The sequence below is a fragment of the Lycium ferocissimum genome, chromosome 3 (assembly GCF_029784015.1).
Source record: "Lycium ferocissimum isolate CSIRO_LF1 chromosome 3, AGI_CSIRO_Lferr_CH_V1, whole genome shotgun sequence".
Classification (NCBI taxonomy): domain Eukaryota; kingdom Viridiplantae; phylum Streptophyta; class Magnoliopsida; order Solanales; family Solanaceae; genus Lycium; species Lycium ferocissimum.
Genome location: NC_081344.1, coordinates 416,048 through 478,619, shown reverse-complemented (window position 1 = coordinate 478,619; position 62,572 = coordinate 416,048). Strand labels below are relative to the sequence as shown.

The 62,572-nt window shown below is 34.9% G+C and overlaps 6 protein-coding genes across 6 annotated transcripts; 3 read left to right on the top strand and 3 right to left on the bottom strand.

Annotated features, from left to right (window-relative positions):
* The first annotated feature begins 9,063 nt into the window (after positions 1 to 9,063).
* Positions 9,064 to 11,759, top strand: LOC132049102 (BTB/POZ domain and ankyrin repeat-containing protein COCH-like). Its single transcript, XM_059439767.1, has 2 exons — positions 9,064 to 9,755; positions 10,588 to 11,759. The coding sequence occupies exons 1-2, from the start codon at positions 9,294 to 9,296 to the stop codon at positions 11,584 to 11,586; spliced, it is 1,461 nt and encodes a 486-aa protein (XP_059295750.1). The 5' UTR covers positions 9,064 to 9,293; the 3' UTR covers positions 11,587 to 11,759.
* Positions 11,760 to 16,548: 4,789 nt separating this feature from the next.
* On the bottom strand, positions 16,549 to 27,727 carry LOC132049101 (L-galactono-1,4-lactone dehydrogenase, mitochondrial). The gene is made up of 7 exons (XM_059439766.1): positions 27,132 to 27,727; positions 25,922 to 26,068; positions 23,002 to 23,252; positions 19,263 to 19,448; positions 18,221 to 18,614; positions 17,451 to 17,591; positions 16,549 to 16,982 (listed from the first exon to the last, which is right to left on the bottom strand). Exons 1-7 carry the CDS (start codon positions 27,618 to 27,620, stop codon positions 16,824 to 16,826), a joined length of 1,767 nt encoding a protein of 588 aa, XP_059295749.1. The 5' UTR covers positions 27,621 to 27,727; the 3' UTR covers positions 16,549 to 16,823.
* Positions 27,728 to 28,764: 1,037 nt separating this feature from the next.
* Positions 28,765 to 31,073, top strand: LOC132049099 (lycopene beta cyclase, chloroplastic). The gene is made up of 2 exons (XM_059439765.1): positions 28,765 to 29,666; positions 30,045 to 31,073. Exons 1-2 carry the CDS (start codon positions 29,085 to 29,087, stop codon positions 30,966 to 30,968), a joined length of 1,506 nt encoding a protein of 501 aa, XP_059295748.1. The 5' UTR covers positions 28,765 to 29,084; the 3' UTR covers positions 30,969 to 31,073.
* Positions 31,074 to 31,877: 804 nt separating this feature from the next.
* On the bottom strand, positions 31,878 to 35,919 carry LOC132049098 (beta-glucuronosyltransferase GlcAT14A). The gene is made up of 4 exons (XM_059439764.1): positions 35,308 to 35,919; positions 34,759 to 34,834; positions 34,545 to 34,660; positions 31,878 to 32,664 (listed from the first exon to the last, which is right to left on the bottom strand). The coding sequence occupies exons 1-4, from the start codon at positions 35,792 to 35,794 to the stop codon at positions 32,150 to 32,152; spliced, it is 1,194 nt and encodes a 397-aa protein (XP_059295747.1). The 5' UTR covers positions 35,795 to 35,919; the 3' UTR covers positions 31,878 to 32,149.
* Positions 35,920 to 40,092: 4,173 nt separating this feature from the next.
* LOC132049097 (inosine-5'-monophosphate dehydrogenase 2-like) lies at positions 40,093 to 43,104 on the top strand. Its single transcript, XM_059439763.1, has 4 exons — positions 40,093 to 41,161; positions 41,620 to 41,799; positions 42,354 to 42,611; positions 42,761 to 43,104. The coding sequence occupies exons 1-4, from the start codon at positions 40,178 to 40,180 to the stop codon at positions 42,830 to 42,832; spliced, it is 1,494 nt and encodes a 497-aa protein (XP_059295746.1). The 5' UTR covers positions 40,093 to 40,177; the 3' UTR covers positions 42,833 to 43,104.
* Positions 43,105 to 44,164: 1,060 nt separating this feature from the next.
* LOC132049096 (uncharacterized) lies at positions 44,165 to 61,744 on the bottom strand. The gene is made up of 28 exons (XM_059439762.1): positions 61,207 to 61,744; positions 60,091 to 60,169; positions 59,406 to 59,480; positions 57,446 to 57,511; positions 57,322 to 57,366; positions 57,138 to 57,238; positions 56,915 to 57,056; positions 56,186 to 56,247; positions 55,991 to 56,064; positions 55,841 to 55,911; positions 54,893 to 54,980; positions 54,321 to 54,393; positions 54,139 to 54,234; positions 53,399 to 53,507; positions 52,943 to 53,036; positions 52,771 to 52,854; positions 52,535 to 52,691; positions 52,077 to 52,270; positions 50,387 to 50,431; positions 50,154 to 50,182; positions 49,953 to 50,074; positions 47,857 to 47,904; positions 46,927 to 47,051; positions 46,474 to 46,802; positions 45,389 to 46,334; positions 45,213 to 45,266; positions 44,614 to 44,727; positions 44,165 to 44,536 (listed from the first exon to the last, which is right to left on the bottom strand). The coding sequence occupies exons 1-28, from the start codon at positions 61,589 to 61,591 to the stop codon at positions 44,492 to 44,494; spliced, it is 3,852 nt and encodes a 1,283-aa protein (XP_059295745.1). The 5' UTR covers positions 61,592 to 61,744; the 3' UTR covers positions 44,165 to 44,491.
* Positions 61,745 to 62,572: the final 828 nt, after the last annotated feature.

The following is a 62,572-nucleotide window of genomic DNA, read 5'->3' as shown; positions in this document are numbered from 1 at the left end:
CACCACCACTACGTTAGCTAGCCAATTCGGGTATTTTACCTCACGGATAGAGCCTATTTTCAAAAGCTTTGTTACCTCATCCTTTACGAAGGCGTGTTTTGGCTCTGCCATAGGCCTCCTCTTCTACTTCACTGGGGGAAATCTCCCATCGAGGCTTAGCTTGTGAGTTGTTACTTCTGGATGCACACCTGTCATATCTATATGGGACCATGCGAAACAATCAACATTAGCTTGAAGAAACTTAATTAACTTGTTCCTGAGCTTCGAGGTTAACCCCGTGCCCAGATATACCTTTCTATCCGGTAGGTACTCGAAAAAGATGACTTGCTCCAGCTCCTCTACTGTAGACTTAGTTACATCCTAGTCATCCGGCAAGACGAATGATCTGGGTACACCGAAATTATCCTCTATACCCCGGGTCTGACCCTTCTGCTCCGCTGTCAAACCCGTACACTTTAGTTGCTATTTAGAGTCCTTGCCACTGACTGACTCATCTTCTTTTGGATCCGATTTTTTGGGCAAGAGTGGCGCTTCATCGACCGCTAACATTTCCCTTGCAGCGGGTTGTTCACCTCGGATGGTTTTGGTCCCCTCCGGTGTTGGGCATTTCAACAGCTGATGTAACGTCGAAGGCACAGCCCTCATACTGTGTATCCACGGTCTGCCAAGCAAAGCATTATACTTCACATCCCCTTCGATGACATAGAACACCGTCTGCTGAATGGTGCCGTCAATGTTGACCGGCAAAGAAATCTCCCCCTTCGTGGTTTCACTCGCCATATTGAACCCACTAAGTACTCGGGCCACCGGCACAATCTGATCGAGTAGCCTTAGTTGTTCAACCACTCTCCACCGGATGATATTGACCGAGCTACCTGGGTCAATCAAATACGTTTAACTTGTGATTTGAAAATAAGAATTGAAATTACCAACGCATCATTATGTGATTGAATGATGCCTTTTGCATCCTCGTTGCTGAAGGAGATGGAACCCTCGGGCACAAAATCTCAGCTGCGCTTCTCACGCACAATGATAACCTTTGTTCGCTTCATCATCGGCCCTCGAGGAGCATCTGTACCCCCGATTATCATGTTGATTATATGCTGAGGTTCTACCGGTTCGGCCCGTTTGTGGAACTCCCTTTCCTTGTAGTGGCTTTTAGCTCGTTCACCCAGGAATTCTCGAAGGTGGCCACTTTTCGATGAGCCACCTCCTCCCTCAATTAGCGACAGTCTTCGATGTGCCTATGAGTCCCATGGTACTCACACATCACGCTCGGGTCCCGTTGACCCGGATCTGATCTCAATGGTCTTGGCCATCTTGCTTCTGTGATACGACCAATGGCCGAGAGAAGATCCGAAGTATTGATGCTGAAGTTGTACTCCGATATCCTTGGTAGGTCTTTGTTGCTAGCCGAACTCCCAGCATCACTTCTAAATGACAGATCTCGACTGTTTGACGGTCGCTCGATTCGTTTATCACCCCGACCGGAGAATTGATTGGGACCAACCCTTGATTTTTCCGACCTGAAGCTTGGTTTTTCTGAATAAGAATATGGCCGATACCTTTCCCTCGATGGTCTTGACTCCGGCTCATAATTTTTTTTCGATCTCTCAGAGGTTTTGTTTATGTTTACGGGCCCCGGGGGAAGTTCGAGGTGGTCATCCTCTACCCGAATCTTTGATTCGTATCTGTTATGGACATCTGCTCAGGTCACAGCCTCGTATTCCAACAAGTTTTCTTTTAGTTTGAACGAAGCCGTCGAGCTCCGAGGATTAAGCCCTTTGGTAAAAGCTTGCGTAGCCCATTGCTCCGGAATCGGAGGAAGCTCCATCCGTTCCCTTTGGAACCGGTTGACAAATTCACGTAACAACTCATCATCCCTTTGGGCTATACGGAAAATATCCGCCTTCCGGGCCTGCACCTTTTTAGCTCCAGCATGGGCTTTTATGAACGCATCCGCGAGCATTTCGAAAGAAGTGATTGAATGCTCGGGCAGATGGTCGTACCAAGTCAATGCTTTCTTCGATAAGGTTTCTCCGAACTTTTTCAACAAAACAGACTCAATTTCATCCTCTTCGACGTCATTGCCTTTTATGGCACAGGTGTATGAAGTCACGTGCTCCTGTGGGTCCGTTGTGTCGTCATATTTCTGGATATTCGGTATTTTGAACCTCTTCGGGATCAATTTCGGAGCCGCACTCGGAGGAAAAGGCCTTTAAATGTACCTCTTCGAATCCGGTCCTTTTAGAATAGGTGGAGCCCTCGGGATCTGATCCACCCGAGAGTTATATGTTTCCACCCTCTTCTCGGTTGAGTCTACACATTTTGCCAATGCTTCGAGCATTCTCAGAACTTCGGTGGATGAACCAGCTCTAGACCCATTACTCTCAACCATCCGTGTTTCGTCCCTTCTTGGTTCGGCGACGCCTTTCGACCTCTCCAGGGGCGCTTTATCATTTTTACTTTGCAGCGGAGCTATTGCGATTCCTTGTTCGGCGATGGCGGTTCTCTGTTCCTGCAACATTTCAAAAATTAGACGTAAGTTAACCTCATCCGGGGTGTCCGGTAGTTTCCGGCCTTGTGCCCGGGATAAAGTAATTGAATTATGAGTATTTATGGGATCAGTGGCCGGCTGGGTGGCATTCTCCTGGTTCACGGTGTTCTGCCGGTTGAGGCCTTCCCTCTAATCAACAGAATTTGGGTCGATGGGGTCTGCCGGTAGGTCCCGTAGCCCACTGTTCTCGTTTTTGGCCACAATCTCATTGTTGTTGACATGACCAGACTGCCCACTGCTTGCCATTTGATCCGTTTTCACAGAGATCAGCAAAAGATTTCTTTGAACCAACAGGTAGAAAAGAAACCAAGATTAAAAAACCACTATTATCCTAGCCCCACGGTGGGCGCCAAACTATTTACCCCGAATTTGGGTAAAAATTGAATTTATAAGTGAGGTATAGGATATGTGGGTAACTTTAATCTATTTTGTGTTTATGAGAAATATTTATGGATTTGCGTGTTTTGATAGGTATATATATATATATATATATATATATATATATATATATATATATTGCTTTGAATGAATATGTTGCTATAGATGATTAAGCTAATGGTGTTAGAAGAATAAACTAAGGCCACAAAAATCCACTGATTTGGACTAAAGAGAGAGAGAGAAATGATGCTTTTATATCTACTTGCTATTACAATGTTCTTGATCTTGAAAAACCAACCCCTAAAAGTAAGGAGATGTCCTCTATTTATAGTTTTGCCTTATGGGCTTTGCATACAACGTAAAGCCTTTCTTGAATAAAGAAACCCTAAAAGGATAAGGTTGGACCGTACGGTCTGACACCCGTACGGCCGTCAGTACAATCGTGACAGAACGGTCTTGACGCGTGGCAACTCTGCAACTGGTTAACCGGACCAACGGCCACGACCAATTTGGACATGAAGAAACCGGACTAACGGTCACGATCAATTCGGTCATGGAGAAACCGGACTAACGTTGATGCAGAGTTTGGTCCGGAAATACCGGACCAAACAGATTTGCTCCACTTTTCTCGGATCAACTGCACCTGGTGCAATCCCACCGTTCCGGAGGAAAGACTTCGTATTCATGCTTGTTTCTTCCTATCTCCGGTCCCCGGTCTTACCGGTCTTGCATACATTCGGTTTTTACCGTATACAGACATTAGCCATTAAAAATTGCCAATTATACTCTCTCCTGATAAGCTTTCTAATCTTTTGTGTCTTGTTTCAATTTCGCAATAGTTAAGAGTTATATTGAATCATACTTGACAAATCCATATTTTAATCTCATATTGTGTAATTCACTGTAAAAATATGAATTATTCAATTAAACAGAGAAAATAGTTCTCTTTTTCATTCAACTCCAATTTAATTGTATCTAGCCCGTCAATTTTAGAAACACAATGAAGTCTTAGGCCATTCGTATAACAATTTTTCAAGACCCTAACGACTATCTTATGTGAAAGGAGTAGCTAGTTTTTAATTTTCAGGTTTTGGTCCATGGTTCCAAGTAAATTCAAATTTTATCCATCGAGGGTTCGTAAAATTAGTATCATTAGCGGAGTAAGTTCCACTAAACTCTTTTAAACTTTTTAGTGCGGAAACAGTTGTTGGAGATAGATGAAATAAGTAGATATGTGTTATTTTTAACAATTTAAACATTTAGATAAGACGGTAACTCACTTCAATATGAGAGATTAGAGCAGTCAGAGATCCTAGATTTGACTTTCCCTATCAATTTTTATAAAAAAGAATCTTCATGTATTTGATCCATAAAAGAAAGGACGATCCATAGAGGTGTTTTTCAATTTATTATGGGTTCCAATCCCTAGATTTGCTGGTAGCCACCTGAAAGCCGAAACTAGCTTAATTAAGTGAAGGGATCCTCAACTAAAAATCATAAATCTCATTTTCGACATTACAAACTCTTTTTGTTACTTTTTTCACGGTTCTGATTTTGCCTTCATTGGAAAATTCCTTTCATTGGTGGAATGTGCATTACTATGGACAAACAAAGGTTTAAGAACTTTCATTGTAACTAATATTTTGTTACTATAATTATGTTTTATTTCATATATATTTTATGCTTCCTCTAAGTATGGTTTCTTCTTAACTAAATTACATACAATGAGACTTATATTATGTCTTCTCCTCTCACTTTATGCTTCATACGATAAGGAAGAGGAAAGAAAACGTAACAAGGAAAATTATCTCTCTACATTTGCTCATTCTTGGATTTTGCACTTGTGATTTCAACTGAAGTGTTTGTTATCTTTTTCATTATTTTACCCATTTCACCTCTCACTCAGTATCTTTATGGAAAGAGGGAAACAGGAGATAAAGGAAAAGTAAACGAAAGCCTAAATTTCGGGGAAAAAGCATATAATATGTGACCACAAATTAAATGGTACAGAAAGGAAGTTCATGCATATATTTTGTTTGTACATATATACGTGAGGATAATACAAGTAATGTTGTTGGGTGTAGAGGGAGTGGTGTGTATAAATATGGTGATGAAAAGACAAGTCAGGCGTCAAATCGAAGGATTTCAAATCATAAGACCGTCAGTGATGTGTTGTCAATCACTACAGGTTTCTCTCTTTTGGTTTTGTCATACGTATTTATTTTCTTCTTTTTCTTTTTGTTGCAGAACTAACCCCTCCTCCACATGATTCTAATTTCCAATATACAAATTAATGCATATCAAAATAATATTTCTACACTCATGGACAGAGACGGATGCAACGTTATGGCATCAAATTCGTTTGAATCGAATTTTTTTTACACAAATTATAAATTTATATGTAAAATCTATTAAATTTAAAATAATAATCAATGGATTTGAACACATAAATTTTAAAATAAAACATTTTTCATATTAAAAACTTTAAAGATTGAATAAATTCATAGAGCTTAAATCTTGATCTGCATTTACTCACAGGAGAATTCATGATTTGATCTTGGGGGTCCGAGTCGTTAATTCGACCTTTCAAATTTCACCATTAAATATATTATATTTTTAGAATTATGAATTCAAAACTTGATATTCATTGAAATTTAATCATCTCTATATGTGTGTGTGTTTGTCAAAAATGGTGAGTTTGGACGAACTCATATACTAATAAATATGATATATTCACCTCTATACATCATGTTAAGGATCAGTGCGGATCAAGAACACTATTACGGGTTCACGAGAATTCATTAATTTTCATGCGAACCTTATATATATATATATATATATCAAAAAATTCAATCACTATCTCCGAATATTTTATTGTTAATCCAAACACTAATTTGAGGCCATTATAAGAATTCATCCTGAATTCGCTTCTGCCTAATACCTAATGAATAGGGTGGGCTTATAGTCTTGAAAAAGAGTATAAATAACTCTTTTATAATTGCTTAAATTACATGATTGATTTTTTTTTAATCTATATTCTCGATAACATTTCTATTATATATAAGTGTCCAAGAGGGACTAACACAACAATGAATGCTTGTCCCAAAAGCTATATAAATTGTACACTTTAATCAACTATTTTTTTATCTCACGTGGACATAATCAACTATTTTTTTTATCCCACATGAATATATATCATAATACTGACTATTTATTCTCTTTTCGTGTATACGCATATGCACTTTAATTTTAATTCTCACAGACATATATTGCTAGTATACTCCCAAATTGCTTGGTGATACAAACAGTAAACAAGTTAACTACTACTAACAGCTTTTTGCAGTTTTAGTGAAGAGTAGTAGTCACGTGTCAGGTAAGGCGACAGGTCAAAAACCCTAAATAAACGTTAAGTTAGCCGCATGTTGGCAGTGCACGAGTATAACCCCATTTACCCGGCCGACACGCTTCCCCCAAATGCTGCCTACCACATTTTCCCCCTCACCCAATCTCCCTACTCCTCATCACTATTCTTTTTCCATCGTCAGTTTTGGAGCCTGATTAATACGAATTGACTAAGATGTACGTAAGAGGATTCAGAATATTTAAAATTCTTAATATTAAGTTCATTGTAGTTTTAAAAATATGGGTTCAGGCCTACCAATTGTTGCAATCTTATTTCTGCATTAAAAAAAAAATGGGTTTAGATGAATTCAGCCCCACAACTCTACATCCGCTCCCGGAGACATGTATTAATTTTCGACTCTAATCTAAAAGCATAAAAACTATTTGAGAGAAAAATCTCCCCCAAAATAAAACTCTTTAAACGACAACATTGTGGATGGTATAGTGTTCTGTTGTATGAGAGAGATTCTTCAATTTATAGAGGTCCAAACATTTTCATCTAAGAAAAGGACTAGCTAAATATGGAAGGGAATTATATTTTTCTTTCAGGAAAAGTAAAGCAACTCTGGTTATACTTGACTTTCCTTTAAGAGAAAAGTAACACTCAAATATGGTAAGGAAATCAGGACAAAACCTTAACAAATCTCCCCTTTTGGCCTGAATTTTCTTGACAAAAGTTGATTCGTCTTCTTCACATAATCTTCATCACTGCTGCTTGTTATGGTTAAAAGTAGGCATGAGTTAAAAATTTGAGCCTTGTGTATTAAAAGTGAGCACATGTTGAAAGTGAAACCCATGCGTTAAAAGTGAACATCGGTTGAAATTAGCTCAAGCGTTTAAAGTAAGCAAGGTTGAAAATTTGAGCTCACACGTTAAAAGTAAGGATGAGTTGAAAATTGGAGCTCATACGTTAAAGTAAGCATGAGTTAAAAATTGCTTTTGTTTTAAAAATATGCAGCAGCAGGATTGTTGAAAATATGATCGAACGATTGTTGAAAATTGTCTCCACATTTAGTACTAGAGATATCTTCTTCTTCTTTTTGGATAAAAATCTTCATTATTGTCGATTTGGTTGCAACTTGAATTGACCCACTTGAACTTGTGTTCAACCTCGTTGAACCATTGGCGCTGATACCACTTGTTGGGATCGAAATAATCAGGGCGTCATGCGAAAGCTTATCATTGCAAACCTTGAATAGCGATAAATCAGACAACAAAGAAAAACATAATAAAAGAGACATAATATTCTAGTTATATGGTTTGATCAATTGATCTACATATGAAAACTAATCTAAAAGCATAAAAACTATTTGAGAGAAAAATCTCCCCCAAAACAAAACTCTTTAAACGACTACATTGTGGATGCTATGGTGTTCTGTTGTATGAGAGAGATTCTTCAATTTATAGAGGTCCAAACCTTTTCCTCTAAGAAAAAGACTAGCCAAATATCAAAGAGAATTATATTTTCCTTTCAGGAAAAGTAAAGCAACTATGGTTATACTTGACTTTCCTTTAAGAGAAAAGTAACACTCAAATATGGTAAGAAAATCAGGACAAAACCCTAACAAGAAGTGATATTTTCCAATTCAATTTGGCGGAAATAGTTTATTCGAAAAATATTTTATGGTAATATTACTAGCCAATACACCTCTAACTGTGAATTGATTAAATGACCCTCCGCAAAATATAATAGATCACCACTGTGTTCGGTCAAAATCGCCCATGTATACACTATACAGAGGGTCATATTAAGGTCATATACCTCTATTATTTTTGTAAAGACCCTTTTAACTAATTTCCCTCTATTTTATAATTACACTTCACTTTCCTAGGGCCATTAACTCACGGGAGAAAACTGAAACATCTATGTACCTAACTTCTAGTAAGAGTACTTTTCTGTTTCGCTTATCCTTTTCTTGCACACTATCTCCAAGAAATTTCAACATGCTTGATTAGGCAGCTGATGAATCATGAATGACCCTGGCCATACTTGAAAATCACGTTACTACCGTTCTTATGAACGGATTTAATCTACCTACACTAGTAATAAGTGAAGAATTATTCTATACTAGTCCAAAATTTCAAATGAAAGACGGACAGATTTAAGTTATATATATTGATACAGTGTTGGCTCTTTTACATTTACACTATCAATAAATTTCAATTTGTAATAGGTGGATAGCAAGTTACTTACCATTTGCATCAAATTACTACAACTAATTAATGCTTTTCAAAGACGTACTAGTAATTATTTAATAAATGACCTAATTGTCAAAATATACTTTATACCATCATTTCATAGAACGAAATAACTTATTAAGGGGTCGTTTGGTTGATGGGCTAGTTAGATAAGAGTTGTAATGCACGGGTTGTTTGTACGAGAAATATTATACAGAGAATAAATTACACAATAATAACGCGAAAATCAATTGGTAATGCAAGGTTTTGTACTTCATACCAAATGTTGTATATAGATAAAATACGATTTTTTTAAAAATTAAAACTGTTTTTACTTATATATATGTAACAAGACGATCCCTCGATGTATATAACTTAAATCCTGTCATTATTCTCTCTTCATTTCCTTTCTTTTTTAAATACCTCAGTGGCCCAAGGATAGCCAATAAATTCCCCCCCCCCCACCCCCTTCCTCCCAGTCCGACGTACCCCCACCCCCGCACTCTCTTACAAAAATATCTAATCACACAACACAACAGAAGAAACACCCATAGGTAGAGAATCTCACAACAAATGACATGTACAGTTGAGTACTTCTTCATCTAATGGTAGAAAGAAAGAAAGAACGATACAAATAATCCATTAAATGAAGTAAAAGCCACTTAGCTTTACTCTCTCTCTCCCTCTCTCTCACTATACATGTGTCCATTCTCCTATTAGGCCTTCATTTGCACTATCTTTTTAGTTCTTTTCCCTTTTTTTTTTTTTTTTCCAGAATATGAGTCCTGAAGACTCCTTAAGAACTCTCTCCTTAGATTATCTCAATCTCCTCATCAACGGCCAAGCTTTTAGTGATGTTACTTTCAGTGTTGAAGGCCGTTTAGTACATGCTCACAGATGCATCTTAGCTGCAAGAAGCCTTTTCTTTAGGAAATTCTTCTGCGGGCCGGAATCGCCTTCCGGCCCGCGTGTTGGCCCGTTCGGCGGTTCACCGAGGGGCACAACAACGAGTTCACAGGTGATACCTGTGAACACGGTGGGGTACGAGGTTTTCTTGTTGATGCTTCAGTTTTTGTATAGTGGACAAGTTTCAGTTGTGCCACAAAAACATGAACCTAGGCCTAATTGTGGGGAAAGAAGCTGTTGGCATACACATTGCAGTGCAGCCGTTGATCTTGCCCTTGATACACTCTCAGCCGCTCGATCTTTTGGTGTTGAACAGCTTGCTTTGCTCACTCAGGTTTAATTTTTTTTTTTTTTTTTCTAGAAACTTATGTTTTAGTTTTGGTTTTAAATTAAGATTTTTCTTCTTTTTTCCTCTTAGAACATGAGATTTTTTTTATTATGTGGATCAACGGGATTTTGGCCAAATTTTTTATAATTTCTTGGTATTTTTCAGGAAGGTTGTAAAATTGATCTAAGAGAAATCCAGTACTAGTAATAGTACTTGTTTCTCTCTTTTTCCTAGGTTTCTTTTGCAGAATCACCGGATCCAATTTTTTCTATTATGTATTTATCAAATGCAGCCTTTTTTGTTTCCTCTTTCATCTTAGTTTACCATATTTGTAGATTTTTATAGTAGAATCTTGAACTTTGATCTCTCATCTAAGGAGGGGTTTTCCTTGATTTCATGTAAGATTTTACACTAGTTTGGATTGTCCTATTTTCTTCTTGTGCTCCAAACTCAAAGGTTTCCATATTTGGTTCTTGATTTCATTGGTCTTGTCTTTAATTTCCAAAGTGATGATATCAAATCTTTTCCTAAATAGTGGTGTCTACTTTCCTCTTTTGGTTCAAAAGAGCAACAGCAAAAGTTGGAATTAATTACTATATTATATGCTAGTTCTGAAATAATAATACCTACCCTACCTAATCACAATTTGTTTTTACAATCACATTGATACTTAGAACTTTTTTCCTAGCTAGAATTACAAACTTCCTTTCCTTTTTTTCTATTTTGATATGAAATACATTTTTGAAATGAAGAAGCGGAGATTCATATAGCTGACCTAACTTGCTTGGAACTGAAGTGTAGTTGTTATTGTTGTTACTGACATTTATTTTATTAACAGAAGCAACTAGTAAGCATGGTGGAGAAAGCTTCAATTGACGATGTGATGAAAGTTTTAATAGCCTCAAGAAAACAAGACATGCATCAACTTTGGACTACTTGTTCACATTTGGTTGCAAAATCAGGACTCCCACCAGAAATCTTAGCCAAACACCTCCCTATTGATGTTGTAGCCAAAATTGAAGATCTCCGCCTCAAATCCTCCATAACTCGAAGATCCTCAATCCCTCATCACCACCACGACAACCACTACCACCACCACCAGCAGATGACCTCGAACTTCGAGCTCGAGGACCAAAAAATCCGACGAATGAGACGAGCCCTCGACTCATCAGACGTCGAACTAGTCAAACTTATGGTAATGGGAGAAGGCCTAAATCTTGATGAATCATTAGCCTTACATTATGCTGTTGAAAATTGTAGCCGCGAAGTTGTGAAAGCGTTACTTGAGCTCGGCGCGGCCGATGTTAATTATCAGGCCGGGCCGAGCGGTAAAAGCCCGCTTCACTTAGCGGCTGAAATGGTTTCACCCGATATGGTTGCGGTTTTACTAGATCATCATGCTGACCCTAATGTTCGAATGATGGATGGGATCACTCCACTCGATATTTTGAGAACCCTAACTTCGGATTTTTTATTCAAGGGTGCTATCCCAGGACTAACTCACATTGAACCGAATAAGTTAAGACTTTGCCTCGAGCTCGTTCAATCCGCGGCTACGGTAATTTCCAGAGAGGAAGGAGAAGCGAATAATAATCGATCTTCGGAGAACATGTATCCACATGTTCGCGAAGATCATAGTTCGAGTACGAGCAGTGGAAACAACAATATGGGGAATTTGAACTTGGATTCAAGAATGGTGTATTTAAATCTCGGTGCTCATCAAATGGCATGCAAAATGAATAACAATGAAGGTGATCATGATTGCGGCAGTAGCCACAATAACCAGAATCCATCAACAATGTTTCACCACCACCATCATCTTTCTCATGAATATTAATTAATTAGTCATTTATGTTTCAATTATTAGAAATAGGAGTACTACTTTTTGCATCTACCCCTTTTTGGATCTCTTCTTCTGTAGAGAGATAAATTGTCTATAATTTCATGGATTTGAGAAACAGAAAAACAAAAAGTTGATTATCAAGAAGTTAATCTCATGGGAGTTATATATTACTCATGATTTTGAGTTGCATTTTATTATTATTATTTTACTCATAATTTTGAGTTGCATATTAATTACTACAAACCCCATTTTCATACTCATTTTCATCTTCAGCCCTTTCACTTTATTTTTCTTTCTAGTACACTCCTACTTGTTATAAGTCATCGAAAAAAAAATTATACTTTTTATTTACTTATTTTCAGCATGTTTCCGTACATATTGCTTGATTCCTTTTTTATGAGCTTGTGGAAGTTTTTGTGATAATTGGTGATGATGAAAGTGGAATATTCTAGATATGTTTGTTGTGGTATGGCTATCTCATAAAAAAATTAACATTTTATTGGAAAAAATATATTATTTACTTAATTAGTTATAGACAAAGCCCCTGCACATATGTTTTCTTGTGTTTTTTTTTTTTTTTTTTTCTTGTGATGTTGCTAGGGCTTTTCAGAATGATAATGCAATCTGCATTTAACGGTGGATTTGGAATTTATTCATCTGTGATGTGATGGGACAAGAAATTGGTATTCCAAATTTTTTTTGATGGAGAGAGGGGACACAGGTCAATCTTTTCAACCTTGGCCTGTCAACTCCGGTACCTTTTTTTTACTTCTTTTTATGATATAATATATACTCACTATGATATAGTTTCTGATGTCATGGCCAATTTTGCAACCAATAATTTTCTAGTGATATCCTCATTACACTATATCTGTTAAAACAGGAATAATATATTTTATTTTGAAGATTTCAAATTCCATATTTTAATAAAACTTACATTTGGCATGCTTTGAATGACGTAAAAATATTACATAATAAATATTAATTATGTTTTTGTGTATATTGCTTTACATTTTCTAGTGTGGATTTTCGTTTCTTGTGATGGTGGGGTTTATATATGTTTCTTGCCATTTTTGGCTCTTTTTATTCTAATAATGAGGGAGATTAGCTGGCTCAAAAGCTTCATCATTTTTTTTAACATTTTGCTTATGTATGAGAAACTTGATAGGCTATAACGTTATCTTAGTTTTAAAGAATTGTAGTATTATATGTGAAGGATATGATTTAGCTTTAGAAATGTGGTTGGTTGTCTTGCATGAATGCAACATTGAGCGTGACCATTTTTCTAATTAAAACTCTTGACCTATAAATATATCTTCTCTTTCTTGTCTCTTGCTCCCCTTTATTAGGCACAAAATTAAATTAGTTGAAATTCTAACCCTTCCATAGTGGAATCTCATTGATGGCTCGGGGTCAGATAAAATAATTAAGTAAAAAATGAAGAAAAAAAAAGCATTTGGGGTGAAACCTTAGTTAATTAGGGTAATTACATAGGTTTCACTATCAAAGGGAGCCGTGGAGCAACGATAAAGTTTTCTTCCTATAACCTATAGGTCACGAATTCAAGTTGTGAAATCAGCCACTAACGGTTGCCTTAGGATAGGTTGCTTACATCATATTCCTGTGAGGTGGTGCGTCATCCCTTCCTTGAACTTTGCATGAACGAGGAATGTTTTGTGCACCAAGTTCTTAACATAGGTTTCACCATCGTGCGTGAAACTATGTTGAGTGCAATTTTTCAGTGGTCATCACTAGTTCTTTGATTAGGGTTAAAAAGTTGTTCGAGATCTTCACTTAAAACCTTGGAGAATTATGTATATCTGATCTTGTAAAGAATTCAAAGTCTTTCAAATCTCAAATTCACAAGAAGTAGATTTTGTGGATTCATGGACTTTATGTTCATACGTGTTTTTTAAGAATGATCAGTAAACTATAGTTTTTTTCTTTTAAATACTTTTTAAATCAGTAAACTATAGTTTTTTTCTTTTAAATACTAATATCTACTTTTTAAATTCAGTGTCTGTTGTGAGTAATCAATGTACAATTACTTTATGGAAGAAGCATCTTGTATGCTGAATTTTGACACGGTAATTTAATTTGCATCTTTCCTATTAAGCATTTTCTGGCTAATTAAAGCATAAGGGTTTTGGCCATAAGAAAAAGGTTTAAAGTTATAAGTATATCTAGCTAGTAATATATTTAAAAGTAAATCTCAAGGGGTTGACAATAATGTTGTTAAACAAGACTTTAATTTGTCGGTACAAAAAGTTACTGCAAGTTCCTCTACATAACAAACTTCACTCCTTTTTCTCATCTCTTTTCTTCCAAACAATTCAGGAATCATGTATATTGGATATAACTTCCATTAATCATATAGATATATACATATACATATATAAGTGATATCAGTAAAGTTCTATGGATTGTGTTGCAACTTTCTTTGTCTACTAGCTTAGTTATGTTGTGACTTGTATATATCTGGATGTATCACAAGAATTTGTCCCCCTTTTTATCTACTCCCTCCATTTCAATTTATGTAATATAGTTCGGATTTCAAGAGTAAAACAAGAAAATCTTTGACCGTGATTTATTTGTATGTTTTTTAAATATTTTACATTGTTAATTATTGTTACTTATAGTACTTTTATGTAATTTCTAAATATGTAAATAATTTTTCAAAATATTTAAAGATTGTATGTCCGAATTCACGGTAAATGACTTTCGAAATCCAAAATTGTATCACATGCTGGGACAGAGGGGGTAATAGTTATATCGTTTTATCCTAATAGTGTAACAATTTCTTTACAACGTCACGAATATTAATTATGGACAAAGGCGATTTTTATTTTTTTTTCCTTTAAACGACCAACTAGCCTATATATAAGACTTAGTCATGAGCATTTGTAAATTGTAGTAATATGTTATTGAGATTTGAGGCCATATTTATATGGTTTAGTACTTGAGCATAATACGTCCAGTTGTTTCTTTTCTTCTCCTACTGCTGCTATCACCATCCACACTTTTTTGGCTAAAGTTGAAATTCTTTCTTTTATGAAAAAGAAAATGTGGGGTTGACGTTTATAAATTCAGATTATTAAAGATATGATAACCAGTAGTTACTAGTAAAACTAAAGTAGGTTTTACAAAGTAGCCCTTTTTCTTCTGGTTTCTTTTTTTCTTTCTCTTTTGGGACGTCTTCTCATACATCATGACAACTAGTGGACGGACATGTCTGAAATGACGGGACAATGAAATTTAAAGTTTCTCAATCCATCATTGGTGATTTGGTTCTTTTTCATTTATAATCGTTAATCTTATTAAGGAAATTTTATATGGTGATTTGTTTGGTGATAATTTTTTCTTTTCTACAAAAATGCTCATTATCTTACTTGATTGATGAGCTGAAAAGGGAAAGCTTTGACCAAAAATATGTGAGTAGTGATAATTTTTTCTTTTCTACAAAAATCTCATTATCTTACTTGATTGATGAGCTGAAAAGGGAAAGCTTTGACCAAAAATATGTGAGTATTTATCTTCAAGGGCTACTCGTGCAACATATTTTCAGAAAAACCAACAAGGTGGTTATTATATTGTCTAATTATGATTGTACTAATGTTATGATTGTCCTTTTACATATATATCGAGAAAATGGGTTACAGTTTGTAACGGCTAGTTAATATATATAAAATATATCCTCTTCAGCAAAGAAATAAAATTAGAAAAAAAAAAAAATGAAAACGGAAAGGTTGAGAGGAATGGGAAGTATATACATAAGACGTTGCGGGTACACTTTGGACAAAACTGCTTATTGTAAGAGTATAGACACTATATTTTCTTTATTCGAGTAGTGGAACAATAAATTATAAGTTATCAAGAATAGATTATAAACTATAAAGTACTTATATTGTGATGAAATGATTATAATAACTTCCATCAGCGTCTTGTTTTTGTCAGTGAAACCAAACATCAAAATATGAGAAAGTGTCGAACTTTTCATGAATGATCCAATCCTTAGAGCTAGTGGTTCTGCCAATGTGTTGGGTGCTTTTAGGAATTTTTTTCATAAAACTAATGATGCAACTATTTTTTTTTTTTCATTATTGATAAAATAAATGTGTTGCATGTCATTCATATTACCAGCTTTTCACATACGGAAGTTTCAATTTCTGGAGAGAGCAAAGCAGCTTTTAAGTGAATTGTCAATCAATATAAGTAGGTGAGAAATGGATTGACCATACTATAAAGAGAGATCCAAATTATAGAAATTACGTTCACTTGTCCCAAGAGGAAGCAAAAGAGAAAACAAAATTATGTGATCAATTATTAAAGAATAAAGCTGGTTATCAAACGATTTAACAACAGATGGAAATTTAATTGTGATATTTAGTTGACATTACAAAAAGACCGTCTAGTGAATTATTAGTTCAATCCATCTTAATTATTTATAAAACAGAAGTTATTGCTTAACAATTCTTTGAGCAGTACTTAACGCTCATCGACTAAGATGTGAATTGCTCACAATGCTCAATAAAAAATAAAAAAAAAGTTAAACATTAAAGTTTCTTAAAATGTTCACTTTTTTCGCACCACCACCCATATCTGCGTGCAAATCCTTGATTCAAGACTACTAAATTTTATATCATACCAGTCCAAATCATATTGGTATATTGAAAGAGTATAAACTATTGTAACTGAACAAAACATATAACAGCAGAGGTTCCCCAGTTCAATCTTAAATAAAACAACCAAACAGAGTATAAACTATTATAACTGAACAAAACATATAACAGCAGAGGTTCCCCAGTTCAATCTTAAATAAAACAACCAACACATATTCTGTTAACAAGAGTGTGCTGGTGCTCAAAATTGAAATTGAGGCTCAACAGTAGCACCAAATATTCAGAATACATTAATATCCTCAGAGAACTGCTCAAGAAATAGTGCGAGGAATCGGGATGGTAGAGACTGCATATTTCTCATTCAAACAACATAATTGAAGCTATAAATTATTTATTAGCCTCAGCTAGACCCCCAATTTCTTCTCTAAATTGTCAAGTTGGGGACTGGCCTCAAGCATATAGAATACATGACAAGCATTATTATAACAGTTCCTTCAACTTAACATTCTGAACAACAATATACAGGACCAAAATTTCCTCGCACGATATTTTCTTTGAAACAGACGTGACTCAAAAGAATTGCTAACAAAGAGACGTAAACTGGAGAACCAGTCACACAGCCTCGGATGAAGGAAAGAGCTTCTGAAGCATGTTATTAGATAGGATGCGGTTCGGGTCCAGCTCCTTTCTTGCTTGATTGTATGCATCCACAGGGAATTTCTTCTTTAGCCTTGCCTGCAGAGCTGCGAGCTCTTCCTTGTCCTTAGGAACCTGGAAGTAACACAAAATTAAATGACAACGCAATTCACTCCATTTTAGTACCTAATTGGCAACCTTAACTAAGAGATATAGCCAGTGTCTAAGGTTTTTTTAATTAAAGCCAGCGTCTATGATCAAAGTTGTATGCAAAATCACAAAAAAAGGAGCTTACATAGCAGCAAGTAGTGGAAGAAGTAGGAGATATCAAATCTCTTTATCTTGCACAGTTTTTCCTCAGTAATAATAAAGAATCAATACTCTGATAAATTATCTTTTAGATATCCCCTTTCACCACCAATTTCAATAATTTTTGTAGTAGGATGGAGACATTGCCCATAGAATACTCTTCCCTTGGGGCTACTTGCCCCCGTAATAATGTAAAATAAAATAACAGGACAAAAAAGAGGAACTGATTGGTTAACGGTATCTGTATGCTCCTATATAACTGGCATAAATAGACATTGTGAAAATAACTCATACCTCAATCTTCGCCCAATGTTCAAAAGCAGAATAACGATCCCACAACTGTGCTTGTGTCATATGCCTGTAGTGGAAGAACTCCTCAGTGATTTGCCTTCTCTGCCGAGCATCCATGGTTGGAAGATACATAATAATTCCAACCTAGCAACATATTGGAAGGGATATAAGTAATAAAGCTATGTGTCAAGAATATCAGGTCTAACAAAATAATAGGGCTTCACTTTCTGAACAGAAAGCAAACAAATTAAAACTACAGCACATGTAAAAGGTCAAGAGGCCACCAAAGGATAAACTTTAAAACCCATCCACCCTTGTTTAAGATCTATTTTCCAAATGATATTGTCAGCATTGATTGGCTCATCTAAGTATCACCACCCATGGACTTAAAATCTCTCCTTCTTTTTTTTTTTTTTTTTTTTTTTTTGTCTGAAGAAGATGCACTTGGACCATGGACTTAATTACTTCACAGCTCACATCATATAAGCAAATATTTGCATGCATTATGGGCTGAATTCCTGTAGGGAACCCCAAAAAAGAAGACCTCAACCACAATCGTAGAGTACAAGACAGCCCAATCAAAAGCAAATTAAAACAAGACAATAGTGAGAATTTATCCAACTGCTAAACAAAAGGTCAGTCATGGTTTGTATCTCATTTATGATTTAGTAGTTCCTTGAATTTGTGCAATAACAATTACGGTGAATAATTAGGCTCCAGAGGACCATTTCCATAAAAGCAAATCATAGATACACATGCTAGAAAAATATTACCCATGAGAATATATCATCATCCGCTGAGCTATAAGCTGGACTCATTCGACTTTTGCTGCAAGCGGTCCATCTCTGTTCTATAGGTGCAGGGGCAGGTACACTTTCTTTCTCAACGAGCTGCATCACTTCCTCTATGTACTCCAGGTCTTTCATGCTAGGTTTTGACAGTGTTCCTGCAGGGAAACATGTCTCTGATACCCACTGGTGGCCCCCGCAGTCAAAGCCTAAAATTTCATCACTCCAGCCTACTCGATATCCTTCTGATTTCCTCCAGAATTCTGCCTCAGCTTTGTTGACTTTAATTACATGCTCCTTGTTGAGAGGATCCATCGCAAGTAGTTTATCTCTCAGTTCAGTGAATGATAGTTCATCTGGAGAACTAGCATCAGCAACTCTGAAGCAAGTGGTAAGAAATTTATTTAGAAGTGATTAAACACTATTATAAAAATAGAATCAAAGGAAATTCAGCATTTATCCTAATTTTACAGCCAACCTCTCTTTTTATGTGGTAAAAAATATACTAGGTGTTAGAGTTTAAAATGTTTATTTATTTTGTCAATTATACAAGTAATACTGGATTACTTGTTACGTTTTGCTTATCAAACAAAATTTTCAACCAATTTAGTATCGCTTTCCAGCATTACTTGTATTCATCTATTAATGAAGAATAATCATAATACAAGACCACAATTTTAAGGCATGGTTGAAAAGTTAGACCGATAAGCAAAACCTTACAAGAAGGCTAAAAAGGAGTAGCAAAATAAATTCAAATTCTTGCAATTTATGACATAGTTCAGAATATATTATTACTGCAAGTGTCTTAATTATTAAAATTACCTTACTTAATATAGGGCATAAGAGTATACTATCTCACCTATCCTCTTTCAGGAAAAGGTCTAACGCAAAAAGGTGATCCTTCCCAGGATACGTGAATAGCTGAAACTACATGGGGAAGTTCATCCGACAACAGAACGCCGAGCAGAAATGCAAGAACAAGAAGTTATGAGATATAGTTTTACAGGCCAATTCAATGCCACCATACCTGTACTTCTTCAACGACTCCCGATAGAGATCTCGTACATGCTGCAAGGCTTCTTCTGTGGTATACTTAGGTTTATGATTTGGTGGACCTTGCGACTTAGATATAGGATTGCATGTCACTACCACAACTGCATCAGTATATGGAATGTGCAAGTATTTGACATGCTTGTTCTCAGATAGGAATTTCCTGAAGTAATGACATGTTAGCGACATTATTTCACAAGCAGAGGACGCCAAGTGCAATATATATGCTTTACCATGCTATGTATATGAAACATGCATCATCATTAACAACAAACTGCTACAATAAGATATTTATATAGGTGCAACAAATCATCATCATTAACATTTAAAAGGTGCAAAAAACTTCAACTACACTGCAGGGTAGGCTAAAAACTAAAAAGTACACTTAATTTTGATAAAACCGAGAAGGCAAGATAAACTCCATTGGAGCCCAGGAAACACTAGACAAAATTTAACTGAGATCCCTAGATTTTCTAGATACTGCAGTTTGAACGGGTACATTGGTTATCGAAAATAACTAGCAAGTTGTCTTAAAAGACATTTTTAGAAGTTTGTACTGGATTTTTTCTATTACGAGATGCACCAGTCGGTTCACAATGTGAGATATTTAAATTGTTCACCTATAAGGAACTACAACTTTCACTCTATAGGTCTCTTCATCACTGTCAGCAACTACCACTTCTTATATTCTTCTTATATTTATATCTCTCTTTCGCATCTTCTCTTATCCACTATTCTATTTCTTTCTCTTTGTTCCATCTTTATTTTTCTTCCCTCTTTCACATGTTCTAGCCCACAAAAACAGAAGATACAAATGAGATAGAGTAGCAACACTAAAGCAACACTAAATCAAGTCCTAATTCAACTTCAATGCTTAATTAGGAATTATAAAAGAATAACACATCAGATTGTGGCGTGATAAATGGTTGGGAATAACACCCTAAAGGAGGAATTTCCAAACTTTCCTCTTTTCTGATGCACACTCATGCAAGTATAGCTCAATGGTGAACAGCATAATGCAGCTGATAAGCAAACTGGAGAAAATATCAATTAACCCCCAAAGGAAAGAGAGATTGAAGAAGGGCTGGGAAAGGAAAATTTTCAGTCAAAACCTGCTACTATGTACTGTAACGTGCTAGTAGATTTATTGAAAATTGGGCCTGGAATATCATTGGAGAATCTGAAGCTCCAACAAAAGTTGGCTTATTTCACTTGGGTAGCCTTGTTGGAAACCTATCTTACCCGTGAAAATCTATACAAAAGTGCAATGGATGTACAAGTGCAAAGAAGAAGCAGAGGACCTCCATCTATTTCTCTACAGTCAGTTGAAAGTGACATATGGAGCATGTTTTGGACCGTTTGGACTGCATTGGGTGATTCCATACAGCTTAAAAGATATATATATATGGGACACCAGGAAGTTGGCAAATCCATCAAGAACACTCAGCAGATTTAACCTATCATTTATGATGTCTATGAAGAGAAATAAACCCAAGGAACTTTTTTTGGAGTCTCAACTTGTACATCCTCCGTCAAGGCGAGGTGTTTAATGAATTTTTTTTTTTTTTTTTTTTTTTTTAAATTTTGTGTAAGCAGAGAAGTGTAGATAGTAAAAACACTTTTTTGGATATCATAAGCTCATTATGTTTTGTTTAGAAGTGACTTATGACAATGTAGAGGAGCTCTAAAGCCCTTTAGAGATGTACATTATTAATATTATTATTTCTTTGTAATCCTCCGTCAAGGCGAGGTGTTTATCAGAGAAGTGTAGATAGTAAAAACCTTTTTTGGATATCATAAGCTCATTATGTTTTGTTTAGAAGTGACTTATGACAATGTAGAGGAGCTCTAAAGCCCTTTAGAGATGTACATTATTAATATTATTATTTCTTTGTAATCGTCGTGTCTGGGCCACCTTGCACGCACCTCAACTAATTTCCGGGTATTGGCTACCTCCCACCAACACGGTTCTGGATAACTCTGTCCACCGAGGCTTGGACTGATGGGAAGAAATGACTTAGTGTTTTTGCTTCCGTTGGGATTTGAACATGAGACCCATGGTTCTCAGCCCACTTCATAGATCAGTATGCCACACCCGTGCGATAGAGATATATATTATTGTGGTGCATCTTCTGAGTGCATATCAATATGATTCACTTGTTTCATCATCAAAGCAAAAGTTTAAAGCTTACAGCTCTAATTCTGAGTGGACTGAGCAGCAAGAAAATCAAAAGATATGCAAATTTTTTTTTTATGACATGGGAACCCGCAGCCACTACCCTTCGATTGCGCACAGGGTAAACCCAGCTCCTGTGCAATAGCTCGCAAACCACACAGGAGAGGTAACCCGCACTAGGCAAGCCCCATGCGAGCTCGACCCAGAAGGCAAATCCCTTGTTGTCATAGGCAGGGGGTTTCGAACCTGAGACCTCCATTATGAAAGCCCCATGCTCAACCAATTGAGCCAACCTTGCGGGTAAAAGATATGCAGATTCAACTATCATTGTTTTTAAAAACTACTCTCTGTCTCCCTTATAAAACAAAAACCAAAAAAAAAAAAAAAAAAAAAAAACCTACTCTCTGTCCCATTTTATGCTACGGTGTTAACTGGGCACGGGGTTTTAGAAAGAAATAAAGACTTTGGGAACTTGAGGTCTAAAACAAGCCATAGACATTGTTGTCTCTATAAATCATCTCATCAAGGGAAATGAGAAGTTTAAAAACAAATATTTCCAAATATTGAAAGGTGTCGTTCTTTTTGGGACAAATTAAAAAGGATAATGCTACACATAAAATGGGACAAAGGAAGTACTTTCTTTTCCTTTTTTATGAGCCAGCCTTGTTTCACAAACACACAAGCATATATAGCATATATCACTCGCAAAAAAGCCTAAAATCTTTTCCATGAGATCTCTTGTGCTAGGTTTTAGTAGGGCTGGGCGTTCGGGCAGTTGAATTGTATATGAAAGTTTCGGCTTGGATTTTCGGTTTTCAAAGTCAAGAAATTACAATCCATCCAATAAGTTCGGATTAGATCGGATTTTTAAGTTCAATTTCAGATTAATCGATTTAGATATTTCAGATTTTCGGTTTTCAGCCAGTAAGTTGAGCTTCTTCTTCTTCTTACAAAAATGAACATCCAAATCAAGTATTCAAATTAAAGTCATCAAAATAAATTGGGCAAGCAATGAAACCATTATCAAGGAACTGCAATAACGATATTAGTAAGACCATAAGAATTAACAATAGTAAAACCATGTACAGAGAGTATTCTGACAATGACTTAGTAATTAGTATTATTATCTATGAGCTAATTTCTAGTGGGTAGGGTATTGGACTTGTTAGTATAGGGGATATGGGTAATGGATTGATGTCTAATGGGTAGGACTACATATAAGGTATTTCAGATTTTCGGATATCCAAAAATCCGAAGTACCAAATCCAATATCCAAAAATTTTGAAGCTTAAAACTGAAATTTAATCCACAATCCAAATATTAAAAAGAAAAAATGGATTTCAGGTTTGCCCAAACTATACCCATTGCCCACCCCTAGGTTTTAGGATGCTTGCAAATCGCTAGCTTCGGAACATCAATATTAACAAGTAGCAAGCACTTCATAAAAAAAGATCCTCTAAGAAGGTCTAATTTAAAAATTATGAGAGCTTCCAAAAAAGGAAACAGATCACCAAAAAAAAAAAAAAAAACAAATATTTACTTGTGATTTTTCTTGATATCTTTCATGTTAGACAGGAAAGTATGTTCTACAAGCTCCTGCCTCTCAACACACTGAAGAGTGACTTCTGCAACCACACCAAGTCCTCCAAGTCCACATCGAGCTAGATAAAAGAGTTCTGGATCTTTCTCTTTTGAAATTTCTATTGTGCCCTTGGCGGGGGTAACCAATTTCATGCTTATGACTTGCTCATCAATTGGAGGCAACCTGGCACCAGTGCCATGGGCACCAACCTAACAATTTGAATTCAAGGGAACAAAAGCTTTAGAATTTCCACAATCAATCCTCAACAAAAACATCTATCTGACAAATCGATATATCAACTAACTGCATGTTGGAATAATGTAGAAACCTCAAACAAGAAGGAAAAAGCAGATCCTGTCCCTTGATATACACCAAGGAATGAAACGGAAACAGCTTGAACATTTTGTCTTTGATTGATCATGCAAAAATAAGCTTTTTATTTACATAGGCAGATGTACATCAAGAAAGTACTGTATCAGTTGTACAGAGTACATCCATAAACTTCCCACAAAACTCATCATTTCACCATTTCTAGAGGCAAATTTCTGGCCTCCACAAAACAATAATATACAGCCAAGTTATAAAGATATATACAAGCACAACTTGTCCCTCAAAAGCATCTATTATTCCTCCTAGCCAAAGTGTTGCCACTATGCAAATGGTGTTGTATACTAGGCCTCTGAACAGTCTTTGGAACTCTACTTGAATTGTAAACCTAGATAAGGCATGGACAGGCCATAATTAAAACTTCAGCACTAGCACAAATTATGCAAGGCACATATGATAAGACATATACCCCAGCCTCAAAAGTTCTCACTCCCTCAGTCAAAACTCAATTATCCTAGTCTAATCAGAGATGAGAATTAAGGCAAATGTAGCACCTTGAAATAATTCAAATAAGGAGCAAATCGAATACCAAGGGCACACCCACTACATTGTCTTCTCTATGAACTAAAAATTAGTTTAGAAGTATACAAGAGCTACTTTACTAGTAATATTGGAAAACAAATATAACGACAACAAAACAACGCATCAACCACGCCTCAATCACAAGCTGCCAGGACTTGGCTATACGAATTCTCACTATCCATTTCGCTCTATTTGAACACGTTTCTTTCCAATATTCAATAATTCATGTTCCCTAACAATACAAGTTTAAACATTTTCTACTCCATTTCATAAAATAAACAAATTTCATACATTTTTTACAGACATACAATTTTTTTTTTTTTTTATTTTTTTTTTTTAAATTGGTAACATTGGTATTAATAGCACTAGGGCAGTGCTGAAGCCATATTTACAGAGGAGAAGTCCCCGCAGCCAACAAAAATCCTAAAACAACAGTTACAATTGCCCTATAAAATCTATTATGGAAACCTCCTCCTCTAAGTAGCATTCTTTACACCAAAAGTGAAACAAAAGTAGACACTAGATTAAAAAGACTTCTAGCAATCATTGGACCTAATGTAAGCTTATCAACATGAACCGTAATCCCAACTAACTAATATCACATATAGGGGAGAAAAATTGGAATGGACATACTATGTATTCTAGTTAACCCTCTAAGTTATCTATCACTACTCTTTTGTCCAATAAATAAACTGAGAGGTAATAGCACTTTTGGTCCCTCAATTATGAGTAAATTCTAATTTTTGTCCTTGTGATCAGTGTTTTGAAAAGGCTTTTCTGGCCAAACCGCGAGGTGAGGCGTACCAAAAAAGCCCCGAGGCGTACTGGTGGGGCGTAAGTATCGTCACGCGAAAGGCCCAAGCTTCGGGGCGTTCGCCTAGGTTTTAAGCCCCAAGAACTTTTTCAAATTTGAACCAAAATAGCTTAATAATTATTTTAAAAAAAAAAAAAAGTTAAATATCCAAAAGTTAACTCATAGTAAATTCTAAAACTAAAAATCTCAAAAAGTCAAAAGGTTTTTTCTAATTGTTTAACCTAATTTCATAATCTTTTCTCTTTGGTGTTTACGGAGTAACAAATACACTTTAGACCTTTGTATACAAAGTGCAAACTACAAAGTAAAGAGTTTGTCCTCCAATTCTTACTCTGCTTCCATGCTTGCATTTCCATTCTTTATGCTTTATTTCCTTCAAGATTTTTTAGCATTCTTCAATTTATCTTTTCAAGATAGTTTTTTGTTTTAGAATTCTTTTGGTATAGCGCTAGTTAGATTATGTTTTGAAGACTCTATTCTGGCTATTCATATTATAATGAGTATTGATTTGTTATGTAGTTTTAGGTTTTAAAACAATAACTTTATATTATTGTCATTTTTATTTTTGAATTATTAGGATAGAGTATCAATTTTACAACTCTAATTATATTCATCATAGTCATGTTATTGGTGTAATGCATCTTTACGTCATTCACTTTTTCAAGATTTTTTAAAATTGTTTGTGCACATGTTAGCATGTTAATTATTGATATATACATTTTCCTACTAATTTTATTATTATTTTTGGGTTTTTAAAAAAAATAATTTTAATATATTTATTTTATTAATTTTTCTTTTTTGGATGAAGTATTTATTTTATTAATTTATAAAATACTAAAAATTAAATACCCATGGGGTTTACGCCCCGTGCCTCGGGACTTACGACGCCTCGCCTTACACCCACGTCTTTTAAAACACTGCTTGTGATATCTGGTGAAGCACATCTAATCTTCAATTAATCGAAATGTGTATCTTTAGTCCTTTTGTGTAGAAAATATATTATATTTGAACTACCTTTTTTTATCATCAAATATGGAATAACAATACAAGCTTATCAGTAACTAAGCGGTGAAACCAAAAAAACGGCATATTTCAATTAATTAAAGGTTAAATATCTATTAAACCAATATGAATCCACAAGAAAAAATCAATCACCTGAACAATGCCACCAACTTGCTGTTCTCTAATCGACGCAAAATTCTGAAGAGTAATCCCATAATCCTTAATAGAATCCACAAGTTGCTGAACCCGAATCCCAGCTTGTACAGTAACCCTTTTCTTCTCCTTATCCACACTCAAAACCTGTAGTGAAAAAATAATTCAAAGTTGTAGGAAACCAAAATTAGTTACGATTTGGTATTTTACTTCATGTCTAGTTAGTATTTATAGTCAAATTTATATACAAATATGTTTTCCATTTTATAGTCAATGTAGGTTTATATACTACTATAAATAGGACTGTTGCTAGCTATTCAAAGATTCATGATGTTCTAAATAAAAAAATAGGGAAATTTTCAAAAATATACAACCCAACATAAATTATTACGCCACGTAGCCCACTATACAATATTATACAACATTGTACCTGGGGAAAAGAATAGGGTGTGTTTGGTATGACGGAAATTTTTCCTATTTTCTCTTGCTTGGATACACTAAGGGCCCGTTTGGCCATAAGAATTATTCACTTTTTTCCGGAAAATTTTTTCACTTTTTTCCGGAATCAGCGTTTGGCCATGAAAATTCCAAATACAACTTGAAGTTGTATTCCGGAATTTGAAAAACAAGAAAAACTTGTTTTTCAAGTTTTTCACTTTTTTCACAACCAAAACAACTACATTTCAACAAAAAATACAATTTCAAAAATTATGGCCAAACACAACTCCAACTCCAACTCCAAAATTCCAAAAAGGTGAAAAAAAAATTGGTTTCTATGGCCAAACGCCTACTAAATATTTAGGAAAATGTTTTCCTTAAAAATATGAGGGAAACATTTTTCGTATCCAATAAAAACACACCAACGATCCCACCTAACCCCTGCACCCCGCCTACCCCCACCACCAGAAGTTGCACTCCGAATTCAAAAACCTCGCAGTATTTTGCTTTGAATATATGCAAATGTTCTTAAAATGACATTTGCTGACTTGCATACCAGACACAAGAAATGAGTAGGAAAATCACTTATTTTCCGAGAAAATATTTTCTCGGAAAGCATTGTATAAAGGAAGAATATTTTCTCAACCTTGTATAAAAGGTGTATATACACCAATAAGAGCTAAATCAGTAACAAACTCAAAGTATAGGCTACGTGGCGTATACATATATTTTCAAAAAAAAATAGACATAGAGCGTAATTTTGCTTCATAACCTTATCCATTAAGCCCAAATTGACCATCCCAGCACGGGTCAACCCAATCCCATTGGGTGACAAACCCGACCCGACAGGCCGAATCTTCTGCTTCTTAACATTGGCATCCTTAACTATCCCTTCAAGTTCTTCGATCGATTCGGGTTGTAAAAAAGTCCGGGTTTGAACTTCATGGGTCCCACTCCAATTAGATACAGTGTGTAGATCATCAGGTAATGGGGCGTAACGGAATAACTGAGCTTTTTTGTGGATTGCGTTTTCGGGGAAAGGGAAAGAATAGTATGTAGCGGCACCACAGCCTAAGAGAAGTAGGGTGTATCCTATGTATTTGCGGAGTTCCGCATCGGATGATGGTGGGCCCGGGGTAGTAGAAGAGAAGAGGCGGGGATTATATGGTGTGGTGAGGAGTAAGGGGTTAGGGTGGAGGCGAGTGTGGTGGTTGAGGAGGGATTGGAGAGAGCTGCGTTTGGAAATAAGAGAACGGAGCATTTGAACGGTGTCGTTTTGAAAAGGTTTTAGTGAACTGAAGATTTGATGGTGATGAAATGTGGAAGATTTGAAGAAGATTTTTATTATTTCTTCAAATCTATTGTTTCGTGAGTTTATGGGTTAAAGGATTAGGAAGTTTCTTTTGATAAAAAAAGTGGGACCATAGTCCTTGCTGGAGTGACGTTGACTCTCTTAATGCCTTAACCTTTTACATCCTTTTTCCTAAAAAAAAAAAAAAAAAGGGATAAAATTTATTGATATATTATTGGAAATTGAGTAAATTTATCATCGGTTAAACTTTGGTCTAGTAATAGACGTGAACACTAACTTTAAAAATATAAAGAGTTCCGTGCTAAAAATTTTAAAAAGTTAAATTTATAAAGTTTAAGTTTTGCATCCGCTTATGTTCGGTGGTGATAACTAATACTCCATTCGTTTCATCGCTCTTTTGATGCTGATTAAGAAAAATATAAATGCAAATTATAGTTACTAAGCTACATCTATTTATTAAATAATTTTTTTTAAAATTGAGCAGTATTAAAAAAATTAATTCTTTACTGTTAATGGTATAATTGAAAATAAATGTCAAAATTCTTAAGATAAGTGATTATTTATAAACAATATTTTAAGTTGGGCCGAATGGAGCGTGGATCGGCCTTCATTTGGAGTGGTCTTTAATTTTTGTCCTTCAAATTGGTCGTCTTTAAGTTTTTCCCTTCACCTAACACCCTAAGGTTGTGGGTTCGAACACCAGCTCAGTAAAAAGATCGCAAGCCAAAATTTGAGCCTCAAGGTAGAATTTTTCCTTAAGATAGAATTTGCATAGACAGGTTTGCAAAACTCTTTCTTGCGAATTTTTCTAAATTTTTGATTAAGGGGGATTTGCCTTTTAAAATTAAGAGATTTTTAGCGAAGAGTAAAAAATTAAAGACCACCAATTTGAGGGATAAAAATTAAAGACCACCCCCGGTGAAGGACAATCCTGCAAATTGCCCAAAATTCTTTCACTTGTATCAATGGACTCAAATGCCTAAATAACATTTTAAGCCATTTATACATACCAAACCCTTTAAATGGATGTTTTTTCTGGTACAAGATAAAATCAACCAGAAAGTTTGGCCTACTCCCCACCCCCACCCACACCCCCACGCCCAAACACCAAAAATAAAAATAAAAAAGGTGAGGAGAGCAGAAAATACAATTATTGTTGTAATTCAAAGACCACTCTCATGTTCACCACATCCACTAGCATATCCTCAACCAGTACCAGGTTTTGCTCTAAATTTTTATAACATAGCATTCAACTCCATATGCTTCTTATATGGCAAATCTTGAGAAATATCTAACACCCTTTTCATTTCCTAAATTATTAGATAATAATCAACTATTGATTCTAGTTTGATGTTCATAGTTGAAAATTAGGCAACTTTGTTGAAAATCCTGTTTGTGTAGTTTCAAGAAGATATGGATACACTGTTGAAAACCCCAAATAACCTTGAATTTCTGCAACCCCTTCATGGATTTTCTGTTAAAGTTAGCAACTTTACCTCTGTAAAGCCTCAGAAACTTGGTTCTAGGAAATCTTGTGAAAAATGGCGTAAAAGGGTTTGTGTTAAAGCTAGGAGTAGTAGTACACTTTTGGAGCTTGTACCTGAGACAAAAAAGGAAAATCTTGATTTTGAGCTACCTATGTATGACCCTACAAAAGGGCTTGTTGTAGATTTAGCTGTGGTAGGTGGTGGACCTGCTGGTCTTGCTGTTGCACAACAGGTTTCTGAGGCTGGACTATCCGTTTGCTCGATTGACCCGTCCCCGAAATTGATATGGCCTAATAACTATGGTGTTTGGGTTGATGAATTTGAAGCCATGGATTTGTTGGATTGCCTTGATGCTACATGGTCAGGTGCTGTTGTTTATGTGGATGATGATAGGGTGAAGAATCTTGATAGACCTTATGGAAGGGTTAATAGGAAACAGCTAAAGTCAAAAATGATGCAGAAATGTATACTAAATGGTGTTAAATTCCACCAAGCAAAAGTTATAAAGGTAATGTTAGTATTTGCCCTGAATTTCTTACCTTATCTGGATTCTACTATAATTGTATTTTGCTTCAAAGTGGAAAATGATTCTTCCATGTCTATCCTTTTTCAGAAGAGAAGTTTTGGAGTTCTATAAGTAGAAGATCCTTTCTTCTCATACAACAACACAGTAGCATCCACATTTAAGAGTCTTGTTCAGGGAGAGATTATTCTCTCCATAGTTTTTATTAATGTATATTAGTTTTTTCATATGTAGGTCAATTGACCAAACCATATTAAAGATTATGCCTCTTTTAGTATAGTTTCCGTATTGTCTGGTTTATCATTGTTCAAGTTTGCAATTATTAGCTTCCGCATGACGTCCTGATTATTTTGATCCCAACAGGTAATTCATGAGGAAGCTAAATCTATGCTGATTTGCAATGATGGTGTAACTATTCAGGCAAAAGTGGTTCTTGATGCAACTGGCTTTTCTAGATGTCTCGTTCAGTATGATAAGCCATATAATCCTGGGTATCAAGTAGCTTATGGCATATTAGCCGAAGTGGAGGAACATCCCTTTGATACAAATAAGATGCTTTTCATGGATTGGCGAGATTCTCATCTTAATAATAATATGGAGCTAAAGGAGAGAAATAGAAAAGTTCCAACTTTTTTATACGCCATGCCATTTTCATCAAATAGAATATTTCTCGAAGAAACATCCCTTGTAGCTCGTCCTGGATTACGTATGGATGACATTCAAGAAAGAATGGTGGCTCGTTTAAGTCACTTGGGTATAAAAGTTAAGAGCATTGAAGAGGACGAACGTTGTGTAATTCCGATGGGAGGGCCCCTTCCGGTATTACCTCAGAGAGTGATCGGAATTGGTGGTACAGCTGGCATGGTTCATCCTTCAACAGGTTATATGGTAGCAAGGACTTTAGCTGCAGCTCCTATTGTTGCTAAAGCAATAATTCAGTACCTTGGTTCTGAGAATAACCATCTAGGTAATGAGTTGTCGGCATCTGTTTGGAAAGACTTGTGGCCCATTGAAAGGAGACGTCAAAGAGAATTCTTTTGCTTTGGTATGGATGTTCTTCTAAAGCTTGATTTACCCGCTACGAGAAGGTTTTTCGATGCCTTTTTTGATCTAGAACCTCGTTATTGGCATGGGTTCTTGTCATCTCGGCTGTTTCTTCCTGAGCTTATGTTTTTCGGATTGTCCCTTTTCTCTCACGCTTCAAATACTTCCAGAATAGAGATTATGACAAAGGGAACTCTTCCTTTGGTAAATATGATCAACAATTTGTTACAGGATTCAGAATAACTTATCAGGAGTCTTGTTCGATATACATCAAATGTGATAATATACTGTTCTCTTTTTTGTTTCAAATAATTGCCATATTAACTATTCCCATTTCCTGCTTTTTCACTTGCCTTGTTACTCACTATTGTGTTTCCCATTTTACTTTTTGTTCTCTTTTTTGCCCCTTTCTCTGCGCTTGTAGCAACTTCCAAAGGGTACACTGCTAAAATGCCTGCTGATGAGAGCACTGGTTTTGTTAGAGCAATAGTTATCCTGAAGTAAGATTGCTCCAGGCAGAAAGTTGAGGGGTCTCTATAATTTCAACAGAAATGAAATGATGTTACGAGAAATTTATTGTTTTCAGTTATGTTATTGGATAAAGACGAGCAACATCCTTTTTCTTTGCATTCTCCAAAAAGTTACGTAACTTAGGAAGTTGAGTGATTCAGGTGCTTTATTTTATTTGCTGTCAAAGGCAATCAAGAGCTTTATAGAATGCAAACGAGGATTTTCACATCAGAAGTGTTGTTGCCTAAACCAACGCACAAAGATGCCCTTTTGTTGCTTAATCTTTTTGCAATCGTCTAGAAGCATCATTCTTGTGAATGCTGCATCGTCAAAGACATATGTGAGACATTTTACAAAAGAGCTTTTAGCGCTAAGTGGCAGTAAATACCACTCAAACATATTTACGCATACTGGCATGGCATGGTAGGAGGACCTTCATTGAAACAAGGAGTTTCTTCCTTATGATCAACTAACAAGGAGTTTCTTCCTTATGATCAACTTCTGTAGTTTCTTGTGTTATCATCAGACACTGATGCATAAACTATGTCACAGGAAATAGAACTTTGTTGATTAAACTGCCACACGCCTAAACATTTGCAACGAGCATAAAACAGCTGAACAGGAAAAATAGTGGCAATGATATAGTACCTCTAATCTTAGATCATGTAACATGTAATAGTACAATGATACATAGTGTGTAGACTACACTTTGGAAAGAATTGGAACACCCCCACAAAGAGAACAATGAAAGAAACTCCAGTGACCTAGAAATCTGATGTAATTTTCCTGAGCTATATTTTCTTTTTCTTCGGTGAAACTATGACAAGTATCAAGAATTGACTAAATATGATAGCACCTTCTTCCAGAAAATTTATTTTTCTATATTTCCAGCAAAAGTAAGTTTCATTTCCGACTTATCTACACTGCCTTCTAGCAAAACGTGGTGCAGATACCAATTTCTTCAACAATGTTCTCAACCTTCTGGCACCCGTTCCAGGCCTTAAAACGCCATATTTCTCACTCTGTAGATTCAAACAACCGCGATCATCGTCATTGGAACACCATCCTCCAGCTGAGAAGTACTGTCCATTTCGTCTTCTGAGAAGATCGCGATCAATTTTATTAAGGACAACATTGTTTTTCTTGAACTTCCGGGCGAATGGCCTGTTGCTTAAGACCATTCTTCTATAATCCTTCGGACCGAGGGATCTTGGGTGTTGTCTCGGGGGGTTGTCCCAAGTAATGTAGTGAAGATCATGGTTCACAGTTGTGTTCTTGTATTCCTCAGAGTTGCATATGACTGTTTGGAAATAACCCTCTGGAGATGACACGAAATTGGTGTAGTAGAGAAGAAGAGTTCTTGGAAGATTTTCCCAGCCTATTATGCAGTATTCAGCAAAGGATCTGGACAATATTGTCCACGCTGAACCTGGAAATAGATTTTGTGTTAGTACTTGTTAAACAAATTTATATGATGAAAAAAAAAAAAAAACATAAAAATGTTGAAAAACACATGGACACACACAATTGATCAAGAAACCGATGACAAGGAGATGTCAGGTCTAATTTAGAGTTTTAACTAATATACCCCACCCTCCCCACTTGTGGGATTACACTGGGTATGTTGTTGTTGTTGACAGCGTAAAAGAACTTTCACTATCAGATCATGAACGCCAATAAAAGGTGTGATTAATAAACTTGAAAATAACACACGTTACCTGCTACAATATGTAAAAATTTACTGAGAGTGTAAAAGTTCTTTACACACCATGCCTATATAAGTTAAACCCTTTCATTTATACTTCAGTCCTATCTCCTCCCAAGAGAATGAAAAAGAACAAGGAAAAGAGGTAGCTAATGAAAAAGAACAAGGAAAAGAGGTAGCTGTTCTCCCGTCATATACCTCTCTAGGCACATCTAGATAGAAGTAGAGGCAGATGATTCAAAACTTTTTAAGTTATTGGGTTCTAAATTGATAATTTCTATATTTAATGGATTTCTTAACACAAATATAGGTTCAGACGAACCCGTAACCTAAACTCTAGCTCCGCAATAGAAGTACAGATCATGAGAAATGAGTTAGTGAAGATTATAATAAATTAAATTGGATTTTTGAAATGTTGAGTCATCCATCAAAAAGAAAGAAAATTCAAATCTTTGAGTCTTATTTATACATACAATTATATACACACACAAATTCAAAAGAGAGCACAAGCAAGTGCCATCAAGTTCCATCCACCAACGTAGAAATTCTCATTAGAGGTGTTTTAATTGCAATAAATTACAATTTCAAATATTTTGTTTGTGACACTTCCATACCTCAATAACAAATAGATTTCTCTCAGAGCACTCATCACATGTTAATTGTACAGTACTGCTATAGAGCATAATCTAGGAATCCAAGAGAAAAGATTTTGACTTGAACAGTGAACTAAATGGCCCTCAATCTAAGATTAACATGTGAATTTTCTTGATAATGTAGCTCAAAATAATTTTTTTAATCTTTTACTCCCTCCAGATCAAAAAAGTGTCCACTTAGCCTTTTTTTCTTGAGTCAAAAAGAGTGTCCACTTTCAAATTAAGAAAGAATTAACCTTATTTTTTCGGATTTGTCCCTATTATGTGTTATGTGATCAAATCTCAATACCTATTTAATTAGGGGCAGTTTAGTTAAATTACCCATTTTTTCCTAGGAGTTAGTATTTTCTTTCTTAAGGGGTGTGCAAATGGCTAAGTGGACACTCTTTTTGATCCGGGGGAGTAATACATTTACCATTTGTGTTAGTCTTTGCCTAATGGTACTCATTTTCTATGTTGTGTGGATTCATAATATCTGTCTGATCCTTCAAAAGTTATGCATTTTTGGAGGATCTTCGGGTGCGACAACTTATTTGGAGGGTGCGACACACAACAAAATGATGATTAATGGATCAAAAATCAAGATTATTAAGACCACAACTTTCTGGTTTTCAATTCTATTTCTATTAGTCTTCATTTCTAAATATATCCAAGTAAAGAACTGTTACAAATAATGAAGAAACTAGTAAATTCAGATATGATGGAATGTAAAACAAATCAAATTTGATAAAACAGTAATAATTTATTACTTCAAAAAGCGCTATATTAAACTATTTAGCAAAAAGTACTTTAGTCACTCTTTTTGTGGTCTTTTGCTGTCTTCAAGAGTCACATCTCACAGACTCACATGTAAGGTCTGTCACTTTTTATACTTTATAATCTCTTAGAATTTTTTGAGCCACAAATAATGAATAAAAAATTAATTAAAAGAATATAAAGGAAAATAATAACCTGTATAAAGCTTGAAAGCAGTCGGTAGACTTCTTTGCTTGACAACCCACCAAATCTCTGATTTGTTTAGACTATGAAGACCAGGGTCTATTATAATTGGCTTTCCTCTCTTATTCCTAAATAAATTCAGAATATTTTTATTGTTAAGTACTATGGAATTTAAGAATAAACAATTTTATTTTTGTGATTATTTTCAGAAGAAAAAAAGACTTACAGTTTCCAACCCAGGTGGCTAGTGTGTTGTACAAAATTTAGATCCCTTGGTAACTCAGAGAAGGCATGAATCAGATCTGAGATCATGAAAGAAAAAGAATTAAAACATTTAAAAAAAATTAAAGGCATTCATAGTTTTTTTTTTTTTTGTATAAATAACAAAAGTAAAGTATTTTTGTTCACCACATTTTGAGAAAATGATATAAGTGAAGGAATCAAGGAAATTCTTTTCTCTTCTAAAAAACCTCAAAGAAACAAGGAATTATCATTAAAGAAACAATTTTTACCATTTTATATAAAAATGTGAAGGATTAATCACTTGAATTAATTACTCCAAAACCAAATGAAGAATGATAAAACAGTATCTTCTTGACAAAAAAAGGCAGAGAATGTGAAGAAATAAATATAAAAAAGTTTTTACTTAAAAAGTCCACAAGGAACAATGGTTATATTTATAAATGTACTGGAAAAAACTGATTTTTTTGGTCAAAAAACACGCTAGAACATTGAAAAAAAAAAAAAAAAAAAAAAAAAGAGGCACTCACCATACCATCTTGAGTAACTAAAGGATAATCAGAGGCACTGAGATTAATAAACCAATCCCATTTAGCAATCCTCAAAAGCATAGACATTGCATGTAGTGTAGTAGCAAGCATAGTTGGTCCTCTGTATGTCACCAAATTAGGCTTTTCCACAACCCAAACATTATTAATTTCTCCAAAAACAGTGTTGTCAGCTACAAATCTGGAAATTTCTTGATGTTCATTTTCAGGTGCACCTAAATCTAAGTGAATCAAGTAAAAATTACCAGGATGGTATAGTGAAAAAAGTAATCTTTTTAACTTTGGTACATCACCTTTAGAAGCAGAGATCAAGTAAGCAAATTTTACAGGGTAAGTGTTAGTGGTATTTGAGATGATGAAGGTTTTTTTTTGCTTGAATATGGTTGTTGAGTTGGAAAGTTGGGTTGGTATGTAGACAAGAATGAACAGAAGTGAGGTTAGAATGAAAGAAAACATGAAAATCTTGATATCCATTACAAGATTTGAGCTAAAAGATTAAGAAAGTTTGGAACTTTGAGAAGTGATGTAGTTCTTGTCCTTGCTAGAAATGGGGGACAAAAAATGGGTGCATCTAATATTGGGTAATTTGAGGGGTGGGGGGGGAGGTAGTTAATGGCTGTTGGTGAGATGTATGAGTACTAATCTAATAATTTTGACCCATATTAGTTTATTATCTTAATTGTCTTTAATTTAGTTAGTTTTCGAAACTAAATTGCATTAGCGTAACTCAATATTTTATAATTAAAATTTAGATAGTATTAAATTTAAAATTCAGTTACTAAGACTTGAAATTGTTATCATAAAATTCAAAATTCATAAAGTTTAAATTTTGATGAAAAAACTAAATATTTTTCTTGATATTGATCAAAATGTGTCTATATATATATATATATATATATATATATATATATATATATATATTTGGAGCGTAAAGAGTAAAAAGAAAACAATTGATATTTAATTTAACATATTCAGAATTCAATACGATTATTAATCGTTAAAAAAAAGAATTAATAATTAGTAGAATTTAAAGAAATGATAAAATGTATTTTGATCATAACTGTTAAATTTAGATCCAACATTTGTTGGTGAAGGGGGTTTAATTAAACAGAGAATAATAGAAAAAGGAAAAGGAAGAGTGTAGATGAAATATTTGGTTGGTTTGTTCCTTTCTTGGAAGTAAAGTGTGGAGAAAATGAAGTGAAGAGAACTCCACTTGTCATTTTTTTCTTTCAAGGGGTTGGGTATTAAGTCACCTTTGTTAATGGTTCTTTAAGTGTCTTGACCAAATTTCCCACCTAATGTTCTTTTAAATTCAATCACTTTCTCCTCTTTCTACTTCTTCCTCCTTGTTTTTTTCCTTGATAAGTTATTGGACTGCATGCTTATGATTATGTTAAGCTCAATTTATTTCATATTTTATACAATAATTTTTTCTTTTTAGTTTATTTTATATTTAACTTTGTACTCCCCTTTAGTGTTAATTGATAAAACAAGTGAGATTATATATCAATAATCTATTAATAAGTGTAGAAAACTTATTATTTTGTCTCAATATTTGTGAAGGAGTTCGACATATGAAGAGTCAAACCATTTAATTTTAATTATTAATTCGGCCGTAAATAATTTAATCTTTAAAATTAGAATTTACATATTCAAAATTAAATAAAAAGTATTATAAATTAATATAACTAATGATTCAGTTATTTTTTATTTAAGTTATGACATTCGCTGCTTGTTGACTTAATGCTTACATTGAACTTGCTTCCATATATCTGTTTCTTGATATGTCTGCATCCATCTTTTTTTTTTTAAGTTGATTAGTCGCTTTTGAGCTAGAACGATTACATATCTAGGGGTGTCAATTGGACGGTTCGATTGGTTCTACAATTCTTTTACTACTTTAAATCAATTGCAAGAAAGACTTGCAGCAATAGCACTATAAACTTTTCAACCTTGTTAAGTTTCTCTTCAAATTGAAGTATCTTATCTAGTTTTAAACTTTCAATAGGAGTGCAATGATGAACAGTCAACAGTAGGTTTGGCCGTCTAGTAGCGTCTAATGTGTATAACCTTTTGGCCCAGTTCCGTCTACAAATTGAACACTATAAATCCCACTAATGACTGGGAAAGTAAACAACAATTGGACTTCTTAAATGTGTTGGTGATTATTACACGTGGGGTCTAACATTGGCTTCTGTTTTAAAGAAACATGTGAAACAATTAAAACAATATTCAGAGTCAAGATGCACTGATAGCTCTTAAACCAAGCACCACAAACAATTGTGTCCAGTCCAATATATCATGTGGTTGATTTGAGTCCAAATAAGTTTTAATCATCTAACGATGTACTTGAGGAAATAGAGGGAGAGTGTAATGGAGGGGAGCCTCCTTCCTCTTTTTAAAATTTAATAGGTGAAGAAAACTTCTGAATATGATAATTGAACTCTCCGATGAAAAAAATAAACCAAATATTCCTAAGTGTGTCAAAGGAAAAAATAATTTATTCAAGATGTATTTGTTAAAACAAAGTGTACGTGTTACTGTTACCTCAAATTTCTAATACTTTAGTAAAAGAACAAAGATAAACTAACCATTGTAGAGTTTCCAAAATAATTTGATGGAGTTCTAGAAGTTGAAATTATGTAAACTAGAAGAAAGGTAGCCGTTTTTTGATGTTGTCTTTTCTTTCAAAAATAAAGAAAAATATTAATATCCAAATAAAACTTAATAACCTCTTGCACTTTTAAAAACAAATTCGTAAACTCTATTATTCGTAAGAAATACAAGAGGAATTATATGCTAATTAATTTTGACGATGAGTATATTTATGACCATGATTTTAACAATTATATTCCTCTCAATTTAGATAGTTTATTTGATTATTACGGATTATTTTTATTATAAATTTATCAATTATTATTTCTTATTATCATAATCATAAATGCGCAAAGCGTGGACACGTTAACTAGTAATGTAGTAATACAAGGACTAAAAATGTTATTTTCCCTGAAATTTATCAATAACTAAGGGACCAAAAGTGTTGTTATTCCTAAAATTTAACTTTGTACTCCCCTCTATCGTTAGTGTTAATTGATAAAATGAGTGAATTATTTATTATAATAAACCATCGATTAAGTGCTTAAAACTTAATGCAAATACAAACATATTTATTAATTATTACTATTATTTTTTCTAAATCTTTACAATTATTTCCTGATCAGAAAAAAATATTTTGTCTCAATTTCTATGAAGAAGTTCAAAATAAAATGATTAAAAATTAAAATATTTAATTTTTGATTAGTAATTCAATTATAAATAAGAGTACTTTTTTTTTATTTAAATAAATTTACATATTTTAAAACTCCACAAACGTTTTTTATAAATAAACTTAACTAGTACTCCCTCCGTCTCAATTTGTTTGATATTTTTAGTTTTTTGAGAGTAAAAATTCTTAATTTTGATCGCTTGTTTGAAAATAGAATCTTTAGATTTTTCACAATAAAATTTACATATTTAGAAATTACGTAAAAATTACTAATATAAGTCACCATTGTTAAAGACATCATTTGTTTTAAACTTAAGTTGTATTTATTTAATAATTAAATCTTTAGATTTTTTCCATCATTAAATAAATTATTTTTATTTATTTAATTTTTCTCTTTCTTCTTCATACTTTATTATTTTATTAAAAATAGACCCCAATTCCACCACACCACCACCATAGAAACCCACCTTACCGCCTAATCATCAACGCTCCATCCAAACAACAATGGCTACCATCAACAACCATGGAACTCCAAAATTCCATCAACAACCATGTCAAAACTATCAATAACATTCTTAATTTAAAAATTATAACCCAATATTTTTCTTGCCACGTCAAAAAAACATATCTCTGATTTTTCATTCTTCTAACACAACATATATATCTTTTAACAACAACAACATTGCATTTTTTTCACAAATATCCACCTTTCTCATCCACTAGGGACCGAGAAGGTATCACCATTAGAAAGGGCATAAAGTTCTTAATTTTTATTTATAAAATATATTTATCAATTTATGTTAGATCCGTAACAACAAACAAAGAAATCTTAATGAATATTCGTCACCGATAATATTGTTGATTTTTTGTCTAATTTTTCCTTGATTTTTTATTATCTTAATCTCATTAGGCAATTTCAACCTTATGAGATGGTGGTTTGTTGTCGGGGTTAATGGGCGATGGTAGCGGTGCGGTGGTTGTGTGATGGAGATCTTGAAGGTTTGGGTCACGGTGACGGAGGCGGGTGTGCGGCGGGTGGGTGGGGGGTTGGAAGAAGGAATCTTAATTTAAAATGGAAAATAAAATATTAAGAAAATCTTAATATATCATCCATAAATGACATTGAGATAAGACATTTTATCACCCTCTCTCTAAATAATTACTGGGAGTTAAGTTGTTTAGGGGGGTAAATAATTACCGCTAAGTTTAGTTCTTTAAGTGAGTTTTCTTCTGCGGTGAAATGATGTCTTTTCTCTTTAAAATATTTAAAAAACATATGAAAAAATTACTGTCACAAATTGGGACCGAGGGAGTAATATTCTTAATTTTTATTTATAAAATATATTAATCAATTTATTTGGTATCTTGATATATTGGTTGTTAATTTCCTTGCAATATTATTAATCAAAAACCTATAAAGATTGAGATAAGATTTAACACATTTTATCTCTTATATTAATCAAAATATTTGTCTCTTCTGTAATTCTTTCCCATAAAAACATGTACTAACAGTTTATTCTGTTTAGATAAAAATTACTCACTCCCAACAAAACCCTAAACCCTACATCGCCGCCGTCATCACCGCCGCCATGGAAACCGACGGCTTCTCAGCTTCACGATTATTCAATCAAGGCTACTCTTACACCTACGATGACGTCATCTTCCTTCCAGGTTACATAGATTTCCCTACAGATGACGTCACTCTCTCAACTAACCTAACCCGCAACATTCATCTCTCAATCCCTTGTGTATCTTCACCAATGGATACTGTAACTGAAACCTCAATGGCTGTAACAATGGCGGCATTAGGCGGTATAGGTATCGTTCATTACAACAACACTGTTTCTCAACAATCTTCAATTATCCGTAACGCTAAATCTCATAGAATTCCTTTCGTTAATGATTTGATTTTCGCTTCGCCTAATGATTCGATACATTCTATCGATGAATTCGGTAATTCGCCTGTTATTTTTGTTACCGAATCAGGAAATAAGGAATCGAAAGTTTTAGGGTTTGTAACTAAGTCTAATTGGGTGAAATTGAGTGATAAGGAAGCTAGGGTTTGTGATTATATGAATAATTTGCCCGTTACGTTGCCATCGAGTTATGATTTTGAGGATGTAGCAGGTTATATAGCATCGGAGAAACTGGAATTTGTAACATTAGTGAACGAAAACGACGGGGAAGTGGTGAATGTGGTTACAAGTGATGATTTGGAGAGAATGAAGTCGTTTCCGAAGTTAGGTTTACCGTCTTTGGGGAAAGACGGGAAGTTTTTGGTGGGGGCAGCGGTAGGGACGAGGGAATCGGATAAAGAGAGATTGGAGCATTTGGTGAAAGAAGGGATTAATGCTTTGGTGATTGATAGTTCGCAAGGGAATTCGTTGTATCAGATTGATATGATTAAGTATGTGAAGAAGACTTATCCGAATTTGGATGTGATTGGTGGGAATGTAGTTACTATGTATCAAGCGGAGAATTTGATTAAGCAGGGTGTTGATGGATTGAGGGTCGGGATGGGATCAGGGTCTATTTGTACTACTCAAGAAGTTTGTGCTGTGGGTCGCGGACAGGTGAATTATCTCTTCGTTAACTTGTTATTCGATGCAGCTGTTTTTGTTCCGTTGATTATAGTTTTTTTTCCCCCCAAGAACTAGCCTGAATAGCTGTCCACCCAACTGCGTAAACAAAAAATAGCCGGCGGATGTATAATATATGCAAATTCATGTATAATATGTGTATAAACATTTATAATCAGTGCATCATTTATGTATACAGGCTAGGAAAAGTAAAAATTTGTGTAAAGATCCCCCTTCCCCCCCCCCCCCCATCACTATAAATATAGACATGAGCATAGATTAAACGGTTGGAAAGGAATGAAGTATGAAAGCACCCAGCGGACATGCTTGCTGGACAACTAGATTCAAACTTGCTCTCTCGCGTTGTGTTTCACATTTCAAAAGGAACCAATGAACCTCTTTTGATAGTTAAAAGTATTCATGAAACTTATGTGCTCTGTCAATTTTTGTAGGCGGCTGCTGTTTACAAGGTGTCATCAATTGCTGCGCAGCATGGTGTCCCTGTCATCGCTGATGGTGGGATTTCTAATTCTGGCCATATTGTAAAGGCGTTGTCCCTTGGAGCATCAACTGTCATGATGGGAAGCTTCTTGGCTGGAAGCAATGAAGCTCCTGGTACATATGTATATCAGGTATAAAACCATTCCCAATGCTTTTATTCTCCGTATGCAAAAGTTCCTTCAAAGATATATCTAAGGTCTCTTTAGCTGTAGATGGAGAGCGCTGACATTGTATTGCCTGGAAAATTTCCTCACCATTTTCATTAACTATCTGGCATGCAATTTGACTTGGCTCATGAGAAGTTGGTCTTTAAAACATAGTTGTTTAATCATTTTTAATTTTTATGCGGCAATTTGGCATCCTTTTTCAACCATTTTAATCGTTATTGCTTCAGTTGGTCAGAAGCAAAGTTTTATTGTCTAACTAACATTCATGCCAAATTTGAGTGGCATCTATGTAATTAATTGGCCTCATTTTAAATATATATTTGGCTATTGGCACATAGTATATCTGGCTCTCTCTGGCAAGAGTTTTGATTATCTTATCTTCCAAGAGGCTTAATTACAATTATTTGTATTGTGAGACTTAAAGAACCCTGGTGATTCTATTCATATTTGCAAGTGTATTCTACTCAAATGTGCCCTTGTTCTGTTGTTAACTTTGGTCAATTTTTCGGTGAGGATAGAATGGTGTCCGTGTGAAAAAGTATCGAGGTATGGGATCCCTGGAAGCAATGACAAAAGGGAGCGATGCAAGATACTTGGGTGATACCGCTAAACTAAAGATTGCTCAAGGTGTTGTTGGTTCAGTTGCTGATAAAGGTTCTGTTCTGAAGTTCGTTCCTTATACAATGCAAGCTGTAAAACAAGGATTCCAGGATCTAGGTGCTTCTTCCTTGCCGTCTGCTCATGAACTTTTAAGATCAGGCACATTGAGGCTAGAGGTTTGTATCTTCTTCCTCAACCACTTTTATATTATTGAATGTTTGTGTTTTTTTTTCTCCTGCATTTGAAGAAAACGTATTGAAAGAGCGAATCATCTTACCTCATGGTTCATCGGGATCTAACTTTAACTCTCTTTCTGGTTCTTCAGGTTCGAACAGGAGCCGCACAAGTTGAAGGAGGGGTGCATGGTCTTGTCGGTTATGAGAAAAAATACTTCTGATTTAGCTGTTACTGGGGAGTAATGTACCATAAGTTTCTTGTTGTTTAGCATTAAACTATGTATGGCAATTTTGGGATTCTGCATGTATCGCTCCAGATTTCTCTCTATTTATCAGCAACTATTGCCATATGTTTCCAAAAGCGTGCTGCAAAATCAACCTCTTGCCAGCACAATTTGCAAAAGGGAAAGCACATTTAGATGAAACATCTAACTTTAATTATAGTTTAACTCAAAAGATCGATTTTGAAAAAGTTTCTTCCTTTTCATAGTTAGTTTATAGCCTGTTTGACCAAGCTTATTTTTCCTCAAAAGTGCTTTTTTTTTTTTAATAAGTGCTTATATTAAAAAAGTGAGGTGTTTGGTCAAGCTTTTGGGAGAAAATAAGTGTAGAAGCTGTTTCTCATAAGCTAAAAAAATAGTTTTTGCCTAAAAGTACTTTTGAGGAAAATATATTTAAAAGTACTTTTTTAAAGTTGGGTCAAACATTAATTGTTGCTCAAATATACGTTTTAAATTAATTGGCCAAATACAAATTGTTTTTCGCCAAAAGTCTTTTTGGAAAAATCACTTTTCAAAATAAGCTGGTTTGGCCAAATCGGTTATTAATACTAATAGAACTTTATTTAACAGAGTAATAAGTAAAGCTTAACTCTTTCTCTGTCATTTAAGCATCACTTTGTTGTCAGAGGCCTTTTCCTTAGCTCAAATATCCTTTTTCAACCTGGTAATGTATAAAGTTTTTTGTAAATTATCCGAGTAAAGTCGATTTCTTCATTATGCTTGTTTTTTTATGGCTATGGATCTTCGTTGACCCAACACACCATTCTTCAAGTTTATATTGTAAATTCTTTTTTAAGTAAACCCCACATAAGGCCTTTCGTCTGTTATACTTTTTTCACCTTCATTATATATAATCTTGGCTCATAGCAATTTGTACCGGTTATGTATGATATTGCAAGTGCAGATGCTTGCAGATACATGTTGCTGTATGTGGTGCTTTACTTGATAGTGATGAAAAAAGAAAGATACAAGTGAAGTAAGTTCCATGGCTTATTTGTTATATTGCTCCCAGTAAGTCAGCTTTTGGGCAGAACCTTCTAACCTTGACGAACAAGCACGACACCGCGATTATTGGTCATCTGCAAAAGCTTGTACTTTATTCTTTTATTTTTAGTTATTCACTCAAAAATTTTGATTTCATAATATTAATATTATCACAAAATCAAGCACATTAAGTGATTTGGCATACACATGCGAAGCATGTGGCGAGAAAGGTAACAATAAATGCATATACCATTTTTCGTAAAAAGACTTAACGCCATTAACAAGATGTTTCATTTTTACACATTTTTTATAAATTATATGAAAATTTCACGTAAAAGTTTCTGCATATCCGACCAATATGTACACTCGTTGACTAGAAGATTGATCACTATCTCCTATCAATATAAATGCAGAAACTGCAAACAAATTGCAGCATCACTGACTGCGGTATCTTGTATCGAACTGCATAGGCATCCACGCTTCTGAAAAACTTCATCTTCTCAGTGACTTCTGAGCCATTTTGACTTATGATCTCTCCTGGAAACTGTTGTCTTATAATGTGGTAGCATTTTCAGAACGTCATCCATTTAGTGAAATCTCCAAACTCATTCTGCATCACCTCTGTGCACTTGATGAGATGCTCCGCTTTGGTAATCGCATCTGCATGATAAATTTATTCAATGAATATATATATTAGGTTAACAATGTCAAAACTATATCCAAATATATGTTCTAACCTTGGATTTTGTAGTTCTCCATCCTCCATTCTGCTGCTGAGGAGTAAATGTGAAACTCTCAATGGAATTAAGACCTCCTCTGTCAGAGCTTGAATTGCTGGATGGAGATAATTCCTAAATTGAGTTTATAAAGGCAAATAGCAACATCAGTAAGGGAGAAGGAAAAGAAGGTACAACACAAATTTAATAGGATTAATCCAAGACTCTGGATCAAATAATGTATATGCCAGTACAAGATCTTTAAGGACGTCACAATAATCGATCGGTAACAGAATTGAGATAATGGAAACTTGGATGGTCTATTTACAGGTATTCTGTTGGTGGTTGGGCCAATCACTTTCAAGTAGAGGACAAATTAGGATATCAGGTTTAGAGGTTAATGATTAAGAATTATATTAGCTCACAGGCAGCATCATGGATTATCCATTGATCTGCAGGACCACTATCTAAGCCATGTTGCAATTGACCTATCGACAAACAGATTACATGATTCTTGACTCTGCTTAGATATTTCACATGCATATGAGATGCCTGCCCTACTACAATTTTACACTTTCTAGGTCACTTGTCCCCAAGGAATGAGCAAAGGACTGACTGACCTTTCTTGATGCTTCAGGCTCCTTTATCACCAAGCAATTACAATAAAGCAGCACCTTCACAGAAAACAAATGGTGCAAATGGAGAATATCTTAGTATGAAAATGGTCAAGTTTTAGGATAGAAATTGATCCAGTAAAAACCTGCAACCAGTACTGTAGTGGCTGAAAGATTAATACCTTATTTAGTAACTGGACATTAGACGCATCAGTAGCCATGACCTGTGCACCAAGACAGTGCCTGGAATTTACACAAAAGGGGCAGAAAATAGTTTTGAAAACACAACCATCTTCTTTGCACCAAATCCCCTGAACAGATAAGCTATCACTGGTTCTTTCATAGATGCGTTGATCAACAGATGAAAAGTTAGCTATGAGAATAGGTATATTATGTCTGCTCGGATCAGGGGCTTCTGTTTGACCCTTCCAAAGAGATTTCAAGTGAGTTTTTGTTGACGAAGTTCGTGAGCACATAACAAATAAATTATTCTCAGGTAGCCCCAATGGATTATTGCAAAGTGAGCAAAATATTTGTAGTCTTTCGTCCATAGCAAGTTTAGACTGCACAACTGATGTCTCACAGTAATTCAGGACTGGTGACCCAGGAAATTTGGACTTTTCCAATTCCTTGTCTAACTGAACAATTCTGCAACCAGAATCAATCCTCTGGTTCGCATCTTTGATCTTCCTTGATCTGCATGTAGAACTATCATGTATAGGAGTCTTGGTCATCTGAGTATCAAATTCTTCTGCATGGAGATGACTTATGGATGACAAATCCAAACATTTTATCCTTTTCCCCACATGTGAATTGACGCTTGAGTTAATTGATGATTCAACATCAAATGATATCATGTTTGCTTTTCCATAAACATCTTTTTGAGGAGTAATCATCAAACAGGGAGATTTACAACCCAACTCAGTATTTTGTTGAGTTATAGGATGATTTGCCAAATGATCTGAAAGATTACCAGATTCTTGAATAATGGTTGAGCAAGAATATTCATCCTTGGAGAAGGATTGAGGACTAGAAATGTGAATAATGTTATCAGTAGCAGGAGTTTCTTTTACAATGGTTAATTCAGGGTCAGCGGGGTGTGAAACCATCAATGGATCTCCAGAGAACCTGCAAATTGGAAATTCAGCGTCACAAAAATAACAATGCAAAAGTAATGTCTAGTAGCGGGCTCAAGATGCATAAGTTTTAAAATTGAATGAAAAGAATGTAATTCGCAGATATAACACATTAAAAATCCATGTTTCACCTAGATGATTTTTCTGAATCACATTCCAAATCGATGTACCTTCTGCGACCATCAGAATCCTCGTCATCACTTAACATCAAATGTGGGGCATCAACTCTCATTTTAGTGGAGGATGTATTATACATGGTATCATTACGTGAAGATTGACATAGGAGAGGAGCTTTTTGACTAATCAATGCACCATTTTCTTCTTCCTTAAGCCCTTTCACATCAGAAGTGCTCAACTTCTGATTTTTCTGCCTGGTTCTTACGCTCTTAGTAACAGAAGCATTTTCTTCAATATCAATAACAGAACTTTGTAAGGAACTGGCTGCCTTGCCAACACGCTCCTGTTTAACGTTAAAAAAGATTTAAATTTAATAACTTAAAAGAATCAAAAAGAGAAAAATATTGGGAAAACTTCAACAAAGTCAATGCACTCTGCCATGATAATTAAAGGTTGGCAATGAGTACTTTGACATCTCGGAAAAAGGATTTCAGTTCTTCTATTGACTTGTCAAAGCTGTTGTAGTGTCTTATTGAATTCCGCACCCACTTTGAAATATAAGCTCTATTCCTTGCCTCACAGAAACGCTCATCTACATGCAAGAAGATGAAAGATAATGAAAATCATCAAATTATTCAAAACCATTAAAGACATTGATGCATTCTTTCTCAAAATAATGCACCAAACTGTAATCAATTAGTACTCAAAAGGGTGGAAAGGAAGAGGGGGAGAGAGTTCTATTCGTCATTTGAGATTACTGACAACAAGATACTTTTATATTTATACACTGTAATAGATATCATTGCTATTACCTGCTAGTTAACTCTGGTGATGTACCATGATACTTCTGTAGATAATAGGGATCAAATTTACTTAACATCCATAATGACTAACAATTTAACATAACACTGTTTGTCATAAGATGAATGATTGAAATACTCAGTCTGAAGAAAAAACAAAAAGCCCTAAAATAGTCTATCTCAAAAAGATGTTACATTACTTGTTTCCTATATGGCATAACATGAAAATTGTGATGTCACATCGAGATCTACTAAAGATCATTTCTCTACATGGTAGAAACAATTTCCATTTACTAATATAACATGTTAAATCTACTTCTTCTAAGTTAATCAAATATTGTCAAAAATAATTTTAGATAATAATAAACAAGAAAAAGGTTAGAATGTGCCCAGGTTCATTATACATATCTAAGTACAAAGTATGAGCACTTAAAAGTTTTTATGTGGCACTAAGGAATCCTACATTTTTCTTTTTCTCTAGTAAACAAAACTCCAATATAAGGAGCTGCGTTTTATGAGCCTACTCAACAATTTAGCAAAGAAAAAATCTCTTCTTTTTCTCGTTTATGCAATCAAAGAAGAGAATAGTGTAAGTACCTAAAAAGATCACAGCTCCATAGTCAAATTTATGGCGAATGCAACGACCTACATAGAAAAAAGCATTTATATCAGAACCAATACGTTAACATCAATAAAAAAATTTGGTGGATTACAAACTAATCATACAACAAAGATAAACTGTCTTTGGGAAGTCTTTAATGACTAAGACATATATGGCTATTGGGGGTCTAGAAATGGATGAAAGGAGAATAAGTGTCAAGAGGTCTAAAAATGGATGAAAGGAATAAGCGTGAAGGGGTCTAGAAATGGATGAAAGGGGAATAATTGTGAAGGGGTCTAGAAATGGATGAAAGGGGAATAAGCATGGTAGAGCACAATTTCTCTCAATTTCAGTTAGTGATAACTAAGTGAAGTCTCTCGTTGTAAAAACTCTAGAATGTGATACATTACTCCAAACTTTTTAAGGTCCATTCCCTTATTTTGTTCCATACTTGCATATCCCATATGTGGTGCTTTAATACCTTTTTAATTCATTGCACGCATTAGTTGCCTCTTGAATCTATATGCATGATCTTATATGACATCACTCTTCACTTAAATTAGCATTTCTGGCAAGCTGTCTGTTTGGTTAAAAAAATACTATTCAAGTCACTTTTGTAGCTTTACGTTGTACTTGTATCCTAAAAAGCTAGGCAGGCTATGAAGCAATTCTTTGCAAAATATTTTACTCGTAGAGATGATTCTAAGCATATAACATTAAATGGGGAAAATAAAAACTTGTCGATAGACACATGACCAAGACACAAGTGTACATGTACAGAAATATGTCCTCGTTCAAGAGGATGTTTCAGAGAAAATGAGTGCAGATCAAACTGAGTTTGTGCAAAAGTCAACAATCAGATTATGGTTAGTTTTTTTTCTTTTTTTAATAACTATGTGAATCTGAGTTCTTTTGTGATAACAAATTTGACTCGTGAAAGCAAATCATTATATTCTTACCTTGGTAGGAGTAAGGTCTGCATACACTCTACCCTCCCCAGACCCCACGTTGTGGGATTTCACTGGGTTGTTGTTGTTGAAAGTAAATCATTATATCAACTAAAAGAATAGCCTCTTTTTTAGCTTAGCAGATACTCATATTATCTGTTCCTTTTCGCTTTCATTTTCATCATCGTAGCTTGGTGAATATAGTATTTCCCCCATCAGATTAAGCAAAATAAATGTTTTGCTGTTTTATTTTGGAAGAAGCCTGAACTCTACGCTGACGTTTGACTCTATTCCAGTTGTTTCCTAAGTTACATCTCACTAACAGGTAAATCTCTGCGGATCATTTATGAATTATGTTTGATTCTTCAATCAGTGGAAGAGGATGGTGAGTTGTGCCTCCTTTGGGTAATGATTTAAGAAGCTTTTATTATCTACTTAATGAGGGCTTCTTGGAATTGGAATAGAGCCAAGGCTTTTCCAAGGCACTCATGAGCATAAAAGAAAGATATGGTAATAGTACAAGTTGATGGCTACCGTCTAAGATAAACAAAGAGCGACCAAATCAATTTCTTGTAAATGACTCCAGCACGATTCCTATATCTTTTTGGCACTTCAATGTGATTACGACACCGTAATATTAAGGACAACCCAGGCAAGTTAAGCTTGCATAACAAGACTATACTTCCTAGTTCCTAATCAGAATAAGCTTAGTTGAGCTCCATGGACTAATGTACTTAAATTAGAAGTTATTGCTTAAATAATTATTATTATTATGCATCTTATATAATGAGGTCATTAGATGAAATGTCTTTCTAATATTACCAGAGCTTTTCAAATGCTTTTGATTTAAGAATGCAGCGCAATGAATACTTATGAAGTTGTAGCCCAGTGGAGGAGGATCCACCAGCTGCAAGTCCGCAACTGCAACAACTAAGGATGGTCACAAAGATAAAGCCATGATACGATGGTCTACAACAAACACCAAGTTGAAGAATCTGTGATATACTGATATACGCTTTTGCTATCAATTTTGTTTGAGTCACAGAATATTCTCTTGCTAATTGCCATATATGTGATTAAAAAAAAAAAAAAATAGAACTCTCAAACATGGAGATGTTTAGAAAGTTACCAGAGGCATCTCCTACCTGTAGCCTGGTTAAGAGCTCTGAAGGCTTGATTGCAATACCACTCACCCCCACTCAGAAGATTTTTGGATGACTTATAAGTATTATTGAACTTCTTCTTAAGATCGACTTGAATATCATTTCTGATGGACAATGAGCCCCATATTAGTCACTGGAACGTATATGAACCAATAGAAATTCAAATGAAGAGAGATTTCTTACATGTTTGGAAAGGGAATGCCTACAACTATCTAATTTTAGTTAAGAAAATAATCACAACAACCGAAAACTGTGGAACTAAAAGCCCATGCAAATATACTTGCAATATAAAAACGAATTGCCACTAAAAGATTCCACATAAGAATATCAGGATTTGCTTCCACAATTTCTGCCATTCTTTATCAGATTCCAGGAAGACAAATAGTAACATAATTCAAAGAGAGGAAAAAGGATACGACTACACGAGCCTTCTCATCAGAAAAGTCTATGCCTTCAGAAACCTGCAAAAACCACTTGCATATTCAGATATCCAATCTTTTCAAGCTTGAATAGTCTTACAGACAAAACTAAGTGGCCAAAGTTGTATTTTCTTTGCTTTCTAATGTGGAGAAAGAAATATAATGAAGATGGATGTTGAAGCTAATAAAGTATGCATAGCACAAAGTGCCCACGAGCGTATTCATAAATAAAAACAACACAATTCTAAATAACATCCTCATTTGATTCTGCTGCAAAAGTACTATTTAATCACAGACGGGGGACTCTTCAGTGAAGTACCTAGACAAGTCATTGTTGACATGAATGTTAAAATCCCTTTTTAAGCACTTCCTACAAAGGATTCGTTGCAGAACTGTATGGATGAAAGTCTGTTTGCTAGTCTATCCATAGAAAGTATTTTCCTGGAAAATTGAATTTTCGAAAACTCTAGAGATTACAGTAACAGAGCCTTTAAGTTATTCACTATCTACCGTGTAATGGCTTCTATTCAAGGAGATTAAGGCTGCAAAGCTACATGTTTATACTTCCAGATTATTTTAGAAAAAAACAGATATAAAGCATCCAATAGTAGGAACTTCACAAACCATATTGCTTAATGCAGGGAAGGGTGGTCAAGCTCCAAAATGGCACCATTTTATGTGGCATCAGAAAGGTTATTAACCCCTATGAAATTCCAAATCAATGTCAATACGCCGCAAAAGTGCTGCAACTCCTCCATTACACAAATTAATAAACCTAAACTGAGTAAATATGAATCAATAAATTCTTCAAATTAAAACCTTTCTCAATATTCTAAAAGTTTTAAGAGTTGAGGAAGACCGGAAGTATTCATGATTTATATTGAAGTGTGTGACCATCTCAACTAAAAGCTTAAGTTGGTAGAAATTACAGTTTTATTTACTTAATATCCCTAACACGCCCTTTCACGTGTGGGCTTGATTCTATTTCATGAGTCAAAGCACATGAAAATTCATTCTGATAATGGGTGGCAATGAGATTTGAACCCACGACCTTTGCCTTCTCTGAGACCATATTGAAGTGTGACCATCCCATCTAAAAGTGTAAGCTATAGAGCACACTTTTATTTACTTAATTATATATCTAACAATTAACAAATCCTTTCTTGTTAGTCCCAACTCTTTTCTTATTCTCTTGCGACTTGTTTTTTAACTATTTAAAAACAGTTGTATTCAAGTCATATTGGAATTTTGCAAGTCATGTCAAATGCAAAAATAAGATTGTAAGTTGAACATTGTAAATTAGGCAATTACATATTGCAACAACTTAGAGCATAGAATCTTTACCAAAAAACAACTTAGAGCATAGAAGAGAAGGATGGATTGTGATTAGCTCCATGTGGGCAGTTGGACCAGACTGTGTAGTGGGACTGAACTTCCACAAGATAGCCATTTATGATGATTCAAATACTAGAAATATCATACAATTTGACAGGAACACTGTAAATTAGGCAATTACATATTGCAACAACTTAGAGCATAGAAGAGCAGGATGGATTGTGATTAGCTCCATGTGGGCAGTTGGACCGGACAGTGTAGTGGGACTGAACTTCCACAAGATAGCCATTTATGATGATTCAAATACTAGAAATATCATACAATTTGACAGGTGGAATTAACCCTGATATACCTTTCCTCGGCAAACAGCAAGAAAAGCAGCTCCCTCTTTCTTGTTTTCATCTGAAACCTCATGTGGATTACTGTCGCTAAGAGCAGACTTTTTTGCCTTTTTCTTTCTTCCCGTCACTAGTTTATCCCTTTGGTTAATAGAACTGTAGTAACCATTCAAAACTAATTCAAATTCTTCTTGACCCCCTCTTGGCTCTAAACAAAAACAAAGCCATCAAAGAGAGAATTAATTGCACCAGTAAAGATCCATCAAAGAAAAAATTAACTGCACCAGTAAAGATCCATCAAAGGAAAAATTAACTGCATCAGTAAAGATCAACAATTGGCTAGTATGATCAATTTCCAATGCGTCATTGGAAAAGCATACAATGAATAGTTCGGATAACCATTACTCTCTTGCTTCCTGTTTATGGGCAAATATCTTACTGATGTTCAAAGGATGGACTTAATGTTTCTTACCAACAAAAAGGGGCTTTCGAGCATTAAGACGGGCCCATTGACCTGTTTCTTTCCAGCGGCTGCTTAGTTTCTCCATTAGCTTATAGCTAGGAAAGAATACAAGACAACCATCTGGAACAATCTTGCATATTTCCTCTAAAGATGAGCCAAGTGCATCCTTCACGAAGAATACTGGAATATTAGACAGGGAAATGCGTATTGACAAATGAAAACTTAGCATAAATGTCACATAATACCTGAAAAGCATATGAATCAGCTGTTTTGAAGCTTGCATTCAACGGATAATTTCTTGGTCCTCTTGAGATTACAGCAGCCCATAACTGCAATTCATGGACTGGCGTTGAGTTCATCTATAAATTAAAACTCAAACTCCAGCAGATCCCAAAACAATGACAAATGTTAAAATACCTGTGATTCAACGTCTATGACATGTGGAGCTTCCAGAGAAGTACCAAAAGTAACGCCAAGTTCAGAGGAAAATGAATCCATTGGTGATAGAGTCCTGTCATAAAATAAGTAATGAGGCACAACAGCTAAGAAGAAACTGGAACTTCAACAGCAGCAGCTTTTCAAAATTGTCTTTCAGGAGGTGTCACAAGTACAAGGGCAGGAGAAGGCAAAAATATGGATGTGCAACAATAGCTCACAAACAAGCAAAGAAAACAGAGACAAGAAACATTTAGCATATGTTAATTATTCATGAAACTGAACCATACACCATTGACCTGAACGTTTTGCTCAACAAGTCATTAAGTTTGCTTCAAATTGGACCCAAGCAAAAAAGGAATAGTCTAAATCTTCCAAACACCACCAAGGATTAATGCTTGAATGAAGTAGCCATGGGCTGTTTGATATTGCACATACCCTGATGTTAGAATCACTGATAGACAAGAATCAGCAATTTCATTGAACACAACGGCTGGATTTAAGCACCACAAACTAAAAGCATGTGTCCAGCTACCAACAGCAGTTCCTGCATATTCATAGAGGAATAATAGCATAATCAAATTAACTATCAAGAAATGAATTAGATCTCTATATTCGGTAGAATTTCATCAGTGGCAGTCTTCATGTCGCAAGCAAATAAAAACATCCTTTCTCTTCCTTTCTTTCTAACTTTTTTATTCTTTTTTGTGGTGCATGAGGCTTGAGGTGCTTCAGATTACATAGGCATGTCTGAAGCATAAAAATGTTTATCTGATTTCCTTCTCGTGTGTTCCAAGGATGGAGTTAAAGGGCTTTCACCTCCTTTAACTGAACAGAACCAGAAAGAAACAGACCAGAATTACCAAGTACCTCTACTCGTTTTAGCAATCAGGAAATTTCAGTAAACCCTCAGATCCTTTAGGCACTGCAAAAGAATTCAGAATACCAAGTTCTTTTGAAGAAAGAACATTTCAACGTACTTATTACAAAAATCTATCTTTGCAGGAGCATTTCTTGTTACAATTCATAACAAATATCTGTAACTGCGTTGATTAATTTTGTCAGCAATATGTGTTAAATGATCTATGCAATTTAGTCTAATAAGATCAAATGGAGACCTCATGTACCTGAAGACAGGAACAATAAGCAGCATCTTCCTCACGGATATCAGTACTTACCGGGACTTTTCTTGACATAGCGTTGTAAAGCTAGCTGGTAATCACACAAATGAAGCCCATCTCCCGAGAAGAAGTAATTAAGTGAGGAGAATAGTCCTGAATGATACTCATAATTGTCAATATATATAAAGTTCCTTTAAAAGACAAGTTTAGCATTTAGAATTAGAAATAAGATGCAGTGCCTTCTAATACAGATGCTGCCATGCCACTCAAATGATCTGTCTCTGGCTCAGCTTCAGATGCGGCTTTGATGGCCTTCAGGGAAAGAAAAAATGATGAGAGATTAGGGTGAGAGCAAGATCAATGATTAGGATAATTATACTTGTCCTCATATAACACTCCACTGTGAAAAAATGGACCTTGGACCTAACTCAACCTTAAAGCAAACTGTGGATGATTGCCAAGACCATACAAGGAGGCCACAAATCATTTCCTCAACCAATGTGGGACACAACATCCCCGCACACCTGATGCTTAAGGAACAGGGACACTGTCAACAGGACTCAGGATTGGACAACTGGAGAGTGGATAACATGACACTATGTGAGGAAATGACCAATCAACCGGTCTTAGCTCTGATACTATGGGAAGAAATGGATCTTGGGACAAACTCAACCTCAAAAACTAGCTCATAGGGGGAGGATTGCCCAAGACCAAATAAGGAGGTCATGACCCATTTCCTCAGCCAATGTGGGACTTAACAACCACGTGCATTATTTTAAAACTAATCAGACCAGCATCAGCAAGTATTTACCTTCAAAGCACATTCCTGTAAAATGGGAAAGCACTGCTTTGTCACATTGGCTTCTTGTAGCTCTTTCAAGGCCTTGTCACCAGTCCAACTACAAAGGTTGGAGCAGATCAGATAAATATATATAGGTGCCCAAAGTACTATATACACATACCCACACAAAATGTACAGGTAGAATGTGAAAAATCATTACAAGTAGAAGCTATATTGCCTGGACTAATGTTTGAGCATGAAGCACCTTGAGTCACTTAAAGTTAAATAAGAACTCGGAATAGCTTTCATCTTGTTTGAATTATGATTAGGTACAATTTATAATCAAATCATAGAATATTTGTACTTTACTTTTGCATATACAAATATGGTTGAAGATCAACTTTGAAGGCTTTACACCATATATAATTATGAATTCTGATTCAGCTTCAGCAGTTATTAATGTAACTTAAGTCAGGAAAGAAATGAAAACCTAAACACTGATAAAGTGTTGGTTTTCAAAACTAACAGAAGTAATTCCATATCCCCTTTCAATTTCCTACGACTCCACAGTACACTAAAGAAAGTTTTGCAAATTTAAGATCTACAAAGCGTGGTAAAGTATCATTTAAAATGAAAAATATAGTTTCCTATCTGAGATGATAAATGGAATTACCCTCAGCAAGATGGAAAGTCATAAAGTCCTTCAACATCCTAAAGCATTTGCATACCATTGTATGCATCAGGTTTACAGAATGAATATACTGTCCAAACACAAGGATTAATTCTCATCCTTTCGCTTTACCTTTTGCAATTATCCAAAAGAGCCTAATTATAAGAAGTAATGGATACTCCTTTATCTATATAATGTTCGAACATTTGATAATGATGAGTAAGAACTTGATCTGTTCACATTCCGTGTTTGTTTTTGCCTGTTTACTTCACATCTAAAGCAGGAAGGGTAACCAAGCCATAACTCACCATGAGGCATAATGTTGGAAGTCCCGCCTTTCTAAAGTATTTTTCTTCCGATCTATCCAATTCAGTATGTCCTGCAAAAACCACGAATACACCAATTGATGGAAAAGGTCTATAAGCTGTCAACAGAACTTAAAATTTGCACTAGTTTACCTGTGTCATTTCTACCAAAGGTTGGTAAGTCATTGTATCAGATTGTGTGAGTTGCCCAAGTTCCATCTGCAACTCTTCCAGAAAACAAGAACTGATAAGAGATGAACTAAAATGGAAAATGTAGAGAGTGTTCTTTCAATTTGGCCCAAAGAAAAGATTAATAAAGGGCATGACGAAAAGCTAGTCCATGCTTACGAAGCAAAATATCCTCCTCAACATCAACACTACCAGCATCACGACACATGTCTTCTATATTGCTGCAGATAGCACACCAACCAAAACAAAACAATGATATAGTCAAAACAATGATATGTGTAGACTCCATTTCAATTTTCGGTGCATACATTCTTCAATACTTCTCATGAAGCATTATTACTTTTATCTAATACTAAAAATGTGTTTAGGCATACTGTCTCGAAATAATTTCTCTTATTTCACTTCCCCTCGAACAAAATGAGCAGTAATTAAAAGTTTTAACAGATGTCTTCATCATTTTGAACTGGAAAGAATTAACATGAAGCACTTCTTCAAGTGTTTCTCAATATCTGAAGTTTATTTTCAAAAGATGAAACAATGTATGCCTATTTTCAACTCTGAATATAGATCAAATTGAAAATAATTGATAAGCAAAATAGATCTTATCAACTTGGATTAGAGAGAGTATTAGTTGTTGTAGGATGTACAAAACGACCATTCCCTAGACCTAAATATGAATTAATATAGTTTTCCATTTCATAGCAGGCAAAATTCTGCATTTGTAGGCTGTAGCTCAGTTATTTTGAAAAGGATCATCTTTTTTAACAAATACTCCAAGGGCATATGGTAATATAATTAAAATTGTCATTATCAGTATCAGAATTTTCTACACAAAAAAGTCACTAGGGGAAACAACAAATGTCACAAGTGGTTTATATCGATACATACTGGGCTTCATCGAGAATAATGATGGCTCCTTTTATAACTACTTCCATTGCTCTCCTGACAACTGGATTGATGATATAACTGTATGGACAGAACACTAACTCCGCATCATCAGCCATGGAACGTGCTGCAAAGTATGAGCAGCCTGAAAATTGAATAATAATTTGTTGATAAGTTCACTCCTCACATAGAAAATAATGGGTAAGTTTTACACAGAGACTGTCACCTTTAACAATTTGTCCAACTTTAACAAGATCTTCAATATCATGAGCCTCGTGGCACCCTCCTTTCTGAAGGGATGGATGACCTTTGACTTTATGAGAATTTCTGTTCAGAAATTAGATGATTAACATCTCAATTTTCAATCCAGAGAAGAATAGATGATAGAAACATTTGAAAATCAAACTAACTTGAATTCTGAGCACCCAGCCTCCCGATCCTTTAATAACAACTTGCTGCAATTTCAGTCATAACATTATAACATTGGATAAAAGAGATAGGAAAGCAGATTTTTATGAACATATGAAAAATCACCATTTCTCATCAATGTTGTCTCCACCTCGTAAGTTCATATTTGTACAGTAATGTTTTCGTGAAGCCTGAAAGATGATGAACAGTAAGCAAACAAGTACAACCTCAAGCTGAAAGAAACATACAACTACGCCCCTCTCACTAATAATTAATCTACCCCAAATATCTTTCTTTTTTTTCACAAAAAAAATAAAAATAAAAACAAAAAAAAATCAAATAAGACTTTAAAGTTGTATTTGTAATCAACCATGACTACTAAGAAAAATGAACCTCTTAACTCAATCTCAAAAGCTAGCTCAAGCAGTAAAGATTACCCAAAAATATATAAAGACACAACAACAAATTTCCAACTTGGGCCACTCTAACCACCCCACCCCACCCCCACCAAAACCCCAAATTGCACAGTATGCTTAGTTCACAAGGTTCTACCAGTGCATGGCCTAGTTGTCATTCCACCGTTACTCAAGTCGTCCAAGGGACAGGACCCCTGCACTGTAAAAAGTTTCCTTTTGCGTGCATTTAAATTGTAGATAACATAACATGGGGACCCAAATAGGTCTATCTCTAATACCATGATAAGAAATATGGACCTTGAGCTTAACTTAATCCTGAAAACTAGCTTAAGTGCTAAGGGATTGAGGAATGTACAAAACCACATAAAGAGAATACTACTCGTTCCTGCAACCAATTGAGACAGTCTATCAATGCTAATCATGTCATTGTTCAGCATGTACAAATTGTCTCATCACAACTGAGCATTTTATCTTCCATTTTCTATCTATAGTTTCATCAAAGAAAAGTATGGATACTATCGTAGCAGTTAAAATATGTTTTGTTATTGCCTTTGGCCAAAAAAGACCACCTCAAAACATAATGGAACATGTAACCAAAACTCCTTAATGGGATACTTTTTACTAGTCAAGAAATATTAGATGAAGAAAAGACAAAGGCACAGGGGAACTCTGAAATTTCTTAGCATATTCTTCACCCAATAGGACATTGCAAGTGAAAGGAGGCAGCAGACACTAATAGTCACTTTAAAAAAAATAAAAAAAAACACTGGTAAGTTTGTAAGAGACACTAACAGTCATTTGTTCCTTCACTGTAAGGTAACCGCACAAGTTTGGGCACTCTTTATCTGTTTGGCTAGGAAGGAATGGACAATGCCAGAGAACACTGCTGATCTACTAAGCTGCTGGATAAGAAGAGGTGGGAGTAAGAGTCAAAAGAAGTGGTGGAGAAAATACCAGCCTGTATTTGGTGGAATATATGGAAGAAGAGAATTGAAAGAATTTCTGTAGGCAGATCTAGTTCCATACAAAAGATCAAATGGAATTGTATTGCAACTTTATGTTTTTGGTGTAAAGAGCAATGTATAGAAGCTGAAGTACACATAGTGGACTTCTTAAAATCTTTGTAATTAAGATTCTCCTTGTGGGCTCTTTTCTTGGAGGTGGTCGGCATACCCTTAATGCTGAGGAATACAAGTTACCAGTTTTCAAAGAAAAAAAAAAGTTTGTAAGTGAAAGGAGCCTTAACAGTTCAGTTCTCCAGCCTCCTGCACATGCAACTTTCTTCATTTTCTATCTTTTTTTTCTTTTTTTTTCCAATTACCAATGAAGAATCTGTTCTCAAATGATATGATTGTATATATTAGCAATATGTGCTCCGGATCCCCCGCTCAGCGGGAGCTTAATGCACCGGGCTGCCCTTTAGGTAGGGATATTCAAGAATATTTTAGCATGTGTAGTTCCTAAGGCATATATGCATATACACATGTATCTGCCTGCATCTATATGCATGTAGGGTGTGATGATTGTTTGTATAATTCCATTATATTCATTATACAACATATGATGGCCATTGGTATTCTTTTTATGACCGAGATATCAGCATGATTACATGAAGACTAAGATAGGAAAAGCATATAATAGCTTATTGAAAGGAAAAAGGCAACCTACCAAAGATAGCCATTTGGACCCGATAACTTGTCTTTCTGTATTCCCGAATCACTTGAGAAAGTTGTGAATGTGTCCTCCTAAGGATATTTGTCAGTTGCAGAAAGAGTCACAATGGTGCAAGTATACTAAATTATGATAGGCCACAGTATTCAACATATGAAATTATAATGTGGGTAGTGCCAAGGACATTAAAAGATATGCTAGCAGCATGGAGAGGCTGCAGCGTGGAAAGAGTGAAGAAACATTAAGGAATTGTACCTACGTGCATAACGTGGCCAGTGAAAATCAAAGATACTTCAAAGATAAACACATAGCAGTACACAAATTGAAGAATGAGTATTTATACCTAGTATAGTTTGGTGCAAGCAAAACATATGAGTATATGGTTTGAAGGTTCTTATCCTCCTTGGAGATGCAATGCTTTGTGAAGCTTTTTGAATCACCTACTTGGTGCTAGTGTGTGAGTGTGCTTGATGGAGAATTTACATTTGGAAAATTAAAAGAAATGACCTGAATTTCAATACACAAATTCCACCAATTCCCTTGCCTAGAGTTTGCTGCTTCTTAAATTCAAGCGCTAATTGCCTTGGTCCACAGCTTAGGGTCTCTCTAAGCTTCCAAAGGTTCAATTTTACAAAGAATCCAGTAATATTGATCTATAAACCTAGTCAAAAATATAAATCTTACGAGGCATAAAAGATGGTAGGTGCCACTTTTTTCTTGCTCTTCCCATTAGTTGCAGTAGGTGGTGCTGTATCCGGGTTCCCTGAAAATACAGAAAATGAAACGTCTAGTAATTGATACTCTGCCACAGCATAAATTTCACAAATGGCCCATTGCCTTTGATATATACAACTTCAGGTCCTACATTTCAATTGTAAATAATTACTCCCTCCGTTTCGATTTGTTTGTCTTACTTTTCTTTTTAGTCCTTTTCAAAAAGAATGTCTCTTTCCTTTTTTGACAACTCTTTAGCTTCCAACTTTCCATATGGCATATTTAAGACCACAAGATTAAAGGACATTTTGATACATTCTACGTATCTTTAGTTTAAGACCACAAGAATCAAAAGTGTACAACCGAAGAGTATAAGTAGTGTATACTTCAGCCACGTTGGTATACTAGTCACCTAAAGGGTACATTTAAGTAAGTTTCCCTATTTTTATATTCTTAGCATCCGCATAAACTTGCGTGCACCTCGATTGCTACAATTTTCCGGAATTCAAAAAACTCCAAAAAGTTGTTTTCACAATTTTAATTCCAAAGCACTCACAAAAATCAAAAAACAAGTCCAATTTGTATCATGTCTCAACACAACTCCAATTTGTATCATGTCTCAACACAACTCCAATTTCCAAATACCAGTTTCAACTTGAAAACAAATACTCCTACTACTTTTTTCCAAATTTCACAATTCTTAAGGTCAAACACCTTCATGTCCTGCATTTCAATTGTTGATTACTGCTCCCTCTGTCCCAAAAAGATTGTCTTACTTTCCTTTTTAGTCAGTCCCAAAAAGATTGACACCTTTCTATATTTAGAAACAATTTAACTTTATGAGATGTTTTTACGACACACAAATATTTAAAGAACTTTTTGGATACATTTCAAAAGTCTTTCTTTATTTCTTAAACTCTGTGACAAGTCAAACTAAGACAAACTTTTTGGGACGGAGGGAGTATCTTTTATAACTGTGGTGTTTGGTCTAGCTTGTGTGCACCTCAACTAATTAAACGATTCACCTGCTAACTTCAATTGTTGATTATCTTACAAGTCATTTAACAGTGAAACGAAATAAACTACCTGAAGGCTGCGTTTCAGGAATAAATCCACCGCCATGACCAATAGGATCAGCTAGGGCTTTCGGATCAGCCTTAGATTGAACAAAATTGCTATACAAATTCTTCGACTTGAAATTCTGTTGCCAAGCAAGAGCCGAGCAAAGTAGAGACAGCGATTTTCCAGTACCGGTAGGCGATTCGAGCAACGCGTTAGATTTACCTTCCCTATGTGCTCGATCAAGTGTTACAATGACTCGATTCATGTAAGCTAATTGTGTGCCGTAGGGTTGGTAAGGAAACTCTACCGGAATGCCGCCTATATGTATTACGTGTTTTGACGGTTTAGCGCCGCTTTGAGTGGCTGACGGTGGTGGTGGTGGCGGCGGTGTTCGTTTAAAATGCTTCATTTTACTGTAATGGATGGGTAACTGCAGTGGTGGAATAATTGGGGATTTTTGTGAGTTTTTTGCTTTGGCGGGAAAGGTTTTTTTTTTTTTTTTTCGCTTTCGTTGTGGCGGGGACTTCTTGAGTGCGCTTCTTGCGTTAAATAGCCCTATTTTAAAGCATGCTATCAATAAAGGTTTACTATTTTAAAAGTTACATATTACAACCCCTGCCTCGATTTATATGTGACTTTTTTTTTTTATATTCGAACTATGTAAATTTTGATCAATATTTTTTTATCGTATTGACATGAGAAAATTGAATTTTTTTTATCTCAATTTATGTAATACATTTTTCTTTTTGTTCTATCGCAAAAAGAATATCACTTTTCTACATTTAGAAACAATTTAATTTTCTAAGATGATTTACAATTACATAAATATCTAGAATTTATTGTTGACATAAATTATAAAAATATTCCTTTTTTTTCTTAAACTGTGTTTTCAAGTCAAATGTTGGCACATAACCTCTTTTAAGTTTTAACGGATACAATTAATCTTGGCCGTTATTTTAAAAGTTACTCCTATTAAAATTAAACTAGTATTCGTACCCTTAATACTAAATCCTTAATAAAAGAAGAAAGGAAAATATTTTAACACTACCGCTAAGGATCTAACAAAATTTAAAAAAAAAAAAAAAAGAGTTAGTAATTTCTAAAGTGAAATAAAGCTTTATTTCGTACAGTACCAAGATGGGATATATATTATCCTATCTTATCATACACAATGGTTTATCATTATACAAAGCTAAGAGTTGACTCAATGTGTCTATTAAAATTAACCAATAGTTGCATCCGGGGGATCATTTACGATATATGGACCCCCCCAAATTTAAAAAATTTTTTTTATTTTAGTTGAATTTCTTAAATTATTAAAATTTAACCCCACCCCTTGTAAATTAAGGGGAGGTGCCACTAGAAAGTTTAATCATTTTAACTTTTTATT

Bases quoted from the DNA above. Each gene is read 5' to 3' on its own strand.
- LOC132049102 (XM_059439767.1), top strand. From the start codon at position 9,294: ATGAGTCCTGAAGACTCCTTAAGAACTCTCTCCTTAGATTATCTCAAT. The intron at 9,756-10,587 runs GTTTAATTTTTT...TTTTATTAACAG, and splicing joins AGCTTGCTTTGCTCACTCAG to AAGCAACTAGTAAGCATGGT.
- LOC132049101 (XM_059439766.1), bottom strand. From the start codon at position 27,620: ATGCTCCGTTCTCTTATTTCCAAACGCAGCTCTCTCCAATCCCTCCTC. The intron at 19,449-23,001 runs GTAAATATTTGT...TCATTACTTCAG, and splicing joins GATATCAAGAAAAATCACAA to GAAATTCCTATCTGAGAACA. The intron at 18,615-19,262 runs GTATGGTGGCAT...CACTTGCTTCAG, and splicing joins GAGTCGTTGAAGAAGTACAG to AGTTGCTGATGCTAGTTCTC.
- LOC132049099 (XM_059439765.1), top strand. From the start codon at position 29,085: ATGGATACACTGTTGAAAACCCCAAATAACCTTGAATTTCTGCAACCC. The intron at 29,667-30,044 runs GTAATGTTAGTA...TGATCCCAACAG, and splicing joins ACCAAGCAAAAGTTATAAAG to GTAATTCATGAGGAAGCTAA.
- LOC132049098 (XM_059439764.1), bottom strand. From the start codon at position 35,794: ATGGATATCAAGATTTTCATGTTTTCTTTCATTCTAACCTCACTTCTG. The intron at 34,835-35,307 runs GTATGGTGAGTG...TCATGATCTCAG, and splicing joins TCCTTTAGTTACTCAAGATG to ATCTGATTCATGCCTTCTCT. The intron at 32,665-34,544 runs GTTATTATTTTC...ATCTATTTCCAG, and splicing joins TGCTTTCAAGCTTTATACAG to GTTCAGCGTGGACAATATTG.
- LOC132049097 (XM_059439763.1), top strand. From the start codon at position 40,178: ATGGAAACCGACGGCTTCTCAGCTTCACGATTATTCAATCAAGGCTAC. The intron at 41,162-41,619 runs GTGAATTATCTC...CAATTTTTGTAG, and splicing joins GTGCTGTGGGTCGCGGACAG to GCGGCTGCTGTTTACAAGGT. The intron at 42,612-42,760 runs GTTTGTATCTTC...CTGGTTCTTCAG, and splicing joins CAGGCACATTGAGGCTAGAG to GTTCGAACAGGAGCCGCACA.
- LOC132049096 (XM_059439762.1), bottom strand. From the start codon at position 61,591: ATGAAGCATTTTAAACGAACACCGCCGCCACCACCACCACCGTCAGCC. The intron at 54,235-54,320 runs GCACTGCATCTT...AGTATCATTCAG, and splicing joins GGCAGCATCTGTATTAGAAG to GACTATTCTCCTCACTTAAT. The intron at 44,728-45,212 runs GTCAGTCAGTCC...AACTCAATTTAG, and splicing joins AGCCTGAAGCATCAAGAAAG to GAATTATCTCCATCCAGCAA.